The sequence below is a fragment of the Ambystoma mexicanum genome, chromosome 4p (genome assembly GCF_040938575.1).
Source record: "Ambystoma mexicanum isolate Mex_15411 chromosome 4p, UKY_AmexF1_1, whole genome shotgun sequence".
NCBI lineage: Eukaryota > Metazoa > Chordata > Amphibia > Caudata > Ambystomatidae > Ambystoma > Ambystoma mexicanum.
This window is the reverse complement of record NC_090927.1, coordinates 1,255,374,202-1,255,446,290: the sequence shown is the minus strand read 5'-3', so window position 1 is coordinate 1,255,446,290 and position 72,089 is coordinate 1,255,374,202.

Sequence of the window (72,089 nt, the reverse complement as noted above, 5' to 3'; positions counted from 1 at the left end):
GAGATGCCCCGTGGGAGGTATTCAGCTTGTGTTGCTGTGTATGTTAATGTCGCAGGCATAAAGAAGTAATCCAAGCGTGACAGCGATGCGTGTGCTCCGGAGTGGAAGGAGTACTCTTTTCCTTCCGTATGCAAGCCGCGTCATACATCCCTAATACCAAACGCTTCCACAAATGTAGCCAGGTTGGTTCATCGGTTGGGGTCTCTGTTGCGTATATGTGTACTGTCTTGTACATTGCTCATAACGTCGTTGAAGTCTCCTCCTAGGACTAGAATGTCCGAGGTGTCGTTGGTGAGCAAGGGTGATATGTCGTCCATAAGCCTGGATTGGAGAGTAGGTGGAGCATAAATCGCCATAAGGGATATCGTCTTGTTCCAGAGCATGCCTGTGACGTATGTGAATCTGCCCCCAGTATCCTGTATTGTTTTGGTAAGGATGAGCGGTAGCCTTTTATGTATCAGTATCAGTACTCCTCTAGCTCCCATTGTAAAGCCTGCTTGTATGGTTGTTCGGTAGTTCGATCTCTTAAATAGTGCGTTGGCTGTACCTGCCAGATGGGTCTCTGTTAGGAAGGCTATATCCGGGCTATGCCTGTTCAGGAACTGCCTTACTAGCCTCCTTTTCAGGCTGTGTCCCAGGCCATTCACATTCCAGGTGAGCAATTTTAAGGTTTTGTTCTTATTGACTTGCAGAGTTACGTTCATGTTCATGATTCCAGCTGACAGTGTAACCTCCCACAGTGGGGGCATTGGACTTGTTTGCCTCGCAGCAGGGAACAGTGGTTGTCGTTTGATTAACAACTGTTTCATACAGTGTGTAGTGCTTCATTGAGCTTTTCCATCTTCTAAACTTGTGCCAAACTCCCCCCTCCCCATACTTCGTCCCCAACTGAAGCATCTGTCGCCCTTTAACAGTTCAAACACTAATTAACCAGTATATCTAGGCAGTTTAGAACTTTTGCCTAGCGCTGTACGTTCGTTTCTTGCTAGAGGGGGCGGTCGGTTCCAGCCGCCAGCCATTACATACTTTCTGCCATGTGAATTTGTTTTAAGTTGGATTCTCTTTCATTTCGTTTCCAATAGTTTCACTTGCCTTGTCTGTTGCTATTTTTTTCTTTCATGCATCTTCTTGTTGTGGCACTTCTTCCTGCTGCTGTAGTGGTCTGTTATCCGGTGGTCTCTCTGGATGTGGTCTATTACGGTCACTTCCGGCCTTCTTCCGTATGTTCTAGTCACCTTCAATATGTCTTTCCGCCCAGTTCCAAGCTTCCTTGGGATCCGTGAAATGCACTGTTGTGCCCTTGTGATATATTTTGACTTGAGCAGGGAAGATCAGGCCATATTTGGTTCCCAGTGATTGCAGGCGTTTTTTAAGCGGGTCAAAGGACTGGCGCGCTTTTTGGACTTCTCTGGTGAAGTCAGGAAAGAAGGAGATTTTCGAGCCGTTATAGGTAATGGATCCCTTCGTTCTTTCCATTTGTAGTATGGCATCTCTATCCCTATAATTTAAAAGTCTTGCTATGACTGCACGCGGCGGTGCACCAGGCATGATCCTGCCCGTTGGAATGCGGTGTGCTCTCTCGATAGAGAAGAATTTGGAGAAGGATTCTGTATTATATATGTCCATCAACCATCTTTCGAGGAACAGTTCGATGCATTCTCCTTCTGCCTTTTCGGGAAGGCCAAGGATGCGGACGTTATTGCGCCTTGATCTTCCCTCGCTTTTATCCACTCTTCCCTCTAGGGATCTTATTCGTTCCATCATGCCAGTCATCTGGCGGTTGACTCCCTGCAGATTGTCCTCAGTTTCCGATATGCGTGCTTCCACCGCTCCAGTGCGTGCAATCAGCTTCTGCAAATCATGTCTCAACAGAGATACCTCAGCACCAATGCTGTCCATTTTCTTTTCCATTGATGTCCTGGAGCTGGCAATGGCACCCATCACGTCTCTGAGGGAGATGTCATCTTCCATGTTCTCAGATTCGGTTGATGCTGACCTTTCCGGTGAGCGGGACAGTGGAGTGGTTGCGTATTGTTCTATCCTGCTTTGTGTGGAGGTTTTCCTGGGTCTGTCCCTCCCCATCTTGCGAAGCAGGTCTTGTAATATGAAGAGGGGTTCGTTGTGTGTTTGGGAGGGGCCAGCAGTGTCATTACAGAGGTATCTTGGCTTAGTTGTCCAAGGGGTCGTCAGGCCAGGTCGAGCTCAGAGTTTTCAGGAAGTGCCCAGACCAGGGGAGTAACCTCTTATTTCTGCTGTGCCAGGGGCTGCTACGATTTACAGGTTGTTGTCTGTGTCTATGCTTGCTGTGGCATGCACTCCACCTCTCTGTTTGGAGCGCTATGCTTTTGTTATCCACTGTTAACCACTGACGGGAAAAATTGTACTTGTGTCCACTCCGGGGCGTGGGGGAGGGCAGGGAGCAGGGGCCTCGGCGCGAATCTCCTCCCGCAGTTGATCCTCTCCTATAGTCACTGTTGGACTCCGGCAATGTGTTGGTCCGTGCAAGGAGGAGGAGGAGACGGTGCGCTGGCACCAGGATATGCAGCGTTGCCGGGTTCGCGCTCTGCAGCGCCCGGCGGCCATCTTGGATTCTCATCAGCCGCCGTCACTCCACTTTTCATCGCCCAATTTCTTTTGTAATTAGCAGTCGGTTTAACACATCAACCCTCAGATGTGAGAGCAATTATATTCCGATGCTCAAAAACACCTTTTTCTTCGCATGGGCAGTTGTATTTCTGGCAGGATATTTCAGGATACGGCTGGCGGCCACGGGAGCACCAAAAGCTCACGTCTTCATGCTGCGGTCGTTGGCCACGCCCCCGCTTTTTAATTTTTTTATTACTAAGTTGTTTTAATCAAGAAGTGATTAATAAAGAAGAATGAAATAAATGATACAAAATATACAATTCATCATATAAAACAAATATAAAATACACTAGAATACAATTTAAGATTCATGTCAAAATAAAAATTTAATAAAATAATCCATATTATTTACAATAAATGCTCTGAGAAAATGTCTCTGTAATTCATCACACAAAATTATAATTTACTTATTATTATTACCTTATCTAACAATCTCAATCTGTACAGAAAATTAAGAATGGCATATCTAACCTGTTTTCTAAAGGAGTGAAATAATAATTCCCAAAAGCGGGCCTTCGTTAGATCATCATGATCTTCAAATAATGTTTTAAAATAGAAAATCCGTAATGTTAATAATGCAGTACATTCCTTACATAAGTGCTTTAATGTTTCTGGTACTAAATGGCAATATCGACAATAGGCTTCCACAGGAGTGATTAGTTTACGTATAAGTAAAACCTCACGCATGGGCCAGATTTTAAGCCTAAATCGCAAGTAATCAGCTCTTTGGCAGGCACTAGGAAATTTGATAAGATAATTTCCCACGATACCTAATTTTTTTTAGCGCAAATGGATTCATAGCAAATTTCTTAATTTTGAAACAGGCAGCCCTGGTCTTTATCCAATCGTACTCCCATGTTAGCTTCTTTGCTTTATCCGGGTTCTCTAGCAATGATTTAAGTGAGAATCCTGTCTTGTTAATGATTGCTAATACTTGCTTTCGCCAAGTCTTAGGGAATACTGCCAGCGAATTTAACAAATAATTGGCTATAAGACCTAATAGACCCGCATTCTGAATTGTCAGCACACATTTGCAATAAAAGGGGCATAGTTTCCATTTGTGCACCGCGTAAAGAGATAATATGCCTAGCTCGTGTCTTATCAAACACATCGATTCAGAAAATGGTAAAGTAAGTGCATGTTTCCAGTAACTCCGTTCCAATTTTAACCAATAACTATATGGCTTAAGAATTAACGCTTCTGACCCATACAATACTACTGGAGTCACTTTTTGCTTGTAATATGTAAGAATTGGAATAATAGAAAATTTACACAATGTAGCTTTAATTAACCGGGTTTGAGAGATAGCTGTCAACAATTTCTGATTTACGTACATGTCATGAGAGGCTGGACTGGACTGATTCGTTACTAAGGTGCCCAAATAGATATAAGAGGATATATATGATAAAAAACCTGCTGAAGAGGCCATCTATGCTTCACGGAACGTTGAATTGAATTTCCAAATTGAATGACTTTCGTTTTCAGCACATTAATTGCAATACAGTTACGCTGGGTATATCTGTTCAAGGCTTCCAACAACGCTCTCAAACCATTAGGAGTCTTAGCAAATAACACCATGTCATCTGCATATAAAAGATATCTAATTAGGACTCCATTAATCTTTGCTGAATCAGAATTTATATCTTTAAAGCAACAGCCAACATCCAAAATGAAAAAATTAAACATTGCAGACGCCAGAAGACATCCCTGTTTTAGTCCTTGTGCAGTAAGTATGGGATCCGATAACAGTCCGTCGATGGATAATTCGATCCGAATAGTTGTACTAGTATGAAGGTCAATTACCCATTTTAGAATAAACCATGGACATCCTTTGTTCATTAATTTTTTATACAGTAACTCGCGAGGGACTGCATCAAAAGCCATACGAAAGTCTACAAAAGCAACATAGAGGGCTTGATGACTTTGCTGTGCTTGTGACAGAGTACTATTCAAAGTTATGATATTGACTATTGTGCCTGCTCTTGGTAAGAAACCTGTTTGAAAGGGATCACGATGATTATTTTGATCTAGCCACATGTTATATTGGTTAAGAACAAGCCGGGCAAACATTTTTCCAGGGCAATCTAACAAGGCAATTGGGCAAAATGACTTTGGATCCACCCTGTTGCCCTTTTTGAAAATTGGAAGATTATAGATTGCTGCCAGGTCTTGGGAATAATACCCAAAGCAAAGATATGCCTAAAACCTTGATAAAGTATGTTTGTCCATTCATGGGGATGATCTTTCAACATGCAATTATGAAGGCCATCTGGCCCAGCAGGACGAGATCTACTTAAATTTTGAATACATTGAAATATATCTTCTCGTTTTAAAGGAAATTTGTGAGATACATTTTGTTCTAACTTCTTCCAATCCAGACTGCCAAATGGAGAACTATAAAGATCTTGGAAATATGTTGACCAAGTTTTGTTCGAAATCGCAGTGATTTGCACTGCCCCTTGAGTCTTGCCGATAGCGTTGTTAAGGTACGACCAAATTCCACGAGTAGATTAACTAAGGATTTGAATAAACATATGTTCATTATCTTGTTGGTGCTGCAGATATTTTCGCTCCTTTAGCCACGCTTTGTATGCCGATTTAAGTGATTTTTTATAGCGGGTCTAGATAAAATCAGTATATCTTTTAATTTGCAGAAGTTTTGCCTCAATAGGGATTTGTGCTGTTGCACTTCCACATCAAACGCGTGACGATGGTTGAATTTTATGGTAGTATCTGGTAAAACACTTGCTCTAAATAATTGTATGAGATGTATATAGCAATCAGTCCCATCTATCGATGGATTAGCAAATAAATTACCAATTTGAGTTTGAAATTGTTTTAACTTATGCGGATTCCACCGCAACCGATTGCCACCATTATTCACAGTAATATGGGCCAGATTGGAGTTAATGATGCACACCTTTGATGTGGTTGGAAGCTTACAATGTACATCTATCATGTTATGATCACTTAAATGCGATGATACGATTTTCATAGAGACAATATGTTTTAAGGAGCTAGTATTCACATATATATAATCTAAAATGGATTGGTGAGAACCTCTGCCCCATGTGGGCTGAGGTGGAACATCACCTACTACTGTTCCATTTAACATAACAAAATCTCATTCTTTCATCATGGTGGACCAAATTAGTTAATCGCGAGCCAGTTCTGTGCCATCACTATTCAACAGATGTAGGTTCAAATCCCCCACAATAAAGGTGTGGAGCAAAGCAAGATCCAACAATAAAGTATCTAGTATGTTCCGCAAGTATTCAAAGAACAAATTTGCAGATAAAGTGAATTTGCACCAGTAAATATTCACTATTGCAAAAGTTACTGTGTCTCTCGTAATCCTCACCACTTGAAAGCACGAGGACGGGGAGGGACAGTTGATAATAGTTAATCCGCGGCTTTTTAAACCGCTAACAGTAGACCTCCCATTGGACGTCCCAGTAATTTCTTGGTTGCTAAAGTCGTGACAATATTATGAGAGGCCCATATGGGAACAATGCCAGATGCTGCAGCAGAAACTGCTTCTCTAAATCTGGGTGGGGGACAAGAAAACAAACAGTGTGTCCTGCAACAGGAGCACTAACCAGCCTCTGGAAAACTTGCAGGGTAGGGTGTTTAAAGAGCTAGTAGGGCTTGGGCAGAAGTAAGTCCAGCAACATCACATTGCATCAGAGAAGTAGGTGGGGCTGCCGTTGTGTCAGTCAAGTGTCAGTCAAGAGTTATAGAAAATGTTGTAGGAAAAAACAGGTCTTCCTGTCTTGACCTCTGGTTCTCTATGGGTCCAAAGAATGGGTGTATATATATATATGTATACATTAAATCTGTGAACTCTACTCTAAAGCACCAGGGATCCCGATTCCAAAATCCAATTCCCTAGTATAGTCCACCAAGTTCCTTATTGCCATCACCCAGGGCAATGTCCATCAAAGCCACTCATGGTCTCGTGGTGTTCATAGTGCCCCAGCACACCTCTTGGTCTTTACTCCTGGTCAGTTTCTCCAAGCAGTCGTAGTCCTGCCTTGTATCCTTTGCCTTGGCCCTGCATTACCTCTCAGCGATAGGTTGGCCACTGGGTTATTGGGACACCCCTTGTATCCTCAGTGGTTCCTCATGCTGCTTTGTTGGACACGTTTGCAGTTCGCCCTCTTGCCCTAGCAGTCTCTCAAAGTGTGTTGCCACTCTCTCTCTCTCACACACGCACACACACAGAAGCTGAATGGAATCGACCCTCCCACCGTGGTTGGCACCGGTCCCTGATGTTGGAGGTACAGGTAACCATGTGGCAGCCAATGGAGGAAAGAGGGATTAGGGAGAGGTTGTGGACAGGAAGGGGGAAGTTAGGGAAACCGGAAAGAGGGTTAGGGTAACGAGAGGGAAGCTACAGGAAACAGTCACCATACAATGATGTAATACATATCCCTGTAACCTGACCTCACCGATTTGCAGCCTAACCTGCCTCGAAAATGACTTTGAACCAGTATTCTTCCCTGAACCTTTTCTTGCATTCATAAACATGTATCCACAGATTGCCATTCATGCACCAAACAACGACTGGTCTAATAACATAAGCATATCATGGTGGAGGGAACCAACACTAAATGAACATAGCAAGCGTAATGGGACATACAACTAGGGAATCTCCACACATGATTCACATAACTCATGGTCTGATAGGCAAAGCGTAGCATGAAGAAATAATGCGAGCACATAACATGTTGCAAGCACATAAATCTCTCCCCTAAATATGCAGCTCTAACTTGTTAACGTGCCTTCATTTCACACGCCCTGTTCTGGGAACATGTTTGACACTAAGTCCCAAGTCAAATGCCAGTTTATAAGAAGGAAACACAATGAGCACAACCAGACATGAACATGAGTATTTGCTGCGTGTAGCAATTGGTGCCCATGTTTTTAGGAAACTTGAATATATGGAAAAGAAAAGCGCGAGCCCGGGATGCTGCCCAGATGCTACTGCAGTTCCCCATACAGAGCCAACCTTGTCACTGACCCATGGCCCCAAAAAATATATGAAAAGAACGATGTGAGCACTTAACTGATGTCTGGTTGCCTCGTGTGGCTGCCCGGATGCTGCTGAAGTTCACTGTACGATACTAGAGCCAACTGTGTCACCGCCTCAAGGCCTGGGTCCCCGTTCTCCCCTCGGTGCTTGCTGTGCCTGCTTCGGTCCTCTGCCTTACTCCAGCATGTCTTCCAGCGTGCCACGCCCACCCGTGCTGAGATTCTCAATAATCCGCACCTGGCACGGGTGGTGGCCTTAAATGAGCAACAGCCAATTACTCCCAACTGTTGCCTGCACACGCTGCACGCGCATTGCCCACCGCTCCAACAGACCTCTGGGAAGTGTAGTTCACGGCCCCTCGCAGCTGCAATGTTCAAGCATGCTGCCTGCAGTCCCTCAAGCCTGCCCCCACCTTTCTGATGACAAGCAGCCCTTTTCAATTCATCTTGAGGTTATAGCACCCCTGCTTGTTTCTCCTTGAGGATATAGTGCCCCTGCTTGCTTCGGTTTCTTGGACGTATATTGCCCCTGCTCGCTTTTCCTTCTTGGGGAAATAGCACACCTGCCACTCTAGGTGCTGGTTGTCAGAAGGCCTCTTATGCTAGCCTGAGCTCTCAACCTGGCCTCTTTAATACTGTAACTTGCTTGGCCCAGGCACCTACCAATATATCTTGTTTCCTCTAGTTAGCCCTCCTGCCTTGACCAGCTCAGGTCCTGCTTTTCAGCTTCTCATGCCTGCTTGTCTTTCTCTTACTTGCTGTCCCTTTTGACTTGTCCAGTTGAGGTCCTGCCATGGAGCTGCTGCTGCATGTCTTTTTCTCGCTGGCTGGTCCCTTTTCCTCATCATTTCAGGTTTCAGATTGGCTCCTGTCTGCTTGTGCTCCAGGTGCCGAGCTCTGACCCTGCATAGCCCCTCCTTCTAACCAAGAAGCAGATTTCACCCTGGGACAGGTCAGGGCATTCCCCTCACCTGGACCCGGCTGATCCCCTGACCTTTACACCCACATGACCTTCTCACAATTTACATACAAGATACCCACGACTCAATGTGAGAAAAATACACTCTTTGCATTTTTCAGTAACATATTTCTGTCTTTATCTAACAATCCAGTCTTTCTTGCTCCAGCTTCCACTTTCTCCTTGTGTTTCTATAATTCCATACCACTTTCTTCCATCCCATGCTCTGTTCCACCAACTCTTCCACTTTCTCTGCTATTACACACCCACTTCAGCGAGTGCACAGTAATTCTCCACTATAAATATTTCCACTGCCTCACTTGCACTGTATGTATTTCTCAGCAAAACTCTCTGTAGAATCCTCTCAAGCTAAGCCAACCAACACAGACTCATTGATGATAAATTGTGTCACATCTGTAGTTTATACTCTGAGCTTTAAAAACACCTCAATTGCATTAACACTGACCTATGATCCATTATAAGATAAGATTATCCATAAGATCTGCTCTCCAACCTTGACTCCAACATTCCCTCTGTCTTCATCCTGCTTGATCTCTCTTCTGCCTTCGACACTGTCAACCATATCACCCTGCTCAACCGTCTCCGTGGTAACCTGGGCTTCACCAATCAGGCTCTGGCCTGGCTGTGCTCTTTCCTCTCTGATCGACCCTCCCAGGTCCAAGTTGGGTCCTTCCTATCATGGATCTCCCTCTCTACCTGTGGTGTTCCGCAGGGGTCTAACCTCTCACCCTAGCTTTTCAACCAATACCTGGCAACTCTCGCCCACTGCATTGCCATTTTCTGCACAAATTTCCATTGCTACGCTGACGACACTCAACACATTTTCAGGCTGCCCTCGGCCACCTCCTCTCCTTCTCTCATCTCTGACTGGCAAACTGCCATTCAAGATTGGTGTTCCGCCAATGATCTTTGTCTAAATGCCAACAAGACTGAGATCCTCCTCATCGGTACACCTTCACCATCCTCTCCCCTCACTCTCTGGCTAGCCTCCCTTAGCCCTCCTCCTACTCCTACCTGTGAGGCTAAGAACCTCGGGGTCATCTTTGACTCCACACTTTCCTTCTCCCCCCACATCTCTGACATCTCTAAAAAGTCAAACTTCCTACTGCACCTCCTCAGAGGTACTCTGCCTTTCCTCTCCTTCCCCCAGAAGCTCATTGTCTCCAAAGCTCTGGTTCTCTCTAGGTTGGACTATTGTAACAGCCTCTTTCTAAATCTACCTGTCTCTACTCTCTGCCCTTTACAACTAATCCAGAACAAGACTGCAAGACTTGTCCTTGGCCTCACGTCCTGGGACCGTATCTCTCGAGCCCTGAAATCCCTTCATTGGCTCCCAGTGGATGCAAGAATTAAATTCAACACCATCTGCATTGTCCACAAGGCTTTCTGGGGCCTGGGTCCAAAATACCTTCAACTATCCCTCCGTAAATAACTCCCCTCTCGAGCTCTTTGCTCCTCTACCTCTAACTCCCTCAGGGTCAGTCATTTTTCAAAGAAACGAGCTGGGGGTAGATCTCTGTCTTCGGCTGGGGCTTCCCTTTGGAACAGCCTCCCCGCCACTCTGTGAAACTTGAGGAGACCCATCTCCGGTTCCGGAAGCACCTCAAGACCTTCCTCTTTGCTTCTTCCTTCACCCGCCCCCCCTCTCTTCCCTGCTGATCTGTTTCTCTCCCGGCACCGTGCACCTGGACACCCTCTGCCCTCCGGTCCCAGGTACCTGCTCACCCTGCCACCCTCCTGCACTGCCACCGGGCCACCCTTTGCACTGGGGTCTGTATCTGTACCCATATAGTCCCCCACCCCTTTCTTTTCTTTCTGCACTTATCAGACATACCCTGTCTGCTGCCTTAAACCCATCACTTGCCACTTGCTGGCTGCACTACCACAGTTTATTGCCTTTATTATTTATTTATTATATTTATTTATTATTATTTATCTGTTTCTCCTCTGCTCCGCACTTTCCACTTCTCCCCCCTTCCATGCACTTTTCCCCTTTTCCTTTCCCATGCACTTACACGTTCACAATTTCACTGGGCCTAGTAAGATCGTTGTTTTGTTCTCCCTTGTTCCCCTGCCTTGCCTTGTCACGCTCTGAAACACCTGTGTACGAGTGCGATATAAATAAAATATCAAATCATTGTCAGTAATCAAGTAATCACACATACCCATGCCACATAGACACGTCTTTCAAAACCTTATCCACATATCGGAGTTTGGAACTGTCAGAAACCTTCCTCCCAGCCGCTTACCATAACAATCCACCATAATGAAATGTCCTTATTGCAACTTTTTAAACATGTGCTTCAAGCACGGCTTCACTGGCTCTGTTGATGCCAGCCTTGCCGTTATGTGATGCCCGACAATCCATACACTTTGAACTCCCATCTCCATCTCTCAATCAAGCTTTAGGCATCAATACTTGTCCATGAGTTTAAAGTCACAAATAAGTTGACTTACACCAACCCTTGCCCTGAGGCACACACACATGCATCTGAACAAATCACACCACCTTCACACGTCAACCCATCTAAACTCTTCCAACATTCATACAATTCTCTTGAACAATTTCCTGCATACCTCTCCTGGGCGTTTTACCTTACTTGTTACCCATTTCTTTATTTCTGCCATACTTTGCACAGTGCCCATTACTGTTGTTTTTCCAATAAGGAGTATGTTCGGTGCAAGCTTCAGTGCAGACTCATGCCTCTCTTTAATCACCTTCTTTGCCCCTGCACTATTTTAAGAAGATCAAAGTTGCTGTGTCCTCTGTACTCGTCCTCCAGCACAACAGCTCAGTTTGCTCAAACTAGGCTTTGAGGTAGTGGCAGTCCTTAACCACAACCCGAGCAAAGGCAGATGGTAAGGTTAGTGTGTCTTGCTTCGCCTGTAGCTACAAAGTGTGATCAAGACTAAACCATATGCATGGTCTTCCTTTGGAGCTTTGACACTAGTCTGGCTTTAGCCAATAACAGTGTGTTGTGTTCATGAGCAAAATGCTACAGTGTTACGATGCCAGGTTGGTCACCAGGGCAACAAGGGCAGATATAATATCCTGCCTTTCCAATCCGTGACTTGGAGTTGATTTGTTTACTCACCTGAAGGTAGGTATTCTAGATATGAAATCAGCAGGTATTCTAGATATGAAATCAGCAGGTATTCTAGACATGAAATCAGCCTGGTAAACCTCCAGCGAGGATCTGACTTTCTGTCAGACACTTCATCTCAGTTTCTGTTATGATTACCAGTGCTCCAGTGTTGTCTGTGAAGAGAATGTCAGTGCTTCTTCGAGCGGTAAATACAATGTGCCTCCTACACAATACCCTCCCCTTTCTGGGTGGGCCAAAGCCATGTCATGGGGTTATGATTGCTTAACTGAAGGTTATTCCCTGAGTCCTTCTATCATAAATCGAGAGCTCTTGTGACTGAGACTAACTCATAGTATGATTGTAAATGTTGATGGATTTGCATATGTAAGGTACAAAGTGACTGCAAAAGACAATACAATATTCAAACTTGCCATCCCGATTCGGTCGCACAAGGAAAGGAAGGAAATTGGCTAAGATCACACAGTCTATCCATTGGCAGAGTTGGTAACTGAAATGATGCCACTAAAGTCTAAATCCAAATATTGCCAAGTGACTACTCGCCAACCCTGTCACTAACCTCACCACCACTCTGCACAGTTTCTCTCTCACCCCTTCTCCTATTCACGTTCCCTACATCTGGCCACAGCCCAGACTATTGTATCTTCACCAGCTCATCCCAATCGTATCTTCACGTCGTATCTTCACGTATTGCCCCAAAATAACGTTAACAAACTGCTGAATGCGCGTTTTCTGTACATTCGGCATGGTGGAAAATGAGGAATCCCAAAATGCAGAGCTAGGTGAGCGTGGGTGGCGGGGTGTCCCCTGCACGTCTAGTTCGGCATTTTGGGCTGCTGGGGCTGCAGGGGTGTACCCTGCATACATTAAATGATTAAATGCAAAGCGTGGGACAAAGTAACAGGAAAGCCAGAGTTTCCAAATGCGACCAAGTCGGCGTCACAATTTTGAAACTCGAGCATTTCGGAATTGTTTTTTTTTAATGTAGATCCGTATCTTCATCCCTGTTGCTTCCTTGCTGGGTTTTCACAAACAAAGCCTACATGCATATGCACTGTAATACATGCATCATGTTTACTGGAGCTAGCATGACATTTTTGAGGAACGCTTAAGTGCTGTGCTGTAATCATCCAGGACAATGTGTCTGGCTCTGGAAGCTTCTGGTAACCATAGAGGGGATTCTCCCCGACTCCATTTACACACCATGCTTGTGGTGGGTGAAAGTGCAGCAGTACAAATATTACAGCGTGAGAGGTGCATCTGAGAGATGAAAGTGACTCAATTCCCTCACTCTGAGTCCCCATCCTAAACCTAAAAAGACAACACCACGCATCTGTTGATAGGTTTGCCAGGAGACCCCTTTGTAAACACTTGGACACATGACTAAAGGCAAATCGCAGATTAAAAATGTTGAGGAAGTAATTTTTTCAAGAGCACAGCGTGAACCAACTTCCGAGAAAATGAAATGGATAAAATGAGTGCAAATAGAGTCGAATTTACATATCATCATGGAAAAACTCTATCAGTGTCTTGTGATAACTGGGTAAGATCTATTTGAATGGGACTGAATTTGGCTCCTTCACTTAAACCACAAGAGTCACCAGTGGAGTACTTCAGGGTTCAACCCTGTCACCAATACTGTTCAATGCCTACGAGTGTCACAGCCTCAAAAATCCACAGATAATGGGCCTCATTACGAGTTGGGCAGTATATGTTAAACGTGGCAATAACGGGATTACTGCCACCTTTAGCATACCAACGAATTAGGAATCATCGGAATTAGCCCCATCAGCAGAAATAGCCCAGACGGAATTAACGCCGGCGGAGTTAGCGCCAAGATCTGTCGGAATGAGCGTTGGGGCTATTACCACCGGTGGAATTACTGCCCAAATCCGAAACTGTATTTCTGACGTATTACAAGTTGAAATACTGCCAAAAATGGGCGGTAATTCTACCAAAACCATAGTGCAGTTACCTCCACCTTTTAGGTGGAGGTAAATGCAGACAGGTGCCAGAAGAGAAGCCGCAGGTGCACCCAATCCATTCCAGAGGTCTACATACGGCACAAGCCCTCCCCAAACACACTTCCACACACCATGCTGCCACTTGCTCTTGGGGGATGGGACTTCTGCTGAGGCTGCGCATCCATGAACAGAGAGAGGCTGGCAGACCGGGGACGTCATTTGGTTGTCGCCAGGAGTTGCACCAGCGCTCGCTGCTGCGATGTGTGTGTGCGATCTGCAGGTTCCGGATTCGAATCCTGGCAAGGCCAACTCAGCCTTTCATCCTTCTGAGGTTGATAAATGAGTACCAACACAGGTTGGGTGATATTGAATGCATATTTGTTCGCTATAAAGTACTTGCACGTAAGTGCTATTTAATAACTTATGATTTGGACTTGGACATCTGCTTGCATTCACAGTAATTTGGTAATATGGGCCAATACACACTGATATTAACAATACATATGGTGATCCATTCTTGTATGAAATGTATATCACATTACAGTGATTTCGTAACCATATTTTTCGTAGTGTACTTAGGAACAATGCTATGTGATGCCACTTCCTGTTTTGTCAAGGGGTTAAAGGTCGTGTTTTATCGCTTCCCAGTATGTCTCTGGGTGAGGTCAAAGGACATCACGTCCTGTGATATCAGAGGTCACAGGTTGTGTGATATCACTTCCGCTACCACTGGCATTTTGATGAAATGTCATCCCTGAGGCATACCTGCACTGGGAGCACAAAGGAGGAGGAGACGCTATGCCAGACAAGCATTCATACCCAGGGTCCTGGCCTCACCCTGGACCTACACAGAACCATCTGGTAACCTTCTACATCAGGGACACCATAGGTGATCTGCGCACCCTAATCCAGGCGGACCTAGAGAGTAGAACACACACCCACACAGCTGCGACCCTGCTGCTGAAGATAGCGCCCATCCTGTAATTCCAGCACTCTGTGGCCTTGCTGCATGGCATTGCACAGGCCACATACTCCTTCATTCTTGGGCAGGTGCTGGACACCCTTCTGCGCCATGTGACCCGATACATCTCCCTATCCATCACTGGGGCATGCCATGTAGGCACGGTTCCAAGCTGTGGCGCAAATGCTCAGTGTCATTGGTGCGATAGGCTACACCCACATTGTGTTTGTGGCCCCCGCAGGCTCATGTGGAGGTATACAGAAACAGGAAGATTTTCTACTCCCTAAACATCCAGGTTACGTGCTATTTGCTGCGCCACAGAATAGCAATGTGAAGGTGGGGCGGATACCAACCACAGAGATATGTATGCTGTGCACATGCATGGCTTGCCCTTCCACCGCACAGTTGCCAGCATACAACCCACAAGACTAGAACATGTTGATGATAACAATGAATACGTGAACACACTTTGCACAAACAGCCTACCAACACGCACACATGACTCCAAGTACCACAGTGCAATAGTGTGCTGCATCCTTGTACATTGATTCACAAAGTGCAACACGGCATAAATGAAAGATGACACTGGCAGTAGTCAAGCCATGTACACAGGAATCTGACACCATCATGTCACAGATGCAGAAGACATTAACCTACAGAGCAACAAATGCTCTGCATGAGAGCACATCGGGGAACATGCATGAGAGCAACGCAAAGGCCCAAAATATGCACCGTAAAAACTATGCCATTACAGTCACAGAACCAGGAAACGGCTACTGCTGACAGTGACCTGTGTGCATGGGGTTACGCTACAATGCAAATGGTGAATGATTCCAAAGACAAGTACAGTGATTGTAGGACATGTAGTGCGATTTTACCTGGAATGCATGCACAGGATGTCCATCTACATGCTGTAGTAAATGGCAACACATACACAATTCTCTGTGACTGACACCAAACACACTTGTCCTTGCAGGTGACTCTGGATATCTCCAGCTACCGTGGCTCATGACATCACTGCAGGATCCCCAGATGCCACGGGAAGTAGCTTAAAATGAGGCTCAAATGTGGACCAGGATCTGCATAGAGCGGACCTTTGGCCTCCCGATGGCCAGTTTTCGGCTGACTGGACAGGACTGGAGGTGCACTTATGTATACGCTTGAGAAGGTTGGGAAAATCGGGTTAGCCTGTAGCATGCTGCAAAATGTGTGCCTCAGGTGGATTGTCCCTCTACCCCCGATGTGGACATGCCATCCCCTGATGAGACGGACACACTGACTGTGGGTAATGCACTTACACGTGGTGTGCAGGGTGAGGTCTGTTAGGAAAGATTTCCATTTCATAGGTAATTTTCCCTCCAGTTGTGTACCCCCCCACCAACTTATTGCTTTGTTTAAAGACCATAGTCTGACTTAACCAGAGGAGCACAGCCTTCTGCTGAACTCCCCTGGGCTTTTCGCTCACTTTGTTATGGGGAAACTGACACGCCCTTAAAGACAGTCAGTACTGGGAGACTTTGTTTCCCTTAGTCCTTGTCAATGTTGCGACCTGTGTGCTATACAATATATAAAGGGGAAACCCAGATTACCACTTAGGTGGTAGCTCTATCTTATTCTGGGGGTAGAGACTAATTAAATAGGAGATAGATAGCTTTGGATAACACAACAGTTATAAGCATTAAACATCAACTGCTACTTACGACACATTTAATATTTTAATAAAGACATAAAAGGATTTTTACAAGTTCGTTGTAAATCACTTCATAAAACACTCTAAAACAGTGACAATATCATACCCCAATAGGTAGGATTGACATCAATGTTAATCTGATCAGTAGTAATGTTGAGTATCTAACGTTTAGTTCTCTAGTATTGTCCTTGTCTCGACATTTCTCATATCACTATGGAATTTTTTTTTAACCATTGTGTAGTCTCGACATGTTTCTTTTCTATGTCAATTAATACAGAACTGTTCCAAGAAACTAGGCTGGCCTTCTGAACCTCTGCCCACCAGGTCAGAGTTCAGAAATCCGTTTTAACAAGGTCAGAGACGGGTGAATGGTCCATCAGGAGCTAATGGATAATATTTTTGATCACATTCATTTACACAAGCATTAAATCACCTGTACACAAAAAGGAATGTGCTTGCATTGCTTCAAGTGAACCCATGTTTAATGCGTGAATGTGCAGACACACTCCACACTCACCCCACAACACCAATCCCAACACATCCACTCTCTCCCCACAACACCATCCTTGACACACCCACCCCCCTTACACAACACCATCCTCAACACACCCACCCACTCACCACAGCACCATCCCCAACACACCTGTGTGCCTATAACCAAGTTTCAAGTCACTTGCGTGGCCTCTTCGCCTTACTGGTATGCCCCAGCACCTTTGGGGCCAGAATGCACCCTGAATTACACCTTAGGGTGTACAGCTCGGGAAGACGGAACTGGATTTCCCAGACCCTGGCCCACTGCTGTGATGAATTGTCAACTGCATGTTTTTCTCTATGGCCTCTGCAAAGGCTGAGATGCCTTCAGTCAGCTCACGCACCCTCGGGTTGTAGACAGTCAAGGCAGCAGATGTAGCAGCCGCCTGACGTCGGTCACGCTCCATGGCCCTCACAATCCGGCGTGTGTCACCATGAATACAATCCCGGATGGCCTGGAGGTGAAGGACCTGTGTGTCTGCAAGTACTTTCAGGTGCACCTGGCGCCTTTCCATTGCCTCAAGCCTCCTCATGGGTGTGTTATCCGGTGTGGCATGGAAAATGGGTTGAGGGCTATAGGGAGGGCTGGGACTGAAGCAAGGCGAAACATAGGACCTGATGTCCGAGTCGCCCTCTGATGACTGGCCCTGATGCCCATGATGCTTTCTGTCCTGCCCAGGTGATATGAGGGCTTCATGGGCCTGTCGAGTGCGTGGAACCACAGTGCCTTCTGTGTGCCTGGCAGCAGCTGACTTACCCATCATGCCCACATTGGTCGGCTGCTGGGAAGCAGTTGGAGATGCCATGAGTGCAGTCCCTGTGACTGTGTTGCATCAGTGGCAATGGGTGCAATACTTGCGCTGGCAAGTGCGGTGATGCTGAATCCTGGTGTCCCTTGATATCCCTTATTACACCTGCCCTTCTCATCGCTTGCCCATGCAGGGGTGGTAGTCGATGGTGTCAGCTTGGAGACCCGGCTATGGGACGACGATGGGCCTTCACCCACCTCCTCCTGAGTTGGCTGCGACCCTGTAGAGGTACAAATGACGGTTCCATGTGATTACAACGAAAACAGGAATAACGAAAACTTTTTTTCAAGAACCTAAAATAACGAAAGATACCAAATTCTTTATTTTATTTTATTTGGGGGGCACCTCCCCGTTTCTCTAGGTCCCTAACCCCACCCATCCCCCTCCTGACCTGTTTTATTCCCTTAGCCCACCCCATACATAATTAAAATAAAAGATTCTGTGTTTTTCGTTAATTTAGTGTCGTTTAAAAAGTTGTTTGTTATTCATAATTCGTTATTATTACTGTATACTTAAATGACATGCTTTCAGTCATTGTGCATCTTAATCCCTTTTGACAGTGGCAGTGGCAGTGGCCATCTTGTTTTTTCCTCAGGTGATTGTCGTTGCTTTCACAGCCAAACTCCTGAGGAAATAAAATAAACCATTCGAACCCCAGATAAACCCTGGGGTGGGAATGGCTTTCAGGGGGGTCAACATGGACGGTAATGGTCTTGATCCCTGCTGAGTCCCTCGATTCGCTCGGGCCTACCTAGGCTCGGGATGGCGACCGTTACCAGCCATGTCTGCCCCCATAGCGGGGGTGAAAGACATATTATGGTGTTTCTGTACTGAAAAATATTACAGACAGCTTTTAGACACAAAACCTAAGCCTCCTACCTTTGCCGAGCCTCTTCTGCCACACCTAAATCAACATAGTACTTAGAGCTCTGCGTTTGGCGCCTAAACCTAAAATAGCACCCAGCACAATTAGGAATGCCTCAAAAGTTTATATATGAGCTAAATCCATTCCTTGTCACGATATATGACTGAGGACCGATGCAGTGCACCTGCCACAGTGCAAAGCGGAGCTCATTTTGCTTCAGAGTGTAATTTGGCGGTGGGGAGCCGCTACATGTAGACAGACACATAGGTGGCTCCCTGTCACCAGAGGTGGCATACACGTGTTTATGCCCTGCATATTTGCACTCTGCCGTTCAAATGAGTAAGCGCTACCTACCATGCTCATATGGCAGGCAGCGTTTACAATTAAATGCTGCCTACCATGCACTCAAGGTAGGCTAAACTACAAGCATTGTAAATTACAATAAAAGTCCTATGCACAGCTTTTACGCTTTCAATTCATAGTACGCCGAGCCAAAAATGTGTCCCAGTGTGCCCTTGCAATTTGCTTTTGGAACACCTTTAAGGTCCCTCCTGGAGCAACAGCCCTTCCATGAGGTTGACCTCGGAAAGCCACTGGACCCCCTGCCTCACTTGCCTCACACATGAATCAGCCCACATACATGGAAGTTCCATGGAAGATCCCACAAATAACCACAATCAAAGCAGACCTTCACGCCGACGTGTCCTCATAGTAATTGCTTTGTCCTTAGAGCGCAGTTACCTCAGCTGACCAATGAGACTAAGCCCTTGGTGTGTTTTGGGCAGTGAAGGGCAGGAAGTGGGTGTGAATGGCGACAGGGATTGGCATGGCCATGAGCAGTCAATGGGTGGGTAAATAACCAAACCACACGCACAACCTGTGTAACCCTCTGCATGTGCCATTTCTCACAAGCTGTACTACAATGCAATAGTTTTGGCTTATTGCTGTCTCTTTAGCACCATCTAATACCAAAACCAAAAATGATCCTCTTCAAAAATCAAGAAATCTATTTGATGTGATTTTTGAGAATCAATACGACACTAGGTTAATTAGCTATTTCATTCATTAATGTAAAGAGCAGAAATCCTACTTGTATTAGTAAGTAAATAGATACCTTCCAATATTTAGGCAGAAGATGACAGATACTTCCAACAGAGCTGGGAAATTTGTCAAGTCAACACGTACAAGGCTTTTGGAGTTAATGTTTTATTTCCATACAAAAACAGTATAGTCAAATCAGATCTGCCATGGAATTCTGCAAACTTAATGTAACATTGATATCTATACAGCAGTCTTAACAGAATGTTCCACCAAAAGCAAAAAACATGAAAGGAGGGAGAAAAGGAAAATATTTTAAAAAAAGAAAAATGAATTGTACTATAACAATGTCCCATCGAATGACTTTCAAATGAGGTACAAGGCTTCTGGGCGTATGTGCAGCAACCGATTCTTGTATCTCCAGCATGTTGCTTGTTTGTGTTGTTGATATTCAGAGTCCGGTATGTGCTGTTGCCTTAGCGACGTTGAACGAGAACATGTTCGTTGGAAGGTGATCGCTCTGTACATAATCTCTGTCTTTTATAGCCCCTTGCTTTCCCGTTATCTGCTGGAAAAAGTCCACAAAACACAAAGTAATAACTGCATAACATCTGCCACACAGGTGTAATCTGTCATTCAACCGACCGACTGGTTTTAGGATTCAAAGGACAGTTTGTTCCTGGCACAATATACATAACCCCACTCCTAAAGTCTAAACTAAAAGACAGCTGCAGTCTGTTAAAAAAAGAAAGAGAAAAAATTAGAGCACCCCAATCTATAATCTGTTATTATTATTATGTTTTATTATGTTTATCGCTCAAACAAGCTTTATCATAATACAAAACGACAATACATATAAAATCTAATTTAAAACAATACATATACATTCATTTAGATACTTCATTAATTCAATTTAGTTAACTAAAGAGGAAGAAGAAGAGAGAGAAGAAAGAAAGAAGAAGAAAGAAAGGAAGAATTAGAGAGTGCAATATGAGCAGATCAATCAATCAATCCATGTACAGGCCACAGTCTGTCAATTTCCATTCTTATCCTCAAATAAGAATGTCAGTGCATGTCATCTAATATTTCACATTCAGGCCCAAGAAAACCTCTCGTATTCCGCTCACTTTTCCCACCTTTCCCAGCTTGCATATTGCCGTCCAGATGTTATACAATGCAATACGTACAGATTTATTTCCTGTATTAAGGCAGTACCGCCAAAAGGCCTCACTCTTGATGCTGTTGTAATCGTGTACATAAAGTCCCAGCAGTAATATATAGTTCGGCCCATATGCGCAGGCGCCTCGTCAGTACATGTTGAGCAGTCTCAAGTGTTCCAGGGAGCCCACATGAGCGGCAGAATCTGCTGTCTTTAAGGACTCCCAACTCAGGACCAACGGAAGCCATTACCGGAGGTTTGCCCATTCGCAGCAACAGCACAAACCTGCGTAATTCAAGAGAGGGATATAGTTTTATGTACCCTTGAGCAGATTTATATTTATAGTCTACCTGGCCGATATGTAAGCAATAACTCCTCAGGGTAGCAAGATGGGAGTAGTTTGCACACCATTCCTGGTGTTCGAGCTTCCTGGTTGATTTCTTGATTAATTCATGTAGAGTATTCCTCTACAGAGTATTCCTCTCAAACCGATTACCACCCCAGTTTTTCAATATTCTCAAATGCCAGGGGAGTCAATGATTCATAGTGTGCACTTGATGCTTGTTGACCCAACAGGTGCAGAAGAGGACATCTAGGTGTTTTACAGGACTTAAGAAAAATGACTATCCTTCTTCTTAATGCCATAGTTGATAGTAAAATAAGGCATAACTCCAGGCGGATGATTTCTACAGGGACACTTGGGCCGAGTCCTAGCATTTTTCGCCAGAATTTGTCTTTGAGCACGTCTAGCCAAGACAGATATTTCATGGCAAGTGATTCTGAGCCATATAGAACGGAAGTACAAAAGCATGGCTTGTAAAGAGTGAGAATCCCTTCATAGCTGTAGCCAGAGGCTGCTCTCCCTCACCTGTACATCATGCATATTTTAGATATTGCATTCCGTTTCCTAATGTCAATCAATTCTTTATAATCTGTCCTAGTAGTGAAATCCACACCCAAGTATTTTTAAGGAGTGATGTGTTCAATGGTATTTCCGTCAATAACCAATTTAGGGAAAGATACCGGTCTGTGTGAGAAGTGCATGACCTTAGTCTTTTCGTAATTCATGATAAGGTCATGCTCCTTTGCAAATCTTTGCAGCTCTTCAAGAGACCTCTTGAGGCCTGCAAAGGTGCAGTCAAATAAGACCAGGTTGTCTCCATATGAAAAGCACGAGAACTATGTCCCCATGATTTTTGGGGGGGGGCAGCTATTTATGGACTTAAGCACTTTCAGTATTTCTGCGATATATGTGTTGAAAAGCAGGGGTGCAAGCGCACAACCCTGCTTACCCCTCTATTAGTTTTGACAGGTGAAGAGACTAGTCCCCTACTATTTAACCTCATTTGGACCGAAGTGTCCTCGTATAGACCCATTATGGATAACAATAGATCTCGCGGGCAGCCAAGGGATTTCCTTTTGGTCAATAGATTGTTCTTGTTCATCATATAGAAGGCCGCTCAAAAGTTCTCAGTGCCACATAAAGGCCAATTTTTTTCCCTAACCCTTGCCGCTTTGGTGAGGGTATCAAACAACCAAAGACAACACGCAATTCCCAACCCATCCCTGAAGCCCATTTGGAAGTTACTGAGTAATCCAATGGAATCAATCCATTGGGTTAGCCTGTCGGTAATACAGACGCATAGATTTTTCCGGTGGTATCTAGCATTGCATGTAGTCTGAAGTTCTCAGGACGGCCTCTAGGGCCCTTCCTACATATAGGCACGAGAATAGAACACCACCAAGATTTAGGGCTACATCTGTTATTCAAACAATTAAAATCCTCGCTTACATTTCTCCTATAATGAACAGTCCAATGTTGATTGATGTAAAGTGAACGAGGGTAGGTCAAGCTAATGTAGTGGCCCCCCCCCCCCACCCCAGTGCAGGGATACACAAACACAAGATTCACAGCCACAAATATATATTTAATCTGCACATAGGTTGAGGAAATCAATGATCATCTCATGGAAACCCCACAAGGACTAGAACAAAGTGCTCATGTGTGGAAAGTATTTAGTTCTATCTGAAAGTGGGACGAATTCTTTGGGGACTTTACCAAAGTCTGCTAACCCGAATATGTACTTGTTAGATAACTATGGCAGTAATAGAGTGGGTGTGACAGACGGGAATATTGAGACAAAAATGGAAAAAGACTAAACATAATCTAAATGTGCATTTACTGTGTAATGATTTATTATAAATCCTTATCATGCCCAAATGCACACACGCATTCCTACTCCGTGATCTCCAACACTATGGACTTTGGTCCACCGAGGGCGTTCCCACTAGCAGCGCTGTGAGACTCTAAAAATGGCGCTATATAAAGCGCTACATAAATGACAAGTACAATACAATACAATAATACACATATTAAGACACAAACACCTCAATGGCCTCATTGTAAAATAAATCCAAAACCAGAAAGAAAGGCCCCTTACTCATCCCACCTCCGCTCCCTTTCACCAACTTCTTCCGCACCCCCTAACTTGGCCATCAGCCATGGGCAATTCCCCGACAACCTCAAACTCAGTAAAAAACCTTGGATGCACTCTAGACTCTAACCTAACCCTCTCGCTCTAAGTCAACAACGTCTCTAAGTCCTGCCACTACCACCTCAAAATTTGCAGGCACATTTTTCCATACCTCTCCTTCCCCACCAGACTCTCCGCGATCCAATCAATTGTTATGCCAAGACTGGACTATGCTAAACCCCTCTACCTCGGAATCCATGCCTACCAACTGGCCAAACTTCAAAGAGCACAAAATGCGGCAGCCAAACTGCTACTAGCTCTCGGCCCAAGAGACCACATCTCCCCAGCTCTCAAAACTCTGCACTGGCTCCCGGTTGCCCGAAGGGTGACCTTCAAAACCTTTTGCATCTCGCAATGAGCAATGCATAAAACTGGACCTCAATATCTTCAGGACAAGCTAAAACCCTACCATCCACTGCGCACTCTAAGATCAAGCTCTGCCCGCCTCCTAGTGATACCAAAAACCAACTCAGTCAGGCTAGGTGGATCATCATTCTCAGCCCTTGCCCCCACTTTGTGGAACTCACTTCCACCCCACATCCGACTCACCGAAGACCTCATGTCATTCCACAAACTACTGAAAACCTGTCTCTTCCCTTAAAAATCGACTGTTAACACACAGTATAACAGCAACAATAAACAGTAGCCAATGGTTGCTGCACCAAATATAACAATCTGGCATCAAGACCCAATCGAGAAAATGGAAATCTAAAAACTGCTAAGGTAAATAAAAACGGATAAACTGAATAGAACGAATGAACGAATGAAGCGGATGAAAGGAATGAAGTGGACGAAAGGAATGACGTGGATACAGTGGGTGAAACGAATGCAGTGGAAAAACAGATGAAATGGACGCAGCAGATAAAACAGATAAAACTGATGAATCAGATTCAATAGGTGTAATGGACAAAGCGGATCGAAGAGTTGAAGCGGATAGAACGGATGAAGCGGATGGAACGGATGAAGTGGATGGAACGTATGACGTGGATATATCAAATGAAATGTATGGAACCGATGAACTGGATGGAAGGAATGAAGTGAATGGAAGGAGGAAATATATGGAGCTTATGAAGTGGATGGAACGAATAGAGCAGAAGAATTGTATAGAACAAACAGAATGGATGAAATGGATGGAACGAACAAAGTAGATTGAACAGACAAAGTAGATGTGAACGGGTGAAGTGGATGTGAACGGATGAAGTGGATGTGAATGGACGAAGTGGATGTGAACGGATAAAGTGGGTGTGAACGGATGAAGTGGATGTGAACGGACGAAGTGGATGGCATGGATGAAGTGGATGGAACGGATGAAGTAGATGGAATGGATGAAGTGGATGGAACGGATGAAGTGGATGGAACGGACAAAGTTGGATGGATCAGATGAAGTGGGCGGAGTCGATAGAACTGATAGACCAGATGGAATGAATAGAGCGGATGGAGCAAACCAAGTGGATGGAACAGATAGAACGGACGGAGTGAACGTGAAGAGATGGTGTGGAGGGAATGGATGGAGTGGCCGGAACGGATGGAGTGGATGGAGTGAATGGATCGGATGGAGTGAATGGAGTGGATAGATCGGATGGAGTGGACGGATCAGATGGAGTGGATGGACCGGATGGAGTGGACGGACCGGATAGAGTGGACGGATCGGATGGAATGACGGATCGGATTTAGTTGAAGGATCGGATGGAGTGCTTGAAATGGATGGTGCGGATGTTACGGTTGGAGTGGGTAGAACACATGGAGTGGATAGAATGCATGTAGTGGCTAGAACACATGGAGTGGATGGAACGCACGGAGTGGATGGAACGCACAAAGTGGATGGAACGCATGGAGTAGATGGAATGCATGGAGTGAATAGAACGCATGGAGTGGATCAAATGCATGGAGTGGATGGAATGTATGGAGTGGATGGAATACATGGAGGGGATGGAACGCATGGAGGAGATGGAACGCATGGAGGGGATGGAACGCATGGAGGGGATGGAACGCATGGAGGGGATGGAACGCATGGAGGGGATGGAACGCATGGAGGGGATGGAACGCATGGAAGGGATGGAACGGATAGAGCGGATAGAGTCGATGGAACAGACAGACTCGAAGGAACAGACGGAGTAAATGGAATGGGCAGAGTAGATGGAACGGATAGAGTGGAAGGAACGGATAGAGTGGAAGGAACGGATAGAGTGGAAGGAATGGATAGAGTGGATGGAATGGATAGACTGGACGGAATGGATAGACTGGATGGACCGGATAGAGTAGATGGAATGGATCGAGTGGATGGAACGAATAGAGTGGATGGAACGGACAGAATGGATGGAACGGACAGAATGGATGGAACGGATAGAATGGAAGGAATGGATTAAGTGAAGGGAAGGAATAGAGTGGAGTGAACGGATAGAGTGGAGAGAACAAATAGAGTGGATGCAACGGATGGAATGGATGGAACAGTTGGAGTGCATGAAATGGTTGGAGTGCTTGGTAGGGATGAAGTACATGGAACGAATGCAGTGCTTGGACCAGATAGAACAGAGGGAGTGCATAGAATAGAGGGAGTGCATGAAACTGATAGAGTGCATTGAATGGATAGAGTGCATGGAACCAATTAAGTGGATAGAACCGATGAGTGTATGGAACTGATAGAGTGGATGGAACGGATGGAGTGGATGGAACGGATGGAGTGGATGGAATGGTTGGAGTGTATGGAATGGTTGAAATGTATGGAACGGTTCAAGTGCATGGTATGGATGAAGTACATATAATGGATGGAGAGCATGGAACGGATAGAAAGGAGGAGTGCATAGAACAGAGGGAGTGCCTGGAACGTAGGCATTGCATGAAACACAGAGTGCATGGAATGGATAGAATGCATGGAACTAATGAAGTAGATAGAACCAATGGAATGATGCAACAGATACAGTGGATGCAACGGATAGAGTGGACTGAACTGACGGAGTGGATGGAATGAATGGGATGGATGTAGTGGATGGAACGAACAGAGTGGATAAAACGGATGGAATGGATGGATCGGTTGGAGTGCATGAACAGTTGGAGTATAGAGTATGGATGAAGTATAAGAAACAGATGGAGTGCATGGAACGGATAGAACGGAAAGAGTGCATGAAACTGAGGGAGTGGACGGAACGGAAGAGGGAATGGATGGATCAGTTGGACTGCTTAGAACGGATGGAGTGCATGGTATGGAAGAAGTACATGGAATCAGATGAAGTGCATGGCACGGTATGACGAAAGGAGTGCATGGAATGGAGGTAGTGCATGGAATGGACGAAATGCATGGCACTGATGGAGTGCTTGGAATGGATAGAGTACATGGAACTGATGAAGTGAATGGAACGGATGGAGTGGATGAAACGGATGCACTGGATAGAACGGATGGCGTGCATGAAACAGATGGCGTGAATAGAATGGATGCAGCAGATGGTACTGATGAAGTCAGTAAAACACATGGAACAGATCGAACGAATAAAAAATGATGGAACAGTTGGATCACACTGAACAGATGGGAAGGATGATATGGATGAACAGACTGATGGAGTAGTTCATGTAGATGAAGGACCGAATGATGCATTGAATGGAAAGATTAGTAAACTAAATTACGAACCAGATGAAATGTACGAACAGGTGAAGCTGAATGAACGGACAGAGTGAATAAAACTGATAGAATTGTTGGTACAGAGGAGCACTCAATCTCAAGCGCCCTACTGAAACCCACCATATCACACCACCACGCTTACTATTTCCTATACACCACCACTCAACTAGAATACAGCAATACTATGACACATTCGGTACAGCTGTTCTCATACTAACACCCGCCACATACTTCCCATCATCCTAATTAAACTCACCCAGCTGAGCACACACCGCCAGCCTAAGCGTCTCCTCAGGCCTAACGCAGCCAGAAATCCCTCTGGGTATCAACCTACCAGAATGAACACATATTCCTGACCTCCAAACCATCCCACCTACTGCTAATAATCAGCTATCACGCAAATACCACTCCAGCTGCACACATATCCGGTGTACCCACGCACCATACAACACTCTCTCTCTCTACTGACTCGAACTACGATTCCCGAGGGCGTTCAACCTACCAGCGCTTTGAGATCATACCAATGATACATAAGGCGCTATATAAATGCAAAGTAACATAACATAACACTACCCCCATGTGATAATTTCTTTTTAAAACAAGTTCAAAGTTATGTCGGGGGGTTGGTAGAAGCAAGGGGACATGTTTAGGTTGAATTGATCGCATGCAATTAATAAACACTGACATATTGTATGACAGTGTGCGAGCCACAAACATTACTATCTATCCTTCAATAGCAATGGAAATACTGACCATAGTCTACAATACTGACCACTATAGTGTTATGTGCACTTTGATTCTCAATTAAAAAGTTAGAAAAACACATCTGCAAGTAAACTGAAATGAATATATGATATATGTGCAAGGCGTGGGTCTTTACATTGCACAGTACTGGGCTCTTTGGTGGCACTCGCGCTGCTCGATGCTGGCAATGTCCGCCAGACGACTCATGCGCCCTGGGAGAAACGCTTCTACACCTGCACTGGATTTTCAAGCAAACTCCAGGTTCCGCCTTTTAAAATACAAAATATATTTCAGACAAACACAATGCAGTAGTGACGATGGCTGAAATGACAGTGTGAACAAATGAAAGAATGCCAACCACACCAGTAGTGCTGATTCAAAATACCTTTAGAGGGTACACGTGTATTTGTTGTAGCACAAATGGGTGGTGGGAAAGGCTCCCACCCACGACTTACTCTGTTACACCACAACCGTATAATATCAAGGCTCAGGGCCTGAGCAAAGCACTTATCAATAGCATCAATCAGTTTCTGCAATCTTCAATCATAAATGACAGGTCCTCCTAAGCTCGACATCAATAATCCTCCCGGCAGGGGCAAGGCGGATACAAACTGTAATGATTGAATAAATACTTTTGATCTTTAATAATGCAGTATATCAGATTTTTAACTAAATATAATGGTCTCTACTGTTGCTTTTTCCTTGCTTCTCACAGTCACTGGAAATCATAGCTCCTTGAAGGCAATGCCTTAAAAGCTACCTTTGCAGCCTCAGGATTCAACTCACCAAATGCTGTGGGCCCCTCCTCTGTGACCCTCTGTAAACAACCCCCCCTAATCCCCCATGCTCGCCGCCCACCCCACCTTATCTGTTCGGTTGTTACCTCTGCTTCTGGAAGCTAAGCTCGTGCTCAACACATACCATAACAATAAACAACAATAAGTAAAACCTTAGGTGCACCCAAAAATGAAACCCAAAAACTCCATAGGCTTAGGTATGGTCCCCTGCAAGGTGTCCGCTGTGTGCTTCGGTGGCACGAGGATGATGAAAGATGGCGGGGATGGGACAGTTTCCTGCCAACTGATCTTCTTAGCTCTTCTTTGTGGAGGTGCTGGCGCCACTCAGCTTGAAGAGTCTGGTGAGGCTAAGTCACCACACATACGCTACCTGGTACCCGCAAGGGGCCGAAGGGCTGGGGGGGAGAACCTTTGCTGGATGCACCTGGAGAAAGCCTCAAAGGCCAACTGCACTGGAAAAACGTTTGGCCAGGGAATATTCTGGACGAGGAAATGTCAGGAGCTCGATTCTGTGTGGACATTATTTATTGAAAGAAGTACAGTCATTTCACCAGGGACAGTGTTGCTACTTCCATATTGTAATGTCCCTGTCAGCGGCCAGCAGTTCAAAGTGTGGCAGGAAGGATCTACCAGTCTTTTGCTCTCTCTTAGGTAAAAGCCCCAGTCTTTTTGGTCTCTCTTAGGTAAAAGCCGCTCTATGGACTGTGAATGCACCTGAAACGGCTCCCCCGCGACAGTGAGAAGACACGGGCCAAAGGGACTTTTCATATTCAGGCTGGAGGAGCGGGGCCTGCGCGTTGGCAGGCTGTCTGGGCCTTTCTTCTTTACATGGAGAAGTGATCGCAGGATATATCTGACTAGTGCAACGGGCCAGGTGGCAGGCAGTCGTCTTTCTTTGCTTTTTCTCCACTTTGGTTGGCTGTCCCTCATACCATGGGGACATTGTTCCTAGCAGAACTCTTCACCTGTAACTCCTTGCTTTCCTCTTTTTTTCTTAAGCTGAGCCAGGGAAGACTCTTTTCTTCTTTCTAATCCCCCTTGATGTGCGGGGGCAGAGACAAAAACGAACACACAGGTGCGTGTTCCTAGAGTCGTAGGAGGCACTACAATTCTGGGGAGGCCAAGGCGCGGCCTAAGGAAGGCGCGCAGTGCTTTTCTAGACAAAAATAAAACGATTTCAGTTTTTTAAGGAACGTTAAATCCCATCCCAGGGGAGTATCCAGCATTGCAAGAGTGTGGGCGGGAGGGAGGTTGAAGGGCGAGCCACAAAAAGTGCTGCTACTTTCCCCCCAAATGCAGTATGCACAATTCTATATGGTCTAATTTGTGCCCACAAACCGCCCACCCATGCTACAATCTACTTTTTTGAGAGCCTGTAGCTTCTCCGGGTCTGCAGGCACTTCTGATGCTTCCTCATGTGTTGTGCTTTCTGTCCTCTCCAGTTACATAGAGGCAGGGAGGCTGTACCGCAGGGAGGTCCCAGCTCAACACAGACGTGAACCACAAACTAATTTCCACGAGGAGCAACTGACCCTGAGGGAGTAAGAAAGGGATGATCAAAGATCATGAGAATGAAGTAAATACTGGAGGTGGAGTTGAAGGAATTGCTGGCCCAGGACCCATAGGGACCTTCTAAGAATGCACAGGGTTCAGGAATGAACACTCATAGCCACTGTGAGCCTGTGCCATCATCATAGTCCTAGGGAGATACCTTGCACCAAGCCTAAAGGAGTTTTCACATAGTCCAGGACTGGCAGAGTTGCAGAGGGAAGAGTGTAGAATCACAGAAATCCTGGTAAAGCCAGTTGCAGTAGTCCACCATAGGAATTACCAGTCCTCTGGAGACAGTGAGCTGCTGGGGGATGGAGAGGAAAGGAAGAATGCCTGTGAGGAGGAGCAACTTGCAGGGTGACCTCACAGAGATGTCAGTCATGTGACGATAGAAGGCGACTGTTGAGTGGAAGAGCCTCAAAGGCTATCCGCGACCACAGGTTGGAGCAAGAATAGGGCCAAGAGAGGCTGGACAGAGAGTGTCATGGAAGGAGGGAGCAGGTGTGGTGATGAGGATTGCCTCTGTGTGCAGCACATGGTTTGTATGCAGTCTGCATGACAACAAGCACGTATCAGTCCAACATCACATAGGTCACACTTGGCAGTCATGTCAATGTAGCCTGAATTGGCAGACAATCATAAAACATCACTCAAGCAACATACACATGGCCTGTACACACACCCATCACCACTCACCGGGCATTCCCTCATACATTGGCAGGTCTCCCACGCCTTGGATCTGCTCCACTGCAATGAAATCACTAGCAATCTCCTCATGTCCAGTGACCCACTGCCAGTCACCAGAGTAGAGGCAAAGTTTGCAGCCAGCTTGTCTTTTGCTCCATGTCAGAGGTCAATCCAACACTTCACAACATCACCAGCTGTGCGCCTCTCATAGCCCAAGGCTGCTAATACGGTCTGTGTGGCACTGCCAGTGGGTCATACGCTGAGCAGGTGTATGTGTCCTCCCTGCCTGCACCAGCATGTCATCGCCATGTTCCAACATGTAGTCCACGAGCATGTCCAGTTCCTCATCACAGAAAGTCCTCTTTCTCGATGTGTGGGACTCCTGTGCCATGTCTGGGGTCTTAGCCTGTACCGCTGGAGAATGCTTCTGCTTCTTGTGAGGTGGTGCAGACCCTGAGTGGCTTGTACCCATCTGGTCAGTAGGGGCTGGAGTACAGGTGGACTGGCCTATGGAATCAGCCACCAATGTAACTACAGAAGGTCGGCTTGCAGGTATCAGTACCTGGGTGCTGTTGCCAGGACCCTGCGGCGCATGTGTCTTGGCCTTAGTGACAAGGGACTTGGCCCCTGAGTCACACTGGGCCGGGACCAATCCCGTCCTGGCTGGGTGACCCTGAGCCAGGGTACCGGTTGCTACTGCTGCCCCTGCAGCTTCCAGACCCTGGCCGGTGTGAACAGCAGATGACACTGCTGCTCCAGATCTCCAGGTGCCGGTGCCTGGAACTTGCACTGCACGAGTCTTGGCCTTCGGGACATGGGAATCGGCCATTGAGTCACCCTGTCCCTGTGCCGGGACCACTACAGTCGGGGCTGGCTGACCCTGAGCCTGGGTAGTGGTAGCCACAGCTGCCCTGCAGCTTCCACACCCTGGCTGCTCTGGACAGCAGATAGCACTGCTTGTCCGGGACAACGGGTGCTGGGTATGTCAGCAGCTGCTGCAACTCTCTGCCACAGTTGGGTGTGGGGCATAGTTCTCCCTGCATGGGCCTGGACACCTTGCCCACGTGTACCACCTTGGCCACCTTGCCCACCCTGGCCACGTCGCCCACCTTGTCCAGCTTGGCCACCCTGGCCACGTCGTCCACCTTGGCCACCTCTGGCAAGTCACCCACCTTTGCCTCCCTTCCCACTTGTTGCCCTCCCAGTCATGGCACTGATGGACTAGCGCAATGGGAGGTGCAACCAACATCAATCCTGGGCAATTGGAGTGAGGGGGCCAGTACATGATGGAAAATGTACCACTGTGCTCCAGAAATGCCCTATGTGACCCCTGGTGAAAAAATAACAGGTTGCACAACGTTCAGGCACCCCAAAAACAAAAATCAACGTGTACGCGACCCCTCGGTAGCCCACATGTGAGTAAAAAACATCCTGCAGTACGCTGTGTCATCCAGCAACACAAAAAATGCGTACGCGAGGAACACGTAGGCTACTATGACCTCGAAAATGGGGTACGCGACACAAAGGGGCAACCATAGTGGGAAAAATGTGTGCACGACGCACCGTCTGTCTCGTAGAATTAAAAAAATCACACGCGCGTGTGCACGTAAGCAACTCCCCTGCCAAAACAAGAAGTACAAACTGCCACAGCAGTGAACTATTCACGTGGGAACCCACAAAAATATGAAGTTCACGCATCCGTCCCGATGAAAAAAGCACATAGAGTGCACTGTTGCCCTACGCAGACCTTTAACCCGATACTGAACGGCAACGCCCAATGTCCAGCGAGTGTCATGTAACTTAAGGGGTTAGGGCCTTTCCTCTGATTACATGCTGATGCGCTGTTTCTGCACGTGCAGAGTCAGTCTGTTTCCAGCCGGCCGTGCAAAAGAACACAGAAAACCCACGCTCCTGTCTACAAGGCCAGTTACCTGCCTCCAACTGCTCGAGCTGCCTTCTACGAGCCATCTGCTGCTGCCAGCCCACTCTGTGTGCCTGCAGCCCACATGCCCTGCATTTTGGTGCCTGCTCATCAGCCATTGCCAGTGATCCTGTCGTTGTGACCACCTCTGCTGATACTGAAGACTCCTGACTGCCATACCACCGGTCCACAGCCCAGCCCCAGGACCACCTTGCCCACCCACACCTGCCTCTGGGGTTGCCATGTCTGACACCACACCATCTGAGGCAAAGGGCAACCCCCGGCAGAGAGGCAGAGGGCTGTCAGCTTCTCACCCAGGGAAGTTGGCTTCCTGGTGGAGCAAGTCTTGGGGCATCATATGCCCTCTTCCACGGCCCATCGCAAGTCAGCAATGAAGGACGGAAGAAGATCTGGGGGGGACATCGTGGGTGCCATCAACACGGAGGGGGTGGCACCCCATGACTACCATCATGTCCACAAGCCCTGGAAAGACTTCAAGTCCAGGACCCACAACAAGGCCCGGTGCCTTATCAAGGCTGGTGATGATCGAGCGAGGCACCGGGGCCGGGTTGACCACCGACGAGATGAGGGTCCTGGAGCGCTTCTACCCAGCGCTGTACCCTCAGGTCTTGGAGTTGGTGCTCTGTCTGGAGTCTACTGGTAAGTGTTCATTTGTTCTTGTCCACCATAGTGCATGTGAATGTTGATATGTGTCTGGAATGTGCACCTTGGCCTTATGTCTGGCATGCCTCCTGTACAGATGTCTGAGTGCACAACCCTGACAGTGTTGCATGTGAGTCCATTCAAGCGTGTCCCACATCAATGATGTCTGTTTTGCAATGCATGAAGCGCACCAGCATGTAACGGCGCGCACATGTTTGCATACCTGTGTCTGGTCTGGGGCATGCAAGAGGTGTGACAAATGGGTGCTTATGTCACCATCATGGACATGCATGGTGTACATCTGCGTGTGTCTGAGTAGTGAGTGTGTGACTGCCCAACACTCCGCACGTATGTTACTTGAGTTCTTGATTTGTGATTGCCTCACGCTGCCAATTTGCCCTCGAGTGCACTGTGATGTGATAGCTCCATGGCCTACCTCATGACTGTCAGGTGATGTGTGTGAATGAGATGTGTATGTCCCATGATGTGTTATGATCTTGTGTCAGTGCCTTGTCCATGGATGTGAATGTCTGTTATGAATGACAGACATGTTTGTGAATGTGTGTGAATGGCACTTCCCTGTGTAAACAACCCCCCACCCCCCATGCTCGCCGCCCACCCCACCTTATCTGTTTGGTTGTTACCTCTGTAAAGTGCTGCTTTGCTTCTGGATGCTAAGCTCATGCTCAACACATACCATAACAATAAACAACAATAAGTAAAACCTTAGGTGCACCCAAAAATGAAACCCAAAAACTCCATAGGCTTAGGTATGGTCCCCTGCAAGGTGTCCGCTGTGTGCTTCGGTGGCACGAGGATGATGAAGCATGGCGGAATGGGACAGGTTCCTGCCAACTGATCTTCTTAGTTCTTCTTTGTGTAGGTGCTGGCCCCACTCAGCTTGAAGAGTCTGGTGAGGCTGAGTCACCACACATACGCCAGCTGGTACCCGCAAGGGGCCGAAGGGCTGGGGGGGAGAACCTTTGCTGGATGAACCTGGAGAAAGCCTCAAAGGCCAACTGCACTGGAAAAACGTTTTGCCAGGGAATATTCTGGACGAGGAAAGGTCAGAAGCTCGATTCGGTGTGGACATTATTTATTGAAAGAAGTACAGTCATTTCACCAGGGACAGTGCTGCTACTTCCATATTGTAATGTCCCTGTCAGCGGCCAGCAGTTCAACGTGTGGCAGGAAGGATCTACCAGTCTTTTGCTCTCTCTTAGGTAAAAGCCCCAGTCTTTTGCTCTCTCTTAGGTAAAAGCCGCTCTATGGACAGTGAATGCACCTGAAAGAGCTCCCCCGCGACAGTGAGAAGACACGGCCAAAGGGACTTTTCATATTCAGGCTGGAGGAGCGTTGGCAGGCTGGCTGGGGCTTTCTTCTTTACATGGAGAAGTGATCGCAGGATATATCTGACTAGTGCAATGGGCCAGGTTGCAAGCAGTCACCTTTCTTTGCTTTATCTCCACTTTGGTTGGCTGTCCCTCATACCATGGGGACATTGTTCCTAGCAGAACTCTTCACCTGTAACTCCTTACTTTCCTCTTTTTTTCTTAAGAAGAGCCAGGGAAGACTCTTTTCTTCTTTCTAATCCCCCTTGAAGTGCGGGGGCAGGGACAAAAACGAACACACAGGTGCGCGTTCCTAGAGTCGTAGGAGGCACTACAATTCTGGGGAGGCCAAGGCACGGCCTAAGGAAGGCGCGCAGTGCTTTTCTAGACAAAAATAAAACGATTTCAGTTTTTTAAGGAACGTTAAATCCCATCCCAGGGGAGTATCCAGCATTGCAAGAGTGTGGGGGGGAGGGAGGTTGAAGGGCGAGCCACAAAAAGAGCCACAAAAAGTGCTGCTACTTTCCCCCCAATTCCAGTACGCACAATTCCATATGGTCTCATTTGTGCCCACAAACCGCCCACCCCTGCTACAATCTACTTTTTTGAGAGCCTGTAGCTTCTCCGGGTCTGCTGGCACTTCTGATGCTTCCTCATGTGTTGTGCTTTCTGTCCTCTACAGTTACATAGAGGCAGGGAGGCTGTACCGCAGGGAGGTCCCAGCTCAACACAGACGTGAACCACAAACTAATTTCCATGAGGAGCAACTGACCCTGAGGGAGTAAGAAAGGGATGATCAAAGACCATGAGAATGATGTAAATACTGGAGGTGGAGTTGAAGGAATTGCTGGCCCAGGACTCATAGAGACCTTCTAAGAATGCACACGGTTCAGGAATGAACACTCATAGCCACTGTGAGCCTGTGCCATCATCACAGTCCTAGGGAGATACCTTGCACCAAGCCTAAAGGACTTTTCGCACAGTCCAGGACTGGCAGAGTTGCAGAGGGAAGAGTGTAGAATCACAGAAATCCTGGTAAAGTCAGTTGCAGTAGTCCACCATAGAAATTACCAGTCCTCTGGAGACAGTGAGCTGCTGGGGGATGGAGAGGAAAGGAAGAATGCCTGTGAGGAGGAGCAACTTGCAGGGTGACCACACAGAGATGTCAGTCATGTGACGATAAAAGGCGACTGTTGATTGGAAGATCCTCACAGGCTATCCACGACCACAGGTTGGAGCAAGAATAGGGCCAAGAGAGGCTGGACAGAGAGTGTCATGGAAGGAGGGAGCAGGTGTGGTGATGAGGGTTGCCTCTGTGTGCAGCACATGGTTTGTATGCAGTCTGCATGACAACAAGCACGTATCAGTCCAACATCACATAGGTCACACTTGGCAGTCATGTCAATGTAGCCTGAATTGGCAGACAATCATAAAACATCACTCAAGCAACATACACATGGCCTGTACACACACCCATCACCACTCACCGGGCATTCCCTCATACATTGGCAGGTCTCCCACGCCTTGGATCTGCTCCACTGCAATGAAATCACTAGCAATCTCCTCATGTCCAGTGAGTTCATCGTCCTCTGGTGGTGACCCACTGCCAGTCACCAGAGTAGAGGCAAACTTTGCAGCCAGCTTGTCTTTTGCTCCATGTCGGAGGTCAATCCAACACTTCACAACATCATCAGCTGTGCGCCTCTCATAGCCCAAGGCACTAATACGGCCTGCGAGGCACTGCCAGTGGGTCATACGCTGAGCAGGTGTCTGTGTGCTCCCTGCCTTCACCAGCATGTCATGGCCATGTTCCAAAATGTAGTCCACGAGCATGTCCAGTTCCTCATCACAGAAACTCCTCTTTCTCAACGTGTGGAACTCCTGTGCCGTGTCTGGGGTCTTAGCCTGTACCGCTGGAGCATGCTTCTCCTTCTTGTGAGGTGGTGCAGACCCTGAGTGGCTTGTACCCCTCTGGTCAGTAGGGGCTGGAGTACAGGTGGACTGGCCTATGGAATCAGCCACCAATGTAACTACAGAAGGTCGGCTTGCAGGTATCAGTAGCTGGGTGCTGTTGCCAGGAACCTGTGGCGCATGTTTCTTGGCCTTAGTGACAAGGGACTTGGCCCCTGAGTCACACTGGGCCGGGACCAATCCCGTCCTTGCTGGGTGACCCTGAGCCAGGATGCCAGTTGCTACTGCTGCCCCTGCAACTTCCAGACCCTGGCCGGTGTGAACAGCAGATGACACTGCTGCTCCAGATCCCCGGGTGTCGGTGCCTGGAACTTGCACTGCACATGTCTTGGCCTTCGGGACATGGGAATCGGCCATTGAGTCACCCTGTCCCTGTGCCGGGACCACTGCAGTCTGGGCTGGCTGACCCTGAGCCTGGGTAGTGGTAGCCGTAGCTGCCCTGCAGCTTCCACACCCTGGCTGCTCTGGACAGCAGATAGCACTGCTTGTCCGAGACCATGGGTGCTGGGTATGTCAGCAGCTGTTGCATCTCTCTGCCCCAGTTGGGTGTGGGGCATAGTTCTCCCTACATGCGCCTCGACACCTTGCCCACATGGACCACCTTGGCCACCTTGCCCACCCTGGCCACATCGCCTACCTTGGCCAGCTTGGCCACCCTGGCCACTTTGTCCACCTTGGCCACCTCCGGCAAGTCGCCCACCTTTGCCTCCCTTCCCACTTGTTGCCCTCCCAGTCATGGCACTGATGGACTAGCGCAATGGGAGGTGCAGCCAACATCTGTCCTGGGCAATTGGAGTGAGGGGGCTGGTACATGATGGAAAATGTACCACTGTGCTCCAGAAATGCCCTATGTGACCCCTGGTGAAAAAATAACAGGTTGCGCAACGTTCAGGCACCCCAAAAACAAAAATCAATGTGTACGCGACCCCTCGGTAGCCCACGTGTGAGTAAAAAATATCCTGTCATCCAGCAACACAAAAAATGCGTACGCGAGGAACACTTATGCTACTATGACCTCGAAAATGGGGTACGCGACACAAAGGGGCAACCACAGTGGGAAAAATGTGTGCACGACTCACCGTCTGTCTCGTAAAATTAAAAAAATCACACGCGCGTGTGCACGTAGGCAACTCCCCTGCCAAAACAAAAAGTACACACTGCCACAGTAGTGAACTGTTCGTGTGGGAACCCACAAAAATATGAAGTTCACGCATCCGTCCCCATGAAAAAGCACATACAGTGCACTGTTGTCCTACGCAGGCCTTTAACCCGATACTGAACGACAACGCCCAACGTCCAGCGAGTGTCATGTAACTTACGCGCTTAGGGCCTTTCCTCTGATTACATACTGACGCGCTGTTTCCGCACATGTGGAGTCAGTCTGTTTCCAGCCGGCCGCGCAAAAGAACACAGAAAACCCACGCTCCTGCCTACAAGGCCATTTACCTGCCTCCAACTGCCCGAGCTGCCTCCTACGAGCCATCAGCTGCTGCCCACATGCCCTGCCTTTTGGTGCCTGCTCATCAGCCATTGCCAGTGATCCTGTTGTTGTGACCACCTCTGCTGATACTGAAGACTCCTGACTGCCATACCACCGGTCCACAGCCCAGCCCCAGGACCACCTTTCCCACCCACACCTACCTCGGGGGTTGCCATGTCTGACACCACACCATCTGAGGCAAGGGACAACCCCCCGGCAGAGAGGCAGAGGGCTGTCAGCTTCTCACCCAGGGAAGTTGGCTTCCTGGTGGAGCAAGTCCTGGGGCATCATATCAGCAAGTCAGCAATGAAGGACGGAAGAAGATCTGGGGGGACATCGTGGGTGCCATCAACGCGGAGGGGGTGGCACCCCATGACTACCATCATGTCCACAAGCTCTGGAAAGGCTTCAAGTCCAGGACCCACAACAAGGCCCGGTGCCTTATCAAGGCTGGTGATGATCGAGCGAGGCACCGCGGCCGGGTTGACCACCGACGAGATGAGGGTCCTGGAGCGCTTCCACCCAGCGCTGTACCCCCAGGTCTTGGAGTTGGTGCTCCGTCTGGAGTTGACTGGTAAGTATTCATTTGTTCTTGTACACCATAGTGCATTTGAATGTTGATATGTGGCTGGAATGTGCACCTTGGCCTTATGTACAGATGTCTGTGTGCACATCCCTGACAGTGTTGCATGTGAGTCCATTCAAGCGTGTCCCACATCAATGGTGTCTGTTTTGCAATGCATGAAGCGTACCAGCATGTAACGGCGGGCACATGTTTGCATACCTGTGTCTGGTCTGGGGCATGCAAGAGGTGTGACAAATGGGTGCTTATGTCACCATCATGGACATGCATGGTGTACATGTGCGTGTGTCTGAGTAGTGAGTGTGTGACTGCCCAACACTCCGCACGTATGTTACTTGAGTTCTTGATTTGTGATTGCCTCACGCTGCCAATTTGCCCTCGAGTGCACTGTGACGTGATAGCTTCATGGCCTACCTCATGACTGTCAGGTGATGTGTGTGAATGAGATGTGTATGTCCCATGATGTGTTATGATCTTGTGTCAGTGCCTTGTCCATGGATGTGAATGTCTGTTATGAATGACAGACATGTTTGTGAATGTGTGTGAATGGCACTTCCCTTTGTGTATTGGAGGGTGATGATGGTTGTGACCTTTGACAGTGCCACTCATGTACATTTGCATTGTTACAAACACACATACACACATATGTTCAGTAGCCTGATGTTTGTGTTCTATATTTCCCTATCCACAGCGACGATGGAAGAAGAGGGCGGAGAAGGCGCTGTGGCGCACTGCAGCAGGAATGCCTCCACCAGGCACAGACGCAGGGCCCTGTCCTCCTCCCAGGTACCGTTATCTTCCGGGAGCGAGGAGACTGGTGCTGCATTCACGACAATGGCCACAGCTGCTGAGGGGAGGCCCACGAGGGTGAAGTTGGTGTGGGCACCTCAGCAGTGGGAGGAACAGACAGGTGAGCTCACACAAGGGCAATCCAATGCGGAAGACAGTGGGGAGTCATCCAGGTTGGTGGTGGTGGATGAGGAGGAAGCCACATCAGCCCAGCACTTTGGGCCCAGCAGGGGTCATGAGGTAGATGTGACTGGTGCAGTCAGGATCAGGGTCCGGAGGCAGTGCAGGTCAACGTGGAGGGGCCTACGACTGATCTTGTCCCTGGAACTGCGACTGCACCAGTATGCACCTGCAGGCATGCCTCAGGCTTGACCCATCCGCAGGTGGCATATGTATCCATGCAAACGGATCTTCCACTACCTGCGGATGAAGCAATTTGTGACAGGGTGGAACCGTTGCTAGCCGATATTGTGAGGCATACAGGCACCATTCGTGATGATGTGCAGGCTTCCAATCGGGGTCTTGCACATCATTAAGATGAGGTCTGTTGCCTCATTAACTGGCTAGCTCAGTTCCTGATCACGAATCTGGTACGTGTGCTAGTCACTGCTGCAACACCCCTCCTCCTTTTCCTCCACTGTGTGCCAGTCATCCTCCCTGCCATCTTCTGCCCCAGATACCACCAGGGGCCCCTTATTCCTGCCCCAACCCCGGCAGCCCGTCTGGTGGAGATCACATCCCTGCCAAAGTCGGGAGTCGAAGGAGGATCAGCAGAGGTTGTCACCGCAGCGATAGGAGCTATGGCAATGGAGGAAGTTCAGGCACCAAGCAGCAGTGCATGTGTACGACGGCCCCGGGTGGTGTGATCATCCTGGAGGCTGTCATTGTGGTGCAGGCACCAGGCATTTTGGCAACAGCAGGCTCAGGGTAGGAGGCAACAGGACTCGGGGTGTACATCATCCGAGGGGCATATATGGGTCATCGGGCAGGAGGCAAACGCGGAACCTTACAATAAGGATGTCTTCCGTGTTGGAGTCTTTGGGCCAGCAAATCAGGGCAGAGCGGCAGCGGGCACAGGAGGCATGACTCACCATGGCCAGGGCGGAGAATTCACTGCATCGGGGCAGAGAGGCGGGCAGAGGTCCTCGAGGAGACTAGCAGGGAGTTCGAGAGGAGCATGGAGGAGTCCCTGCAAGCCCTCAATGGAGAAGCTGAGGAACGCCTACTGGAAGCGGACGCAGTGTTCGATGATGCCCTGGCAGAGACTATGAGAGAGCATGGTGAGGAGATGGACTAGCCCGCTGCCTTTGTATATAGTTCTTTAGTAGTAGGTTTCATTTGTTTTTTCTTTTTATTTGGAGTTCCTGGACTTTGCTCCGCATCTTGTATATAGTTATATATGTATTGTATTTTTAGGATTTTTCTACATGTTTTGGGACCATGGACCCTGGATCTTTGTAAATATTTGGATTTTACTTTGAACAGTGTTTTAACCATGAAGGAATGGTTTTCACGTGATATGTGATTTCATTTGCACATACGTTAATGGACAAGGACCACATTTTTGACTCTTCCATTTTTTACATCACATTGATTTTGGTTTTCACTTTCTTTTGGTTTTTTATTTTGGTTCATGCATGTTTAATTTGATGTTTTTACTGTGTGTGATTAGATACATGTTTTTTAATATCATTTTTTAACATTGAAATCAAAGTGCTGTATGATCTCAACGGTTTAGTGCATGTTTCACTCCTCCATGACTCATTTGCATGTCCCTGCTGTTCACCAATGTTGTACATGTGTGTGCACACATGCATGCATGTGTGATGTTAGGATTCACATGACATGGAGCATGTATTGGGAGCATGACCAATGGATGGGTTTTGAGGTGCACCAGGGGGGTGCAGCGTGTGGTGGCTTTTTAGTTGGCATGTGCTGCATAATTGTATGTTGGTCCAATGTGTTTTGGGGTAGGGGACAGGGACATGTGGCGGGGCCTGCCTGCAGGTTGGCGTCACTGGTGGGCGTTGGGGACATGAGGTGGGGCCTGCCTGCAGGTTGCTGTCACTGGAGAGGGGTGGGGACATGAGGCGGGGCCTGCCTGCAGGTTGCCGTCACAGGTAGGGACATGTGGCGGGGCCTGCCTGCAGGTTGCCGTATCTGGTGGGGGGTGGGGACATGAGGCGGGGCCTGCCTGCAGGTTGCCGTCACTGGTGGGGGGTGGGGACATGAGGCGGGGCCTGCTTGCAGGTTGCCGTCACAGGTGGGGACATGTGGTGGGCCTGCCTGCAGGTTGCCATCACTGGTGGGTTGTGGGGACACAAGGCGGGGCCTGCCTGCAGGTTGCCGTCACAGGTGACGACATGAGGCGGGGCCTGCCTGCGGGGTATGGTCACAGGTGATGGGGTGGCCATGTGGTGTGGGCTGCCTGCGGGTTATGTTCACAGGTGATGGTGGGGGTCCCATGTTGCGTGGGCTGCCTGCGGGGTGTGGTCATGGGTGATAGGTTTGCCATGTGGTGTGGGCTGTCTGCGGGGTATGGTCACGGGTGGTGGGGGGGGCATGTGGTGTGGGATGCCTGCGGGGTATGTTCACGGGTGATGGTGGGGGTCCCATGTGGTGTGGGCTGCCTGCGGGGTGTGGTCATGGGTGATGGGGTGGCCATGTGGTGTGGACTGCCTGCGGGGTATGTTCACGGGTGATGGTGGGGGTCCCATGTGGTGTGGGCTGCCTGCAGGGTGTGGTCACGGGTGATGGGGTGGCCATGTGGTGTGAGCTGCGGTTGTATACTAATTGACCTTTCCACAATTGACCTCGGGAGAATTAACCTAATTTAGAAGGTCAATTAGGACATATATGCAGGGGGAAGCCCCCCGCAACCCCTGACCAATACCCTTATATTATTTATAACCCAAAACCAACACAATACATATATAAAATAACAAAAATAATATAAAGGTCAATTGTGCAGAAGGTCAATTAGGACCACTATAATTAGGTCAATTGTGCGAAAGGTCAACTGTAAAAGGTCAATTTGGGTAATACCGCGAACTGCCTGCAGGGTATGTTGACGGGTGATGGTGGGGGTCCCATGTGGTGTGGGCTGCCTGCGGGGTGTGGCCACGGGTGATGGGGTGGCCATGTGGTGTGGGCTGCCTGCTGGGTATGTTCACAGGTGATGGGGGGCCATGTGGTGTGGGCTGCCTGCGGGGTATGTTCATGGGTGATGATCGGGGTCACATGTGGTGTGGGCTGCCTGCGGGGTGTGGGAACAGGTGATGGGGTGGCCATGTGGTGTGGGCTGCCTGTGGGGTATGTTCACGAGTGATGGTGGGAGGTCTTGAGTTCGAATCGGCGTGGAGCCTCTCAATTTTATTTTTACAAAAAAAGGATTATAATTGGCGCTTCCCATTTTCATTTTTAAAAAGGAGGATTATGATTTGAAAAACGAAGAGACAGATTCCACATCTGATATTTCTTTTACCGTGGCATGTGAAACCTTTTTTTTGGGGCATGGCATGTGACACCTGCCAGTGGCACATTTCACTTGTAGTGGTGACATGCAGTGGCACGTGTCACTGGAATATGCCCTACTGCCAATTCTTCACTACAGATTCTTCCACTTCCACTATCCCGCCCGCCCATTTTCAAGCGGGTACCACCTGGAAGTGTTGACATTAGACAGTTCTGCCTAGCTAATCCTAATGACAAAATTACTAGAAACATGTGTCCAGTTGCTGAAGGACAGAGCCCGCAACTTGCTCTAGTCAATACGAATACTATTAATCAATCTAATTTGCTGCGAACAATGAACATTCGACTTCAGAAGTTTCTGATTTTACACAACAGGCTTGCTGTACCACCTATCAACACGATGAGAGATGTTGATGTATTTTCCATTTTCCTTTCCACAAGCTTCCTTGTTCAGAAAATATGCATGATTCAACAGCAATAATTCACTTGGTTGATTGTAGTGCCATTCCTCCTTTATATTCCCAAATTCTACAATCTAATCTGCTGCCCATTTATACTGACATGTCCTTACCTACCAACATGGAATTTCCTCCTGAATTGGCCTCTTATCCCCTGATAAATATCCATGTTCTTTTAACCTACCTTTTTAAACTGAATCTGTTAGCTCTACTAGGTTATCAAATTCATGAAATCTATATCCTACTGAAGAAATTCCAGATACTATCCACACATCCATGTCAAAGAGTTCTTCTATGGAATCTTTTGCCAAACCAACTCCACGCCCATCGTTTGGTTTTCCTCACCCCTCTTCAATTGCATTGGATACAACTCTGGCGGCACTTAATTCAAGCATTATGCCTCTGGTAAAACTCTTTGAAACAATGAACTACAAAATGAATGCTCACAATTACTCTGTACATTCCTATTGCAGAAGACGGGCTGTATTGCTGGGGAAGTGATGCAACTCTCTAACACTATGCAAGTTGTTAAATCTGCTATGTCTGGGCCAACACTTTCTCCATATCAGATTCTGGTAGAACCTGTAAAAACTCAACTGGAGAGCAATCCCACCTCAATAGCCTCTTGGGCTATTGTATCTCCCTCTCCAACTTCATCAATCATTCATGTGAAAAATGTATCTGATATAGAAAATTCAATTATCGACATCAGTAAGAAAGAGGGAGATGAAACTCCTGTTTTTGATTTATTTCATCAACACACACGTAAAAGAAGGAAAAATAAAAAACGTAATCAAGTGGTTCTACCTCAACCACAGAAAAACAAAGAATAAACCAAACTTGACTCTAAAAAAACTCTAAACAAAAAACCCAAAAACGTGTTGAAGGTATTAAGATTCCCTCCAAAAACCTTGATGCTGAGTCAGCTACCATCAACGATTGGATCCTGCTACTGCCAAATGAGAAAGGCTCTGAAGAGATTGCTCTTCGGTCAAGAGATGTGGAGGAAGTACTACAAGGAAATATGCCAATTCCCAATGGTAACAATGTAAACCCTATGCCTTCTATTGATGTTAATGAAAATCCACAAATGATTGATGAGGAACTAATGAATTTATCTGTGTATCCTAATTCTACTCCTCCTCAAACTAATATAATTGACTAAAGTTTGCATTGCCGAAAGCGCAATCGTTTAACAGTCGACAAATAATCTGTGTTAATTTAGACATAGATTATCAAAATTTCCAAACCTTGGACCAGAAAAGGGCCCAAACAATTAGCTCTGAAGCAACTAGTTCAATTGGTGTAATTGACTCAGACTCTCTCAAACAACAAGCATCTGTTGATTGTACACCTGCTGTTCCTCAGTCTCATGAGGTCCAAGGTACAGCAGATGCAATCCAATCAGATGCATATATAACTGTCCTAGACAGAGCGCCATCAGACCCTTTTCCTAATAGGGCAACCGTCCTTACAGTTTTCCATTTAATTTCAGAGCTTGACACAATATGCTCCGATGATATTAAAGCAATTAGTTACATTGACTCCCCTAATATGGATATTGTACTCCTTGACATTCCTTCTAATATTGTTAAACATTTATTATGGAAAATGAGATTTAAACTGCAATCCTATGGGTTCTTAATGCAACTGCAGCCATGCCTTTTCGTGGATAAAACCAACATACCAAAATCTGTACCCTCCTCGACGTCTCTTCTGAAATGTAATTGCGCTTGTAATCAAAATTCACAAAATACACATGTGACAGAGAAGCTTAAAATCGTATCAATAACCACTTCAAAGTGGACATGGTTTTCTGAAGCTGTACAGACTGATACCAAACAGATCTGTTAGATTCATTCGCCTGCAAACTGGCATTCCTGTAAACGTGCAACATGGAATAGCAGAGGCTTTGCTCATCTGCTGACCACCAAAGCACAAAGACTATTGGAATACGATATTATCGTGTTACAGGAAACTTGGATTACTGGCCAGCCTATTTGACCCAATTTCCAAATTTCACATGTACCAGCTAGGAACCCGCTCAAAGGTCGTCCATGTGTAGGCCAGCTCATTGCAGTAAATATAGATTCTAACATCCATCTACAACCATGGGTAACACCCTGTATTGGTACTCAAACCTTTCCACAACTAATCATCATCATCCCTAATTTCCACGTGCAGCCCTACTAAATCTTTATTGGAATCAGCCATTACTGACAACTCATTTTTCTCCCATATAGAATCAACATAGACTTCATTTTACTTGACTCGTAAGGGGATCTAAATACTAATTGTTTAAAAACAAAAATAAAATCCACTCCAACTACAGCCGATAAGTGGATGACGCTCATGGCTCTACAAAATGTTGTCATGCTAAATGGCAACATGACAGGCAATGTACCAGCAGCTTATACCTGAGTGAGAGAGTTGTCCTCATCTGTAATAGACTACACCTTTATTTCCTCAGAGGTGGTGAACTAAATACAGTCATTTCAGATTATTCCAAATATAGCAAGTGATCATGAAATTCTTGTATTAGAATGGGCACCACATAGATCACTAGTGAAGGGATGTATAAACATCCCTCTCAATCTCAATCAAGGAAGGAATCGCCTTATCTGGTCATCTCAGAAATTAGATTCGCTAACAGCCTTCTTGTCTTCCACGATACACAATTTATCCTCTTCCAGGCCATCATACACTGATTGTATAAACCTAATTAGCAAATCCACTGCAAAAAATAGACGCCCTCTATTTAAACATACACATACATTCAACAAAGAGATTCAATTGTTAAAAAGAAAATTTCGGCAAGACATGAGGAACCTGTCGCCGTGCACGGCTGTGCAACAAAAACGCACGCTCGAAACGGCATACAGAAATCGAATTAAACAAATTAATTTTAAGGATAAACAAGACAATGCAGAAAAAATATTACTATCTATGACAAGTAAATCAACTGATCAAATTTGGAAACTGTTAAATTCCAATGATAGATGTGCTACAGATTCGATTCTTTTAAATCCTATAAGCAATCAAGCCTTGACTGATTACTTTTTAAACCTTTTGAACACTGGCTTTGAAATTAAAACTTCTTGGCAGCTAGCCACTCCAGACTGCACTCAATTAAGTTTTGATGAACTTGATATCATGATTCTAATTAAAAAATTAAGCGTATCACGAGCTCCTGTCCCAACACGTTATCTAATACGATGCTCAAAGCCAACCCAGATAAGTGGGTAAAAATGTTAATGATGATATTCACTAATGTGTTGCGAACCTCTTTAATCACCTCGTCATGGACTAAATCTATAGTAATTCCAATTTTTTGAAAAGGAAGTCATACTGACCCAGGTAATTACAGACCAATCGCGTTTTCAGATATACCTGTGAAAATATTTACACGATTCATTTTAATAGACTTCATGACTTGGATTAATTCCAATGCGCTTTTAGGTTTTCATCAATCTGGTTTTATTAAGGGAGTTGGCATGTTTCTTTACCTTCTAATTCTCACTTTTATTGATTTTAAACAGGCTTTTGATTCAGTTTCAAGAGAAATCTTATGGAATAAGTTATTAAAGAGTAATTGTCCTCTATATATACTATTTTTTATTCAACAATTTTATACGAACACATCCTTAAGAGTTAAAATTACTCAGGGTGCACTTCGTTCAGATAAGATTCTGACAGATATAGGTTTTAAGCAAGAATGCATATCTGCTTCAATTGTATTTAATTTTTACATTAAAGATATTAGTATTGTGTTTGAATCTGTCTGCACTTTTCTCCCTAAGTTGGGACTCAGAGAAATTTCCCACCTTTTATATGCCGATGACCTGGTCATTCTGGATAGGACTCTGATTGGATTACAAAGAAAACCAGCAGCCTTGGACAGATATGCATCAAACAATCAGTTAACTATTAACGTAGAAAAATCAAATGCTATGGTATTTCATCACAACATGCGGCAGAGTAAGTTTAAATTCAATTGGATCCTTTCTGAGAGGACATTAGCGCAAGTGCATTACTATAAATATCTAGGCATGAATGTAAATACACGTATCTCTGAGATCCCATATAAATTAGAAATGAGGACAAAAATGAAACTATTTGCAGCTCTGGGTCAGGCGATTCAAAACAATTATGGTAAATTTTCATATATGCCAGCAAGAGTGTTCTATACGCAAAAAGTAGCTCATAGTATTGCTTATGGGACACACACAAAACTACCAATAAATCATCTGGATTGGAACCTCCTTGAAGGTGCATATTGGGAAATATTCTTTTTTACCAGCATGCACCCCAATCGCCATGATCAGATTTAAGCTAGGTCTAACTTCATTGGCGTCTATGGTAATATGGCAAATGTTATCAGTTTACAGGAAATTACTTTTAACAGAAACTAACAATCCTACTCTACTTTTTTTATTATTTTTTTATTTTATTGTAAAACTACAGTTCAAAATTACATTGAGCTTTTGTTACAACTTCCAAGTCGTGATATCGTGTTTCATGACAAACGATTATTCGTAATTTGACAGAGTCCTCAGCTCGTTTATCCCAATATTTTGGGTTTCAACAGCTCTTCCATGTAGTCGACAGCGGCACAGATTAATTTCACATTGTGACCTGATAAGAGATGCTCCGACCACCCTTCCATGTCATTGTTTAGAGGAGAAAACTTTCCAAGGTGATTTGTGCGTATTATTAGGTGTTTGGAAGATTCTGTCTCCAATTTTTTTAGAATCTGCATTTACAGTCTACTGTCGCTTTGTCTTTTCTTAGCCACAACATCTCGTTTGTGTCTACCGCATTTAATTTCAGCCTCAAGAATTTGGCACGCTAATATCGTGAGGGACACCGTAACATAAATCTTGGGGGAGTATTTAGTTTATTTCCACAGGACTTTGAGATTATCGAAGATTTAAGATTATCTCTTGTCAATACTGCATATTGTATCTGGGTATGCTTATATTTGCCTACATGCCTAAATAATATGTGTATGGATGGGGTATGTGTATTACTGGGTATGATACTTTGTTGTTGTGCCCACTTCAAACAGGATGTCTTCATGTTTGCTGGAAGATCATTGCTCTACATACTCTACTCTGATGTCTTAATCATTGATCTCACATTAATCTCAATGTTTGCTGATTTTTTATGTATTGCCTACAATGTGCTGAGTTGTGAGGAGGAGGTTCTCCCTGTCTTAGGGGGGACTGACAAAACAAACAGTTTGTGAATATTATTGCACTTTGGTTGCTTTGATTACTTTCAATTCCTGGGTGGTTTGTGGGGTCTTTCATAGTTAGTCTTGAAGGATATATTTATTGCTATGAGTTTGTATATTTTAAAAATATGTTGCGGAATAATTGACTTTGGGACCACTGTGTTATTGAAAGTGTTAGGTTAGTTGTGTTAACAAAGTTGTCTAGTGTTTGTGATGAGCACCATAATGGAATGCTAGTTGAAATCATCATATATGATATATTATGTGGTTTGGTAGGGTTCTAAAAAAAAAAAAGTTTATTTAGGTTAGTGAATGCTATGTGTCATGGTGATTTGGTTAAAAAGAACGATTTAAATAGTGTGAGTGATGCCTAATTGATGTGTCTGAGAGCTGTTGAGACACTGTGTGATGAATTGTTTTAGTCTGACAAGTTCTTGGTTTAGGCCTTGTTTAGTTGAGAGTGGCTGAAGAGAAGTGGGTTGGGTGTGACCTTGAAAATATAGGCCAGATATATGGTGCAGTCGTTCAGTGGGTTAATCATCTGTGTGTTATATAAAGGATATGGGTGGATGGTGATGGTGATGAATATTGAGGGTCTATCAGATGTTTGATAATATAGATTTAGGGGTTTGCATATCATTACAATATTTGGGGTGAGGGAGAGAAGAATGTGTTTGTTGACATAGGTTCAAGATGTTGTTAGGTATTTGGAATTATAGTTTGTGGTGGTATGTTATGGAGTTTTAGTTGTAAATACATAGGAGTAAAATTGAGTTGTTATGCCTTAAAAGTGAGGTAGGAGATTAATTTTTATGTTATGTATAAGTTGACCTAGGATGTCTGGTGAGTGTAGTTCTGAATGGTTGTTGGTATGTATATAATTTTGCTTATCGTAAGCCTAAAGGTTGTTGGGCTTCTGGAAATGGTAGATATGTATGTTTTGTGTTGTAGTTTGTGAGCGTGTGGGTGGGGTTTTCTTTATCTTTTAAAATTATTTTCTTATTTATTGTTTTTATTTTTCATACTTTTCATACTCTGAGGTTGGAAGTTTTTATTTTTCTATCATGAATGGATTTAGTAAACTATATTTGTATCTGCATATGGGAATTTAAATATGTAAAAATGCATGTAATTTTAGTGGTGAGATATTGATCCTTTAAACTTTGTTTCATTGAATGTTAGAGGTATTGGATGTGCGTTCAAAAGAAGGAAGGTATTGGCACGAATATGGAGGAGTAGAGGGGATGTTGTGTTTCTTCAGGAGACTCATTTGAATGAGCAAATTGGTGATTATTTGTCTACTCATACATACCCACAGGTGGTATCGAATTATTATGATACTAAATCTAGGGGGGTTAGTATATTGTTCAGAAGGGGATTGTCTATAAAAATAGAAAAAATAGTAAACTTTCAGGAAGGTTGTATTTTACTCATAGATGTCTTATATAATGGAAGGAAACTTACTATTGGGACAGTATATGCTCCATGTGCTCCAGATATGTCTTTTTTAGGAAATTAGATGGTCTTTTAGAGGAAAAGGAGGGAGAGGTGGTTATTTTGGGTGGGGACTTTAACTTGGTGATGGATAGTGACCTGGACAGGAAGTCAGATTGCAGGTATAATAGTGGGAGGTTAGGAGAAGAATTGAAACAGTTTGCTTTTAAATATGATCTGGTTGATATTTGGAGGGTTCATTATCTAAGGGACAGAGAATATTCATTTTATTCGATGGTACATAATTCGTATTCACGGATGGATTCTTTTTTAATTAGTGATAAATTGGTGGATCAGACGTTTAGTTCCAGTATTGGGGAAAGATGTATTTCTGATCATGCGCTAATAGATTTGAAAGTCAATTTGCATTCTATTCGTAAAAAAAATAACAGATGGAGAATGCAATCCAATTCTCTTGAGGACCCGTTGATTAATGTAGGATTAGATGACTTTGTTCAGAAATATTTTGAGGAAAATAATGGATCAGCAGACATTAAGATTGCATGGGACTGTTATAAGGCTGTTTTGCGGGGTGAATTGATTTGTAGGACTTCACATGCTAAAAAGGGAAGAAAAGAAAAGATTGAAAGGTTAGAGAAGGAGATTGTAGAGTTACAAAGGAGCCGTGCGCAAGTGGAAAAGAATTGCATGAAACGTAAATTGAACAAATTAGAAGAGGAATTAAAGATACTTCTGCAATCACAAGCAGGGAAGAGCATATTTTATACAAAACACCTTTTTTGGGAATTTGGAGACAAAAATGGAAGACTTCTGGCAAATAAGCTTAATGGACTGATGATAGACAAGTGTGTTTCATCAATTAAAAATGATGTAGGTGAAGTATATCATAGGAGTGATGATATTTGTGAAGAGCCTAGATTATTTTATAAAGAGTTATATAAGGAGCAGTTACATCCTAATGAATCAGATTTGCAGTCTTTTTTTGATAAAATTGACCTTCCAGGACTTCGGGGTGACAAAAAATTGATTCTTGAATCTAGGATAGATGTGACTGATGTTACTAATGCTATAGTGCAACTGAAAGATGGAAAATCACTAGGGCCAGATGGGATTGTTTCAGAATTTTATAAAAGATTTGTAGAGCAAATATAGCCAATTTTATGTCTTCTCTTTAATGATTTTTTAGATTCAGGAACTGTATGTGAATCAATGACAGATGCAGTGATTATTGTCATTCCTAAGCCTGATAAAGATCACAAGAAATGCAGTAATTACAGACCAATTTCATTGTTGAATGTGGAATTTAAGATTTTTACGAAAATATGGGCAAATAGGCTTATGGTAAATATGGGAGATCTAGTGGATGAGTCTCAGGTGGGTTTCATTCCAGGAAGATATGGACTTGATAACATCAGGACTGTTTTGAATGTCATTGGGGTGCATCATAATAAAAATTCAAAGGGGATCATTGGGTTTTTTGATGCGGAAAAACCTGTCATGAGCACTGCTCCCGAGAAGCCAAGTCAAGCCCAGCAACCCCGGAAGCAGGCTCACGACCCTCGTCCCCGGCTCCAGCAAACCCCTATTGGGGCCCTTTGGACCATGTCATAAGGAACCTCAGTCCCGGCGCCTGGGGCGCCGGGCACATAGTTCTTGCAAAGGTGCTTGGGTGGACCTACCTGTAGCAGACCATGCTGCATACTCACCTTTGCAAATGCTGGCAGGATGAAGTCCCCAGCCTTCTGCTGGGAGGAACTATTCCCTGAACTGGGACTACTTTCTTACCTGGGTGGGGCTGGTGCCACTCCTTAGCTCTGGAACACAGGAACTCTTTTACCAGGGCGAGGCTGAGGAAGAAGACACCCAATCACTCCAACACTATTTAAACCACACCCGATTGGGAAAACGTGCTTCGTGTTATTCTGCATTTGCAGCAGGACGCTCACCGAGTCAGCTCCAGCATTCCAGTGACATCTCCAGCTTCAGCTCAGCAACCTGTGGAAGAAAGACACAAGAACTATACTTACCATCCAGGAATCCAGACACCGGCAGAACCTGCAAGCAAAAGAAACATAAGGTTAGCAAGTTGCAACACGTTCGCAGCCGCGCTCGCTTACCTGATCCATCTGTGCTTTCACGGATTCTTCGCGGCCTTCTCTTCAGCAGCCTAACGGCACCTGTAAAGACAAAGAACATTGTTAAGTAGGAATCAGGTGAAGGCGGCCGCTTTTACTTTTCTTACCTGCTTTTGTGTGCGTATTACGATCTCTTCAACTGCAGCAGCCCGGCACCTGAAAACAAGAAAAGACATTATTTAAGTGCCATTAAAGACTGCAAGAAAGCCTAACACTTACGTGTTTCCCCACGTGCATCCGCGACTGGGAAAACGCCCGCAAGGTCCCGACACCTGCAAATAAGATAAGAACATTGTTAGAGGTGCTATAATAAGGTCACAGATCATTATACTCACGTACTTCGCACGTGCAACGGCAACGGACGAACAACGACCACAACATCTCAAGACCTGAAAACAGAAAACAAGGGACATTATTGAGGTGTCATTGAAATTCCCATACCTACATACAACCGCATGTGTCGTGCTCGCAGTGACCACGCCCTCAGCATCCAGGCACCTGAAAAAGACAATGCAAAGACTTCATTAAAGGTGCCCATCTCTTCAAGACTATAAACTCTTTATACCTACTGGCTTCCACTCGTGCAGTAACGGCGGCATCACCTTTTGGCATCTCAGCACCTGTGCCACTCTAAGGCCACAAAAGACTTTGAGGACCTCCAGTGACGTAACTGGAACCCACGCACCCCTGCATAAGTCGCAGGATGGAGAGCCCAGCATTTATACGCCTAAGGTGAGAGCTCAGCAGGACATTAGACTTTCGGAGAGTTGGCGATTAGTGAGGAGGAAGTACAGCCAAACGGTCATTAACCCTTTTTTCTTCCGCCTGCAGAAACCTTACCCTGCAAGCCAGACGGTCAATAAGAGGAAGCCCAGTCCAGAGAGTCATCCGAGCTCTACGCTTCTCAATTGAAGAGACTATAACAGTTCAGCCGGGACCAGCGCCTCCGTAGGAATCAGGTGAGCGTTACAGAACCGTTCGATAGGGTTAATTGGAGGTTTTTGGAATACACCCTATTAAAAATGGGCTTTGGACCAACCTTTATGAAAATGATCAAGTGTATTCATTATGGGGTTAAAGCGAGGGTGACTGTGAATGGTTTAATTTCAGAGCCTTTTTCATTATCCAAAGGCATGCGACAAGGGTGTCTTCTGTCGCCTTTTTTGTTTGATTTAGCACTTGAACCGTTGGCTGCTTATATTAGGCAATGTGGAGAAATCAAAGGTTTATGTGTTGGAGGAGTAGAAGTTAAAGTTTTGTCTTATGCGGACGACATGTTGGTCCTATTATCTAACCCAGAACAATGTGGTTTGGTTCTGAGACAGATGTTTGAAGAGGTGGGTGAGATTTCTGGTCATAAGATAAACTGGGACAAGACTGAGATTTTCCCATTGTCTAAAGAGTGTAGTAAAGACATTCTAAAGGTATCGAAGTGCAAATGGTCCCCTGAATGGGTTAAGTATCTTGGTATATACATCATTGGTGATTTGAAGAAAATTATGCAATATAATATTGATAAACTCATGGATAAAATTGTGTATCCAATAAGAACATGGGAAAGGCTTCATTTATCATTATGGGTGAAGATAAATGCGATAAAGATGATTCTGTTACCAAAAATGTTATATATAATTCAGTTGATTCAATTTTTAATTTCCAAAAAGCACATTTTGCAATTTGATAACATTTTTCAATGTTTCCTGTGGGGTTTGGGCAAAAGACCACAGATTCCGAGATTTATGTTGATGCAGAGTGTGGAAGAGGGAGGTTTTGGTTATCCCGATTTATATAAGTACTGTAAGGCATTTCTACTCAAGAAGGGGACTTATTATTATACAAATGATGATTTTAAAGGAGCTATCTGGCTGCAACTGGAGAGGGATGTTTACTGTCCATATCCTTTGAATAATCTTTATACCATGGGTAATGTATCAGTCAATAGATTAAAGTTACAGTCAATTGTGGCAACCAAGCAGACCATACGGTTATGGTTTGAAGAGAATAGTCAATCATATGGCTTTAGTGAAGATACTTCTCTCTGGCATAATGAAGTATTGCAATTAAACAACAGATGCCTGATATGGCAGAGTTGGGTACGGAAGGGGGTTTTGACACTGGGTGATGTATTAGATGGAGATCGTCTTTTGATGTTTGAAGAAATACAAAGGAACTTTAGTCTCATAGCTATTAATAAGGCCTTATCTATCCAATTGCTATATTTCAAAGTACGTTTACACCTATCTCGATGTGGAAGTAGGATAATATTCCCACCCGATCTCTGTAAAACTACATCCAAAATCAAATTAATCCTATCAATTACATCATTCCAAAAATATCGAACTCGTGAGCAACTCCAGAGAAGGTGTAGAAGGGTACCAATTTCATTTCCACACCCCCAACATAAATTATCCGTTTGTAGTCCCAGTTTATACATTTAACTGGTGTCCAGTACACTCTAGCTACTACTTTTTGTCTGATCAGACGCAAGTTCAAATCAGTACCCACATTGGCACTCACCCTAAGTATACCCTTCCATTCCATATCTGTGAAGTTCATATTTAGATCATCCGACCACACTGCTCTCAATTTATCCCATGCCAAAACATGCTTCTTTTCTAATTGCATGAAGTTCATATATGTACGTTCAGAATATTCCTGTCCAGTCAGCAGTTGACACAGTGCGGGTTTGGTGTCTAAGGAATTACCAATCATGCTTTTCCTGAGATTAATCAGGGAGCTCAGTTCTACATATTTCCGTCCTTCTCTAATGACAGCAGAAAATCTGATGCCCGTTATAATACCTAAATTGAACTCACTACCAGACAGTATGGACCCCAATCTGTTAGTTGAACATTATAATGTAGCCATGACCTCAGCCCTTGATCACATAGCCCCGCTCAAACTAAGAAATAGCAAACCAAAAAAACACCTCAATTCATGGTTCACGCCCCATCTAAAAAATCTCAGGCTGGCCAAAAGAACACTTGAAACTATTTGGAGACTCTCCCCATCAGTCAAAAACAAACTCAACCTCTCCAAAGCCTCCTCCCAATGCAAGAAAGAAATATTATTAGCCAAACAAGAAACTTACAATACCAGAATATCTAATTCAAAATCAAGTGTCAAAGAACTGTTCAGCATTCTGAAAGAACTGGAAACACCCGCTGTACCCCAAGAAAACTGCACCAAGGATAAAAAATGGTGCTCTAGCATACAACTTGCTTTAACAAATAAAGTAGCAAATCTACAAACCAAAATTGCCATCAAGAAGGCATCGCTAACGCCAACATCCCTCAGAGCTCAGCGCCATCTCCATAGCCTAATATGGAAGCCGCATTCTGCTTTTCTAAGGTATCGACCATAGAGGTAGAAAAGGTCATCCTGGGACTTAAACCGTCTAACTGCAAAGGCGACCAATGCCCAGCACAGCTCATCAAGGATGCTGCGAGAGAATTATCGCCATTTATAGCCAAACTAATCAACTCCTCCTTTACCTCAGGCTCAGTACCAAACAACCTAAAAGAGTCCTGTGTACTGCCACTATTAAAGAAACAAACCCTTGACTCTGCCATTCTGACTAATTTCAGGCCCATCACGACTGTGCTCTTTCTTCTAAAAATTCTAGATAAAGTGGCTTACATGCAAATACAAAACTTCCTAGAGTCTAACCACCTACTTGGAACCCGCCAATCAGGATTCCGCCCGCAACATGGGACCGAGACAGCGTTAATAGACCTTAAGGCCCAAATAGACGAATGCAGAGATAATGGCCAAGCGGCCCTACTTCTCCTTCTGGACCTATCAGTGGCATTCGACTTAGTGGACCACACAGTCCTCTGCAGTCACCTTGACTCTGCAGCCCACTTCTCAAAAGAGGCCATAACTTGGATCAAGTCATTCCTGAATAACCGGACTATGAGAGTCTTCGCTCCATCAGCCTCCTCAGATCCAATTCCCATAACATGCGGTGTACCACAAGGGTCTTGTCTGTCACCGACCCTCTACAATGTTTTCACGAAGCCCCTCTTTGATGAAATGGATCATCTGGGTATTGCCTACACCAACTACGCAGATGATACCCAGATCCTCCTCCCGCTCTCAGGAGATTACGCCAAGGACCTGGCCCTAGTGAACAGAATATATAGCATCGTTCAGGCATGGATGGCCACACACGGCTTATGCCTGAACGATGATAAAACCAAGCTTATCATCATAGGCACCACTACCTATATATCCAAACTCAGCTCTGATTATGACAACTTCATTATCGATGGGAACAACATAAAAGTAGCTAACGAAGTGAAAACCCTAGGATTCTACCTAGACGCCACCATGAACTTTACCAAACAAGTTAACTCTCTAGCTTCTGCCACAGCATACACATGCAAACTTACCAGAGCGAGCAAACAATTCCTCTCTACAGATAGTTGCATTACACTTGCCAGAGCCCTGATACTATCCAAATTAGACTATTGTAATGGACTATACATTGGAGAAAATAAACAGACCATCCCCAAAATTCAATTCCTCCAGAACAATGCCTTGAGAGCAGCACTCAAGATTAATATAAATGAGCATATATCCTCTATAAGAAGAGAATACAAATGGCTCTCCACCGCAGACAAAATTCATCTCAAGATCGCCTCCCCCACCCATAAATGTATCAATAACATAGCTCCACCCTACCTCATGGACAGATTATGCAAAAGAACTTCCTCCAGACCTACTAGAACAGCCAACGCAAACTGCCTCCAAGTTCCGCGCTTCAAACTTTCCACTATAGGAGGAAATAGCTTCCCGGTTAAGGCTGCGCAGTTATGGAACTCCCTCCCCCATGACATCAGAGAACCTCAGCCCTTCGCAAATTTCAGACATAACCTCACTAGGTGGCTGAGAGCCAATGACAGCTAACTACTCTAACTCGCTTGACCCTATATGTCACACTGTACATAACTGTATATAACTATATATTACGTGACCATGACTATACATGTTCCTTGCTCCCCTGTTCCTTGATCTCTCCTTGTACATATTTGCTGACTGTAACTTTGTTGATGTCTACACTTTCTGCTTTTTTTTCATGTACTTGCAATTAGCCGAGCATATCTGTAACGAAGCTCAGCGTATATCTGTACGCTCATCTTATCTTTATGCATTTGTAACTAAGTTGAGCATATCCTTGTCTGTTCGTGCCCTGATGCCCCAGGGTATGGCGTGCCATATAAATAATAAACTAAACTAAACTAAACCACAATCTATTTTGGGGACCGTTCAATACCTTATATGATTGAATTTGTGGGTTGCGGATAAATGTAAGGAGTGAGTAAATTATATATAATTAAACAATAATTTTTTTCTTTTTTTTAGGGGGGGTTGGTGTGGTGTTGTTTATGTGGTGTTGGTGTTTGTTTGTGTGTCTTATATTGGGTGTTTTTTCAACTATTGTATTTTGCTCTTTTATTGTTGAAATAAATTAAAAGGTTTCTTAGTATGTCAGGGGGGTTACTTGATTGTGATGTTTGTTTATTGACATGCAATTTAGTTAAATGGTTTTGAATTGTTTATTTGATTTGCTATTCATTTATGTCTTGTACTGCTGTGTAATTTATTGGTTGACATACTAATAAAAAGATTTAAAAAAAAAGATTATCTCTTGTCTCTTTATTGATGATCCAGCACCATTGTTTGAACTTTTTTTTGCAATCTTGTGGATCATCTGGAGTTCCGATTCTTTAATGTCTGAAGCTGCTAAAATGTCATTTAACTTGCTCTCCCATTCTTTCAATAGTTTTGTTTGAATACCATTTACTTTGTTGAAAATTTCGTATCCAGGGATTGGATGTTTTAGCTGTATTTTACGCATTGTGATGAGTGATTTCCATATTACTTTCAAATGTAACAAGTTTATTGCTAGTTCGTATCTCAGAGCTGCCATTGAGACGTATCTTTGTAAATTCAGCACTCTGAGTCAGAATATACCCCCAAGCAGGTGCCAAGTGCGTTCCGGAATATTCCAACCTGCCTCAGCGCTGAACGTGATAGTAGGTACCACTTTTTGGGCGTAAAAAAGTAGCACAGGTGCCAGGGAGAATTTTCCAAATTGCTTCTCGATTTTTAGACCTTGCAGGGCTAGTCTCTTCATTCGGTTTTTTAGATCGTCAATCCAGGGACTTTCACAGATTGAATTATTATAAGTGATGCCTAGATATTTTATTGAGGTTACTTTGTTTATCGTGTCGCCGTCAATCTTCCATTGAAAGATTGGATCTTTCTTGGTTCCCCTGGGTCCAATTACCATTATCTTGGTTTTTGAGGTATTTATTTGGAGGTCATTATTGGTTAGGTATTCATACAGGTGTGTCAAGAAGTGTTGTAGACCTACCTGTGTACGATCAATTAGTACTAGGTCGTCAGCGTAGATTATGCAGGTTATCGGGACATTATTTAACTTCGGCAGAAAGGACCTTGCTTCTTTTAGATGGACTGGCAGGTCGGCTATGAACAGTTTGAAGAGTTCAGAAGCTAGAAGGCATCCCTGCTTTACCCCCTTTTGAGTTTTGATGTTATCTGACAGGTCGCCGTTGTTGTTAGGTCGAACTCGTATGGAGGTGTTGGTATGTAGGGCAATTATTGGCTCAAGCAGGTTTTGTTGACATTCCCAGTTCATCAGTTTGAGCCATAACTTGCCTCGATTTATTCCATCGAAAGCCTGCTTCATGTCGATGAATGCAAGAAACAATTTGTGTCCTCCCTTGAGCATTTCCATTTTTAAGGTGTTTAATATGCTGAGATTTACATCGACACCTACTCCAGTCGTGAAACCAGTTTGCCTGATGTCTAGGATCTTCTTTGATTTTGCCCAGACTTCAAGCTTCTGCCTTAGAAATGAGCCGCAGATCTTTCCAATAGTGTCGAGAAGGGCGATCGGGCGATAATTGTTAGGATTGTCCCGACAGCCCTTCTTGTATATTGGCACCACTACCGCCTGTAACCAGGACTCAGGCATGTGCTTTGTTGTCGAGATTCGGTCAAATAGGGCTTCAATAAAGATGGTCCATTCGGCTACATGTTTTTTTAGCATTACGTTGGTGATAAGGTTGGGTCCAGGAGCCCGAGAGTTCTTCAAATGCTTTATTGCCAAACTGATATCACTTGCTGATTTTTTCATGTCCCAAGTGGTGTTCGTTTGTCCGAGGTTTGCCAGCTGTTCGTCGTCTGTTTTTTTATAAACATTCAAGAAGTGCTTTACCCAGATGTTACCTGCTAAATCATTGGTGATCGTGGGTTGATATTTAGAATTTCTGACGTTTAGGTTTGCCCATATATCTCTGGAGTTTTTTTTAATCAGGAGTTCCATTATGAGTTCCGCACGGTTTTGGTCGATGATATCGTGCTGTGATTTGACCCAATTTCTGTATTGTTGCCTCCTGAGTTTTACACCTGCAACAGCGTCATTCCCACAGAGGATTTTTTTCAGACGTATTACATCGCGTCGTAGTTCTTTTTTTGCTTCGAATAGAACACTGCTGAAGTTATTCTTGTGAATACTTGTCGACAAGCTTTCATTTCGTGCAGTTTTGTCAAGTTTATCAACGGGGGCCGTAGTTGGTTGCTCCTTTGTTTAAACTATCAAAGAATTTTAATGTCAGGCGATGGATTTGGGGCACGTTTATTCTTAGTTGATTACTTGCCGCGTTGCTAGTCACTGGTTGATTTACAGCAGTGACACTCTCCTTCCAGTTCATTAGCCAGCGCCGGTATATTAACTTGTAGTCGCTGTTTTCCATTTTGATGACCTACATGTCGATTATTTTTATATACATCTCGTGAGAGACCCTGATATAGTCTAGTGTTTTGGCTTCACACTGGGTTGGTCCATTCCAAGTTGTTCTAGGCGGAAAATCTCCCTTGACATTTCCATTAGTTATTTGACAGTTCCCAGATCATTTTCTGGTATTAGTTTGTTTATTTTCGTTGGTTTGTCGCATTTGAACAAGGTGCAGTTTAAGTCACCGCAGCATATGATCCATGAATTATTGTAGGTAAGCATGGTGTTATCCATAAGATCAGTTATTGAGTTTATGAAATCATCATTGGAGATCTTCGAAGGATTCCAGTAACAGTTAATTATTAGGATGTATTCACAGTTTCCATTATTCGCTTGGTTGGGTTTAATCAAAGTCCCTTGCACAAATTGATTTGGATTGTACGATTCTATTGGTTCCCATCACCGATTGACGTTGATCATGGTTACCAGCCCTGAATAAAGGCGACCTTTTTGATTTTTTCCCGCTCGGTTAAGAAAAACACTAAACCCGTTTTTTGAGGGTTTTTCACGTAGCCAAGTTTCCTGTAGACAGATAGCTAGTGTGTTTTCCAATGATACAGTGAATTCTTTGAACAAGTGCGTAAATTTGCGGGTGTTCCAGGACAAGATGGCACAAGTATCTTCCGTAATTGTTAGTCATGGCTAGCCGTGCGTCTCTTTAGGTCCTTGCCTCTGCCTTGAACTGTTAGATCATTGATTCACAGAACTTCTTGTGCTCTGGTTTCTGTTAAAGTTGGTCACTGATTGTCTCAGCGGAAGGATTTTTGACTTTATCGTTGGTGAGGCAACGTCATTAGGGTTGTTATTATTGTAGCCGCCGTCCTCTGGCCTATCCATGGGCTCAACCATCAGATCGAAACCATATGCTAACAATTCATCCGCAGCACTCTGAATTGTGTTTCGCACAGCGTTTGATTCTATGTGCAGCAGCACCTGGTAAGTTGTTTTCTCAGATGCGTACTCAACAATTTTGATGTCGTTAGAGTGGATTGTTCTTAAAGAAGGCACACATTTGAACAGTTTTAGCACATTTGAACGATTTAGGTTAATCTCCTGGTCATCTGTATGAAGATTTTGCAACCGCAGTTTCCTAATTTGGTTTAGCGGTTCTCTTTTGTGATATTGCTGTGTCTTTGAGGTGTAGTGCACAGCTAGTTTTCTTTGGTTTGCAGTTCATTTTGGGTTTAATTTTGAATCCTTGTGTCCTTGGCGTACTTGGTCTACAGGTTCAGGATACTCTAAGTATGCTGAATTTTTTTCTTCGTTATTTGATCTTGATTTTTGCGGCCTTGTAACAAAGTCTATTTGTCCTTGAGAAACTTTGTTTATGCCACTATCTGAGGAAACTTCTGGATCGTCTCGGTAGGCGTCAGTGTTGTGAGAATAAATTGAGAGATTACAGAGATCAATGGAAGAGGCAGAGGAGGACAGCGATGGACTTGTGTCAACTGTTACAGTTCTCATTCGTTTCCTATTTGGTTTTCTGATTTCTGAATTGTCGCGCGCTTCTAAACAATCTTTGGTGCCTGAGTTCACTGGAGTCATTGTGTCTTTCACTGGATGGACGAACATTGCCGGTCGTACAGCTAATGGTAAGTTCCTGATGAATTTTTTTACATTTGTCGCACATTTCCTCTTCTTTAGTGCAGGCCCTGTTGTTGAGGACGTCGGCTTTTTTGTGTTGACATCAGTTACGAGAACGTCGGGAGGGTCTTTAGCAACTTTTAGGATATCTTTGCTGCCCCAAGCAAAGATTCCAAATGCTGCTTGATTTGAAATTTGACCTTGCGTATTAGCATCCTCGCCAATTGATGGTAATACATGCGATTCGTCGCGAGTTTGTAGATTCCATTCTCGTGTGTTTTGGTTGTTGAAGTGTTGGTAATCCCGGGTTTGTCACCTTCGATCACCTGTGGCACTTGGCGTTGGTTCTCTCGTGATTCTAGCAGTAGCTCTTGGCTTCCGGTTTGGGTCCCCAGATTTATTTGCCGATAATTCTCTTAGGCTATCGTTTTCGCAGTGGTATCTGGCCGCTAGAACTCCAAGGCGTGCTTACCAACCTGCAGAGATGTCAGCTTCTTTCTCTAGTTGGGATTGAAGAAAGCTTGTGAAGGCATCCAATTTGTCTAGTTTTTGTGTTAGGTTCTTCAACAAGGCTCCTTGATCATTGATTGTTTCGTTGAGTGATTCGTATAATTTTATGAAAGGGATCATTGCCAGGGACGATGCAGCTAATACGTTGTTATGTATTTGTGTTGACGCAGGGGCAGAGAGACTTGATTTAGTTAGTGCTTTGCTGAGATCCTTTGGGCCATTCATTTGGAGTTTAGGAGAGTCGATACTCATGTTTCCGACTGGTGTATGCAGGTTAATCATTGGCCGGTGCTTATGGCGGTTCATGGCAGGGGTACTTGCCTTCCACCTTGGCGTGCTCGCGTTTTCTTTGGAATTCATTGTGCCATTGGCAGTCTGTCCGGATTGATGTTGGTTAGATGGCTTTCTGTTTTGGAGTAATCGGTCTCTACTGGGCACGTGTTGAGCTCTCATGGGGCCATCCGGGTATACGTCCATTTTGCTTGAATCTAGTTCGACTAATTGGACTCCATCTAGTGGCATGTTGGGTATTTGTTAAACACCCTTCAGGGCAATCTTCATTTGATTGGCCTGGGTGCCTCTTGTTTCCAGCTTTATTTATAGAACCAGATTTGGGTTGCTGGACTGTGGTAAAGGGTCACGATTTAATGTATCAGGTGAGTTAGAACACGTTGGATCTAAGTTGGGATTGCATGTAGGAATGCCTAGATTTCATAGGCTTAGGTCCCGACCTTCACTCACGGAGACCTGGATCACGGGTTGTAACAAAGATTGAGTTTCCAAGGTTGGCTCAGTTCCGTTTATGTGTCGCAGACCTGACTCAGAATTCAGAGCACCCAGCAGCTCTACGTCAGTTAGGTCAAATGGGATAAGGAAGGCTTCAGAGCCGTCAGCACTTTGGATTTTGTCCCAACCTCCTGTTTCCTGTTCCACTGGCACCAAATCCAACAGGTACAGGAGTGTATTAGGTTTGGCACTGTTGCTCTTTTTATTATCGTCCGTCGGCACTTCCAAAGGACAGTGTTGATTTTGAGTTTCGTTACTTCCTTGCAACCTTTGCGTGTTTACATTTTCGCAGTGTTCACTCTATGCGTCTTCATCGAGCATTGTTCTGTGCCCGGACAGGGTTGAATCGCATGGTAGTTGGGTTGGCGACAATGGAAGGGCTGTCTAGCTGTCTCCTTAAGGGCCGGTGAACCAGTTGTTGTGGGTTCATTTTTGGCGGGTGAGGCATTCGCCTACTTCTTCTCGCCTTTCTTGCTGGTTACTCTCGCAGCCGGAGGCTTTGCAAGAGTCCACGGATTAGACATCCGTTGTTGTTGCAGAGTTTTGGTCGTAGTCTGAGGGCCTGTTTTATCAGTCATCGTGGCCACACTTTACGTCTTTATTGTGATTTTATAATGAAGGGGAGGTGTGAGTTTCATATGGAGTTTAGGTTTGGGTTATTAGGTTAGGCAACCACTTATGTTGACTCTTTACTTCACACGGGTACTGGCGTTAGATTATAAATGAGACAGAGGAGCCTTTTTGTAGCTGCCTCCCTCCCCCTACCCCCTTCGCACACTTCCTTACTTGTGTTTGATTAGGTTCCCAGAGTCACTTCTTATTTGTCTTCCGGACTTCTGTGAATCTGCAAGAGTGAGAGCGAGAGTGCAGACACAGCACGGCAGCACTGCGTGACACTGGATGGTGTCCGACGGGCGGCTGCAGTCCGAAACTCGACCTCCACCTCCAGCCCAAACAGCCACAAACAGTAGAATACAAAGTCCTTTACTCCTGCAGGGCTTAACGCTGCAAGGACGACGCGGGAAGTCTTTTATGCTACTTCCTGGAGAGGCAGAGCAAAATCCTTAAAGACACGGCACGGCACTGTTTTCCAGGCGGTGTCCGGTCGTCAGCAGTTCACAGCCATAAACAGTAGAATACAAAGCCCTTTACTCCTGCAGGGCTTAACACCGCAAGGGCGACGCAACGGTCTTTTATGCTGCTTCCTGGAGGGGCGGAGCAAAAATCCTTAAAGACACGGCACGGCACTGTTTTCCAGGCAGTGTCCGGTCGTCAGCAGTACACAGCCACAAACAGTAGAATACAAAGCCCTTTACTCCTGCAGGTCTTAACGCCGCAAGGGCGATGCGGGAAGACTTTTATCCTACTTCCTGGAGGGGCAGAGCAAAAATCCTTAAAGACACGGAACAGCACTGTTTTCCAGGCGGTGACCGGTAGTCAGCAGTCCATAGCCACAAAAAGTAGAATACAAAGCCCTTTACTCCTACTCTATTACCAATGATGAAAGCGATCCTAGTCCCGCACAAAAAATCCCTGCTTAAAACATGGGAAGATCAATGTAAGCACATCTTCAAAGAAGCAGATATTTCAATTGACTTATTGCTTCAAAATCCCGATGAAGCAAAATTAAAGTTATGGCCCTGGGATTGGCGGACAACATGGGAAATATGCATCTCATATGCTTCATTTAGAGTGGGAGCATTTACTATTAAATCTCTAAATGAAGTTCATGCATTTATAAAAATATTTCCTGACATTAAATATGTTCAAGTAATTCTAAGGATAAGATTGAATCTCTGGCCGACTAGAACACTAGTTCTAAATATAGCAAAAGCCTTTGTCTAAATACGACTTGTAGATTATGTAAACTCTCTCAACATGATGAGACTGTGCAACATCTCTTAACAGAATGCATAGGACTGTTGGAGCTAAAATTGAAATATTATTTTAAACATTTGAAAGATTGTAGACTATTGAATACAGATACTATGTGGGCATACATATTCAACACCATAAAAGTATCAGTGAACATCGCAACGGTTCAGTTCTTATTATCCCTTCGATTAGTCGACCAATCTTAAACCAATCTGATTAATAATGGTATTTTTATTCCATATGAAGGTATGAGTCTTACTCTGCATGAAGATAATATAATATGTTTGTGAATGAGACTTGTATATTAGAACATTATCGCGTAAAATTTATGAACTGTATGATTAAGATTACTTCTATTAGCAGTTATTTTAGACAATGTTAACTCCTTATATGATGTTTAACATTGATAAGGATGTTTTAAGTGGAGCATCTATCTTTTAATTTTTATACGTTTTTCTATTTCTGATTTATATTGTTAAGAAGGATGGTTTTAAGCATTGCATTTATCTTTCGAATGTTATATCCTTTATCTCCTCGTTTTACATTGATTTTATACATTGATCTTACTTTGATTGTTGTAAAGTAATTTTGAAGGAAGTGTATTTAAATATTGGAATCTAATGTAAAACACAGAAAGATTTTGTAAATTGATAAAGTTTTTAACAACTAAAACAATAATAAATCCCCCCCCAAAAAAAACAAAAAAGAGTTCACTGTTGACAAGATACTTCCAGGAACAACAACATTAACTTGAGCAAATAAGATTCCAGCTATTGAAAGTGATTGCATGTAATACCCATGATGACATCCAGAAGAGGCTGAATTGCAGGGAAGCTTTCTGGATACATTGATTAGACTCTTTGGCCTCTGGAGGCATTAATGAAGAATTTAGTCTGAGGTGTTTCTTATGATTACTCATTGTACTATTTGTCCAAGACTGATCTAACTGTCCCTGTGATGGTTTTTTCACATATGTCCATTATGTTTTTGCATATCAATTGTTTTGGCTCTTTTCTACGAGCTTGGAGATCTTAGTCTAGTGTGGAGGTCAGCTGGAGCTGGTATGTGTGTGTGAGCCCTACTCGCTGGTGAGGTCATGTGTGGGACATTGGGTGAATGGAGTGCTCGAGTCCCCTGGTGTCCGTTAGAGGCTAGCGTTGGAGCTGAGAGAGATCATGGCAGCCAGCCTGGGTGGTGGGTACCGATTTCTGGGGCATTACATATGGCAGTACCCTGCACAGTACTCATACTGGAAATAAAGTGTATGCTGATACTACTTACTTCCCGCTTCCGTTTCACTCGAGTCCTGTGTCACTCGGAGCCCAGAGGTAACATCTAGCTTTGATGTACTTAGATACCTTCATGTTATTGAATAATTATGGAAGTTATGTATTTCTCTACATTATTATAACTCGATGCTGATTTGCGTTACTTACTCTTGCTCTCAGCTATGTACACAGCAAATTCAGTCCAACTATTTATCCCCAACTATTTTATCTACCCTCTTCTTTTTAGAATTTTTGTGCCTCAGATTTCCAAAAATGTGGAACTACGTACACACATGCATCTTTCTCTTCATATTAATGGTTGTTCTGACTTATTCTGTCTACATTTAATTGACTCTTATCATTTTTGCTTTTTTTCTGTTGTTGACTGTTTCCACATCCTTGCCCCTTTGTTTTGATATCTATGGCACTTTCTGATGCCACCCACTTCACTAATGATGATGTCATCGCGATTACATGTGACAACCTCATCGACTGTTCGTAATGGCTATTTTTCAAGTGGACACCACTACTCTTTCTTCTGACTAGTAACGTGTATGTGTAGCAGCGTCATGGTGCGCTATTTGGAATAATTCTGGTGAGTTCCTCTGACCCTGCTGGGTCTACTAGACTATATTACCACAGTGGGTACTTCTATTCTTAATTTCGATTTTTCTTTGCTCACTCGGCCTTTTAGAGGTCTCTTAACTACATGCAGGTACCACTTTCATTTTTATTTTTGTTCTTCTTAGCTCATGTACTATATGTTGCGTACTTACTTACAGACTCTAGCTGACATTTTTGTTTTAGTACACAGATGTATTTCTCCCCACCGAGATTGGATCTCAATAGGAGCCCAAGAGACAGGTACCTTGTTGTGTCTTTCTTTTTCCCATACTTCTATTTACATCTTCTACATGCACCCTGTGAGTCATCCTGTGCATTTGTTTATGCTTTCTCCTCAAAAGCTGATTTTGCTTTTCATGAGATACAGGAAGCTTTTTAATTTGTATTTAGTGATACATGCAATGGACCATTTTGATGTTGTACCTAGACAGGATCTCATATATACCCTCCTTTCGTTTTGTCTTTTTGTCTTTTTTTGATACATTATGTCACCTAGATGCACCCTAACAAAGGATACTTCGGTGTCTGAAATGCATTGGCCATGATATCTGCTGTCCTCTGTATATACACTGTATTTTTACACATGTGATCATAAATATATGTTGTGTATGTAACTGATCTAAATGCTTGATTTACTTTTGGTGGTCTCTTCAGTTGACTCTAGTACACCCATATTATGAGCACACAATATTGAAGCTAATTCGCTTAGGTCCCCGCCTATGTCCTTATACATGCCCAATTGTGCCTATTGGATCACTGCAGTGCACCTCATACTTGAATACTTAAACTGTTTCACAGTGTTACCTCAATACTAACTCATGTCTCGGTAGGATAGCTCACGGGCAAGCACCACAGGTTCGATCCTCGGGTCCGTGCTTAGAAATCTCTGGGTATTAAGCGCTGTATAAATAACCAATAATAACTCCTTAATAGCTGGTGCCAACTCTTATTCTCTCTAACAGGTAAAACAATGGTATCATGAGCAAATAATAACATTCTACATTTACCACTGCTAAGACACGGAAGCATGGATAACATTAAATCATTAATTAAAAAAGGAAAACATAAAGGTTGCCAAGACATAAGCTTGGTGAAAGCCGATTTTTCCCAGAAATGGGAGTCCATATCAGTGCTGCAGGATATCCGTATTCCCCTTGTAAAAGGAACATAAACCACATTATCAATCAGTTTAGATTCATCATTAAATTGTAAGAAAAGTAATTATATAAATGCATGACATTCGTGTGTTTGTTTCAGCTGACGAACTGTTTCTTCTTCTATAATTTATTCCACTGTAATCAATGGTGATGTCCGACATATGTATTAATGCATTTATTTATGTATTCATTCATTCATTGTTTCATTTTAAAGCTCCTAATGCAATACAACCACTTTAGGGCACCCAAGGGAGATGTTAGGAGAAAGGCAAAAGGAAGCAGAAGACATAGAGGGTGGGGCACTGATCTTTCACAGCCTTGCTACATTCACATCCAATAAGTGCAATGGGGGAAGCAATGGACGGGATGTGCTAGGGAAGAACAATACTACAGTGAAAGATTAGTGCCGATTACACAGCTCTGGAGAAATGCAACAAAACATGTCCAATCAGAAGGAATCGGCCATACAGTTAAAAACGTTCACAGCTGCGGATAAAACCCATGTCCAGAGCTAGACAGAGAACGCGTTCTATTTAAACACTTTGTTTCCAGGTTGATTGGAGCAGTTGGACAGGTGAGGGGCGTCCACTGAGTATAAGCCGAGAGAGCTACTTGCCACGGGCCTTCTTGAAGATTCATTTTTTTATTAGTCTCTGAAATGGCAGGTGAGCCTTTTTGCTTCTAAAGTCAATTGGGGGGTTGTTTGACAGGGTGGCACCTGGCACTGCATATGTTCAGCCATCCAACGTATTTTTATTTACAGTGGTTAACATGAGTGTCATAGAGCTGGAGTATGTGAGAAGTGTTTTGGGAATGCTTTGCTTTATGTAGCCTGCCCCTTAGGAAAGGCTGGGGATTCTAGAGCTTCTGATCCCTCGGAATGGTGTCCATGGCTACCGCACTGAAAGATTCTCCAACACATTGATTGTAGTTGCAATATATTTGATTACATAAATCTCCAGATCTATTCATGCCCTACCGGTCTGCTACACTTCCTCCTTCCAACTGCTCATAACATAACTCTCAACCTCAACCTTCCAGATTCCACATTCTCCTTAAACATTCTGTATTCCATACCGCACCCTCTGCAATGCTTGCATATAAGATGCTACAAGTTCTCCCTTCTTTACTATTTGAACAAAGACATTTGCAACTATATTAATTCTAACACTGTATCTTTTTTTTTATTTTTTATTTTTATTCATAGGTAGAGGTTACAGCAAACACACATGTCAGAGTTACATGCGCAAAACATAAATTACCAGCATACAATATACACGGAGAGCAGGTATTACATTAATTAAAGGAAACAACTTGATTTATAAGACACCATGGTGTTTAAGAATGCTCCTGAGCGGGGCTGGGTGAGTTACTGCCGGATGCATTCTCGGTATGATTAATAATATAACTATTGAAGGCAGACCAGATATTCCTAGGACTAGAGTGCACTGGAAGCATCGTTAGGTATTCTTCCTCACAAGTCCGGGACCAAGTGAGTGTGCTAAGCCATTTCTGAAAGGTGGGGGGAGGGGCTTTTCCAGCATTGAAGCACACACTTCTTGGCTACCATGCAACCGATGCGTGCTTGGAAGGGTCGGCCGGAGTCGCAGCCAGGAGCATTTTGTACAAAGAGGAGATGACCCCACGGGAGGCGCTCGAGTTGGCAATGTAGGCCACTTCAGGGGTGTCAGGCGGTTCATCAGGGAAGGTAGGCCACATGGCACGGAAGGCCGCAAAGAGCCTGTAATACCGTAGCATCTCCAGTGCAGATCCGGATTACTCCCGTCTCCATGACTGTGGGTCTATGAACTTCCCGTCAGGAAAGAAATGCGTAAGTGCCTGGTAACGTAAGGCCCCCCAGTGTTGAGCTAGAGCTGCATCCTGCATGGGTTATAGCCCAGGGAACCCCCAAGTGGGGAGCCATTTACAGTAGGGATACGATTCAGGTGTTATCTTCAAGAGGCGTCCCCATGCAAATAGGGTCGCCGCAATGGGATCAAATGAAGAATCAGGGACAAAGTCTCGGCGAAGTATCTGGGTCATGATATTAATCTCACGCGCAGCTGGCGTTTCCAATTTGACATGAGGGCGGATCAGAGAGCTCGGGTACAGTATGCGGAGAATTGGGCTTGGGCAGCTGTCCAATACAACATCAGATCCAGAGCTGTGAACCCTCCCCTATCTTATGGGAGCACCATATCTAGCCATTTGTTGCGGACCACACCCACATGCCACAAGAACTGTGCACACATTTTGTGGAGCCTCGTGAAGAATTGTTTCCCAGGCCAAATTGGAATATTACTAAAGACATAGAGCAGTTTGGGAACCAGAATCATTTTGATAAGGGAAAGTTTCCCAGCAAGTGACAACGGAAGAGAGCGCCATCTGGCCATTTTCGACTCAGCAAACTGTGCGACGGCTGCATAATTGTCTGCTAGCAGGGTAGCCTTTAACAGAGACACTTGGACACCTAAGTATTTGATGCCGCCAGGGGACCAACGGAGTGGATACTCTGAAGCAGGTTGTTGGGTATTAGTAGTGAGTGGAATAATTTCTGATTTGGAGTAATTGATCTTGAAGCCCAAACAGGTACCTATACCTATACGTGTGATGTCGCGCAGAATGGGGTCAAGGTTGGTGGCAGGGTTTCTAATATATAGCATTACATCATCGGCGTACACATGTATTATTTCAGGGGTGTCTTTCAGTCGAACCCCTCTGTGGGCATGTTGTGCTCTTACATGATCTGCCATAGGCTCTATTACAAGTGCGAAAAGAATCGGGGAATCCTAGCCACAGGATCAGTGTACAATAATTTAAAGGCATGGTCTAGTAAAAAAATGTATTGTCCCTACGGGTCGGCCATGTTTTTTTAAGCCTAAGTGGCTCGATTTTAGAAAACTTTCCTATGGACCTTACCCGAGTTTTCGTCCATTAAACGCACGCGAAAACAGGCACCAGGGAGCTGCCATTTTGTGATAATCCTATCACTTGCCGCATCGCTCTGGCTGACCTGCTTCTGCGGCACTAAATCAAATCCCCCGCCCCTGAGCCTGACATTATCAAAACATTCATATTCCCCGCCTCTCTCCGTGACGTTACTGTGCTGCGTAGGCAAACGCGCCCAGTCGTCTTCTACGCGACTCCACACAGAACCCAGAAACCAACACAGACCATTTCACAACACAGCGCGCCACAATTCGGAATATGAAACTGTACTTTAAAATCAAACAGCAACACGGTACATTTGGTAAAGTACATTTATTTGACATTAAATGTTTAGAGGATATTCAGCAATTGCCATATGAACTCCGAAAGCCATTTATTTTCTTTTATCTGTATCCGCAAATCCGTATAAGTTTATATTGAGTCATGCGCTGTTCCTTTATGGTACACAGGGTGTTGGTTTTCGTTAAAAGAAGCACTTTGGAAGCACGGTGAACCGCAAGGCTGTTCCATCAACTAGGCACTAGTCCATCGTTAAGGTTGATATGTTGCTTCTAGCCACTAGTTCAGCGTAAGGGCATGTGGGCCCTTGGCGATCGTCCCATAAAATTGTCAGTGTGCTCCAGTTGTTCACACGAAGCTGCAGGTGTCTGTTGAAAAAACCATCTGCCGGTGTCTCAAACCGATGACAGTAGCAGAACGGGATCAAATACCTGTTATGAAAACAAAAAAATTATTTTACTTATTACGGCCGATCAGAAAGTATTTGCTTGCAAGGATAGTTCAATGGAGTATGTTCGGCTCTAAAATCAATGCGAAAAGTAACGAAATAAATCGAGGCCAACACACAATGAGAAACGACAGTTTGTCTACATGCGTGTGGAATGATATGATATATGTTATGGCATTTGTAACACACCTATACACAAGTGTTTCAAGGCGCGACGAGGCAGGGGAGGAACAAGGGCAGACAGACAACGATCCTACTAGGCCAGGTGTCTTTCAGATCGCGCAAGGGGAAGGGGAGAGGGGGTAAAAGTGCTGTACATGGTTAGTAGAATACAAGATAAATAATAGGGCCAGCTGGTGGCAAGTGCAAGGTAAATGCCGGGAGAAGGGGCTGAAGGATACAGAGACAGTCCTGTAGTGCAGGTAGGCAGTGCAAGGAAAAGTGGCTGGGCCAAGGACCGAGATCGGTGAGACCTGTGGACCTGCATGCCCATGTGCCCACTACAAATACGATTTCCTTGCTTTTCCTAGCTCTTCATTCATTCATTTATTCATGCATCCATTCATTAATTCTTCATTC